The 71,859-nt window shown below is 43.0% G+C and overlaps 2 protein-coding genes across 2 annotated transcripts; both read right to left on the reverse strand.

Moving 5' to 3' along the window:
* Positions 1-2,351: 2,351 nt before the first annotated feature.
* On the reverse strand, positions 2,352-20,728 carry PLCXD2 (phosphatidylinositol specific phospholipase C X domain containing 2). Its single transcript, XM_056498367.1, has 4 exons — positions 20,549-20,728; positions 7,468-7,928; positions 6,034-6,275; positions 2,352-3,808 (listed from the first exon to the last, which is right to left on the reverse strand). Exons 1-4 carry the CDS (start codon positions 20,664-20,666, stop codon positions 3,664-3,666), a joined length of 966 nt encoding a protein of 321 aa, XP_056354342.1. The 5' UTR covers positions 20,667-20,728; the 3' UTR covers positions 2,352-3,663.
* A 7,345-nt stretch (positions 20,729-28,073) lies between these two features.
* Positions 28,074-54,042, reverse strand: CD96 (CD96 molecule). The gene is made up of 13 exons (XM_056502690.1): positions 53,721-54,042; positions 50,756-51,181; positions 48,215-48,324; positions 46,574-46,796; positions 42,630-42,685; positions 40,689-40,779; positions 40,417-40,593; positions 39,266-39,319; positions 37,455-37,499; positions 36,530-36,604; positions 32,105-32,194; positions 30,990-31,113; positions 28,074-29,933 (listed from the first exon to the last, which is right to left on the reverse strand). Exons 1-13 carry the CDS (start codon positions 53,776-53,778, stop codon positions 29,825-29,827), a joined length of 1,638 nt encoding a protein of 545 aa, XP_056358665.1. The 5' UTR covers positions 53,779-54,042; the 3' UTR covers positions 28,074-29,824.
* Positions 54,043-71,859: the final 17,817 nt, after the last annotated feature.

Here is a 71,859-nt window from a genome sequence, read left to right on the forward strand (position 1 = left end):
GACTCCAGCATTTCCCTATGCAGTTCAATATATTATGACAGTAGTTCCCAGGTAAAAGCCAACAGATTGTCAGTCTGTATAATTTAGTACAAACTCCTTTTTGTTTTTACCTACAGGACACAGTAAGAGGCTAAAAATTCATAGATGCTCTGTAACAAGCATCTACTATTTCTCATCAGGGATACACAGATACCACTGTGCCTCAGATATGCACATAGCAGCAAACAGTGTGAGGAAAGGAATGCCACCAGTATGCTTGGCATTTAGGAAGAGAAACAGTCATAAAACAGTGTATAACTAACCTGAATCTGTAATAACAAACCAGATGTGTAACTATTCAAGAATACACAGTTTAAGTATTTTGCCTCAAGCAGCTGCTTGTTTTCTGGCTTCTCCTCTCACAGCACCCACCAAATGGTCAAGAGTTCAGAACAACCCTTCTGGGGAGGTTTTCTTCCCAACCTGCATAAACGTGACTGTTTTGGGGATATACGAGCAAGGCTAAAACCACTGTATTCACCAGATGTGCATCTCCATCAACAGTAAGAACCCCCTGCCTTCTCCTGTGCTCATATCCATCTTTATTCTCCTCAAGCTCACCCACCCTGACCTTGCAGGTTATTATTTGCTGCTCTCAGGGCCAGACTGCTCAGGGCCAGACTTGGCCAAGCGCCCCAGAGTGAGCTGCAGCACTGTCACTCACCTGCCAGACCTGCTCCACTCAGCTGCCCAGAACTGGGCTAAGCACTGCCACACCTTCCATGTGGGCACTGCATGCAAACTACTGGCCCACTTCCTTGATCCTCCCTTCCTGCCCAGCTCACCTTTTAATTTTGTAATGCTGGAAAATAGAGTCCAGAGCACAAAGTCCAAGCCTAGATGAGTTCCATTTTGCAAAGCATGAGGAAGCCTGGACATGTTTTGGTGTTGAGTAAGCAAGATAAGCCCATTATATGGATACTTTTTCTCTGTATAACAGAACAGATGAAAGGTAGTTCATATTGCTTAGGATGGTTTCAGACAACCTTAGCACCAGCTCTAAACACCAGCATGAATGCTGGCTGCCCAGAGTAGCCAAAGGATATGTCATGTCACAGACAAGTGTCACCTGCCAACATGCTTAACACCCAGCATGTTTAAAGAGGCAAGAACTAACAGCAAGTATGTTAGAGAAACTTCTGGGTTTGCATTTTAAAATGTCTAATCAAAGCCCTGAGCCCATCCCACCTCTATTCAAATAAATACAGCAGAAGGACTAATAACAGTCATTACTGTGCACACACAATACAAATATTGGTTAAGCCCAACAAATCTCCTTTGAGGCAGATATATATATATACACAGCACAAAATATGTTAAGGGTCAAATACAAACATACTTCACTTTGCTTTGTCTTCTGGTTCTGCAGGGAACCTTAGAGAGATATTATTTCTGCCTCACTGGCATTCAAGCCAAGTTACAGAACCACAGAATATTCTGGGTTGAAAGGAACCCATAAGGGTCATGAATCCAGCTCTTAAATGAATGGCCCATACAGGGATCAAATCCACAACCTTGGTGTTAACACCCAGCTGAGCTCTGAGCACCAAGACAATTTGCAGAAGAAAACCACTGAAACCAAATCCACATGGAGTTTCAGTTGGGGCCACGTAAAGTAGTAAACACAAAACTCAGTCAAGGAAAATCCAGGTATTTTTAATAAATTAGCAGACTGAACAGAACTGTTCAAAACAGGTTCTGATGGTTTCATCAACAAGAAAAAAAACCACAAATCCAATAAAAACCTTCTGCTGTGGTTTTAAAAGGAAGTATTAAACTAGAAATTTGAACATAGTTCCCAAACTCTGATTTTTATGACTTGTCCCCTATCATTGAGACACAAGTAGAAAGGAGAAAGACAGCAAGTGACAGGAGGTTCCTCCACCCCCAACTCCTTTCAAGAAACGATTCAGTTAAAAAATTCAAGGAACTCTAATGAAAGCCATGCAAACAACAGATAAATCAGATTACAGTCTGCTCTGAACTCGGCCAAGGTTCACATGGAAGGTTGCAAACCTTTACATTTCTCCTGAGTTGTGACAAGCAAACAAAGAAGGTTGGGATTTTTCATAGCTGTCAGACCACGATGGCAGATACAGGACAAAACAACAAAATAAATAACAAATCTGGAGATAAATTTTTTCCTTTGATTTAAATACATATAAAGACAATCTTTCTATAATAAATAATTTTACAGATAAATACAAATTCATAATCAATGAATAATTAGTGCACCAATAGTTGCTTCAGGAAGATGATTGAACAGGGAAGTATCTGCTAATCAGTCCCTTTTGTGCTTTTTTTAAAAAAAAAAAAAACAATTAAGATAAGTCAGACCATAGAATAGTATCAGCTAACAAATTAAATGCTGATAAGTACCAACATATAATTGCATTGACTCAAATATGTATGGTCACATTTCATTGTGAACCAGCACAAATACTAGTATGATTAAAGAAAGAAACAGTACTAACACCTGCCTGTGCTTGTGGGATTATTGCTTACTTGGTCACAAGCAGGTGAAGGCTGGAGAAATTTCTCCCTTAATAGGTGTGTAAACTCTGTCTACAAGCAGAGCTTTCAGGTCTGACTGCAGAATTCACTGTTCCATCACAAATCACAGTGATCCAATATCTAGACTTTGTGCAGTCCCTGTCAGCTCCACATCTCTGAGTGTCAAGCATGCCCCCACACTTTGCTCACCTCCTTCCAGAGAAGGGCTGCATGGGTGAGAGACTTTTCCCAGAAAAAATTGGATTAAAAAACCCCCAAGTGACCAACTGGTAAAAGAGAAAGGTTATGCTGTAGTTTCCTAAATGTCCAGGAATTCAGCAAAATGAATGTTTCCCATATACCACAGGAAACAGGAATTCAGACTTGAGTTATAAACTTCAAAATCTGAGGACTAAAATAGTCTCCAAATTAATGCCAAAAGAAATACACTTAAACACCTTTGCAATTAATGTACTGAAGTAATAAAGTAAAACAAAGAGGCCCAGAAGAAAGATTGTGCCAAGCCTTCACCTCTCAGACCCACAGGACAATCTGGATATTTAACACAATGTTAACAGCTGCCCCTGAACAACAGCAGTATTGTCTCTTCAAGTAAGTCAGAGGTAGTGTCTGAAACAGCATAATGAACAGAGCAGCAGCCTCCAGCTGAGCCCAGCTATGCCAGAGGTGGCCCAAGAACAATGGCACCCCACCAGCCTGGTCACTCTGCCATGGGAGCAGCAGCCATCCTGGCCACGGGAAGGGGGAAGGATGCACACACAGGGGCACTGGGAGGTGGTCACCAGGGAAATGTGCACTACAAAGGGCTCCATCTGCTCCAGAGGCCAGCCCCTGTCGGCAGCAGATGTGTGCACAGCTCAGCCAAACAGGGCACACACAGACAGACAGACAGACCAGCAGCACTCACACAGCACTCGGCTCACTCAGGTCCTCATGACTCCAGGAGAAGGGACCTGGCTGCATGGATGTTTAACCACGTTCCCTCTAGGAAACTTTTTATAAAGAGAGAGTACAACAGGTTTCACTTGACAAGTAAAACATTTAGCATAGTTCAAAGATGTCCACTAAGGAGCACGAGTGGGACACAGCAATCAGGATTTAAGTCGCAGATCAGTCCTCTTCCAAAAGGAGGTCGTTCAGTGCAATAACTGTAGCAGCAAAGTCAACCAGCTCCACAAAGTCTGATGTAATTATGTTAACACCCATAACACCAGGCTTCTGTGCTTTCACCCAATTCAAAATCATCGGCAGGTTCCTGAGGAAAGTGAAATAAAGAAAATTAAACACTTTAAAAGAGGCACTTTTCTCTACATACTTTACTCATTTCAAGCACAACACATGCTGTTTACAAAATATATTATCTCACAGTTGTGATAAGAGCCTGGCTGTCACTCTAAATGCAACTGGCTGATGAGATGAGTCCTTAACACAGCACATGGTCATTAGCTATCAAACAGGCACATTGGTCAGTCATCAATCCAAACTGGCAGGCATACAAAACCCCTCTATATTCACTGGGCAGTCTGTGCTTCAGGATTTAACACTGCACCACGATTTTCTCCATTGTGGTTTGTTTTCCCCCAGCACACTTTCAAGGCAAACACTCAATTTCACAGCAGACCAGTGTAACACATAGCAAGGCTATACCTGGCCCATGATGCTCCCTTGCCCTTCTCTGCCTCAGGGCTGCAAATAAGTTGTTGGAGGCAGTGCATTGCATTTCTCCCAAACTCTCTCCAGACCCACTCAGAGCAATGGGGTCAGGGAAACCAAACCTAGAATGAAGCTGTCAGCTCCATAGGGGTTGAACATCCTGCTATACATCACTATAACCAGATAAAGGAGAGGTGTGTCAGGAACCGAGTTAAACTGAGTTAGAAATTCTACCATGGAGAGAAACTTCAAGTAATTTCTTGGACACAGTGCAAGCTGGGAGTCTGCACCAGCTTTCTTGCACTCTAACATGAAACACCACACTTTTCAGCAGTTAGATACAAATGGCTAAATATGTTAGCATTATTTAGATTAGTGCTGTAACATGTACACATTATTTGAGAAAACTGTAGGCTAACAAATTAGCTATCAGGATGATGAAGAGAAAAAAGTAAACTCAAAAAAACTTAAAACCACTCCACACTCCTACTGCATCAGGAAAATAAAAAAAAAAACTTATCAAGAACTATGAATTTCCATACAAGAAGGCAGGCATCTACATAAAACTGCAAAGACAGATTTGCATATCACAGCTAGCTTGTACAAATACACACAATCATGCAAGCAGCAGCGCCTATTTACAGCTTTCGGTTTAGCTGCAAACCAGTGGTGAGGATGAGGGGAACGCGATGGATGGAAGGCAGGCTAACAGTGGCTCAGAGCACAGATCTAGCCAGGAGGAAGAGCTGCTCTCCCATTCCAGGAAGCGCAAGGATCCTCCGGTAGTGTTGGCCCGGGAATTCCGCCCGGATTGGAGCCGCGGGCCCGCAGCGCCCCCTGGTGCCGAGACCGGGCTGTGCCGGACTAACGGGGGAAAGGAACAGGACTGAAACCTCCGGGATAATACCTGACCTGCGATCTTCTCACTCACAGAATCACCGAACGGCTTGCGTTGGGAAGGACCTTAAATATCGCACTGCAGTCCAACAGCGCTTGCTGTTTGCAGGGACTCCTGCTAGACCAGGTTGGTCAGAGCCCGACCCAACCTGGCCTTGAACTTCCTTGAACTTCCAGGGAACGGGGCATCCACAACTTCTCTAGGCACCCTGTACCAGGGCCTCACCACTCTCACAGTAAAGAATTTCTAATACCCAAGAGGGCTTTTAAGTTCTGGTAATTTTTAGCAAGGTCATAATTCCATATATATTCCATAATTCCAAAATAAATCATATGGAACTATCCTGGTCATGCTGTTAACGCTATTAAAAACCACTGGCACTCTGTGCTAATCAAAACAAAACCCTCTTATATAGGAGAATTAATTGTACAATGGTCAGTGGTATAAGTCAAATGGTGAATCTAATTTTGGAAACCTGGCCCACCCCCCCCCCCCCAAAAAAAAAAAAAAAAAAAAAAAAATCAAGGTAAAGCACTGCCCTGCTTCTCTAGCCATTACTGAAATATTTGTATGGACAAATGCAAAACTAAGTCCAGAAATAAGCAATTTTCCCCTGTGGCACAAGCTTTTTTCATCCCCCTAAATTCAACTTCAGCCAATTTAAAATTAATTATTGGTTTGAAGTCACACATCCATCCTACATTTTACAAAATCATATCACATTCAGAAAAAGTTCCAATTACCAGGGAAGACATATATCCCTTGTTACTTCATTACTTGCACTAATCCTTTATTTTTAATAATTGCAAATCTCTCTCATGAACAACAGCAGTGAGCAAAATTGCATGTTTTCAGCAAGCCTAAGCTAACATTTCCTAGTTTCTTGCTTGCTCAGTGCCTCTTTCAACATGAGAAACTCAAGTCCTTACCTATGAACAAGAGTGTTCTTCAGACCACGGATTAGATGCCGTGCGATCGTTTTCACTCGAGGTGTGAGAATTGCTTGAGATACGTGGAAAGTCCCATAACGACTTCGTTCCCCAAGTGTGGTCTCCAGGAACTGCAGCAGTTTGTGCACATTTGTTGTATTAGCCCATGGTGCTGGCATTTTATTACCTGGCCACAGGAAGGGATATTCCTGATACAAAGGGTGGTGGTAAAATATGAGAACCTAACAGAACAAAAGAAAAACAACACAAAATTTAAAAAAAAAGCAAAAATCAAAACTACTATATTTTTATTTGAACAGGCTGCTGCATTGGTTTATGTTCATACAGTACAGTACTGTAGCTAGCATAGCAGTGAAGAGGACCAAGCAAAAAGAACTTGCTCTTGAGTCATGAGTGTCAGTTTATTTGTTGCACTGCTGCCAAAGGAGATTGAGATAATTTTGTTCTGCTTTGAGGACAGGATTGCTTCAGGCTTTATGGGTCACCGGTTTACAATGACAAAGTTGCCTCTGTCATTTAAAGAACTCGGCTTAAATGCATTGCAACTTGTCACTGGCAGAAAATACTATATTTGTACTTGAAGCTAAGGATTTTAGCAGTCTTGCCATCTTCTGAATACCTCCTACTAAGAGGGTAAAGTGTGCTGGGCTGATTGGCACATGACTGACATACTGGCATTGTGCTCATACTTGCTGCACAAGAAACCGAAGCCAGTCCTGCTGTCAGCAAAACCATCAAATCCAAAGTTAATATTTTATACCTTGTAAGGTGATTCTCTACAGCACAAAGACAAGGGTTTTTACTAACACCCACATTTACAGGAGATTCATCTTGAATCCTAGCATTGACAGCACCAGTGCAGAAAAATTCCTCAAAGCCTCATTTCCAGTTTAAGAATGACATGCTGCTGCTGAAACCCTTTTCTGTTCTCAGTTTTTGTATACCCATGGGAGCAGTTACCACAGAGAAGAGGCATTAACCTCATCTCTGCAGATCAGGATAGCTGCAGAGGAAATAAGAAATTCAGTCCTCACCTTAGTCATGCTAAAGACTGTATGCTTTGCATTGGCTAGAAATACAACAGTTAAATCCTCAGCAACACAAGCCTGCACTGTGTGCCCTTTCAGAGGGAAAACTCTTTGTGAGGAACACAAGGCTCCAAGGACATATAGTTTATTTAACAAACGTTTTTGGGAGCAGGACAGACTGGCCCCACCATGGATGAGGGGATAGACAGCTGCATGTATATGGAGGGAAACAAGCACACTACATAGAGGAGGCCCTAGTGGGCTTTAACTTCAGCACCAGCAGCAGCATCCTTGGTCCAACACCTGTGAGTGGGAGCTACACCCAGCTTGTCTCTTTAAAACCTTAACATTTGGGTTTGAAAAACACCAAACATCCTTTCCCTACCTGATGTTTCTTCTCCCACATGTACAGTAACGTCACATATTCTACACATTCAACACAACAAAGTTTGGATTCAAATGCTGAGCGGATCCTGTTGATCAAGAAGTGGTGATGGCTGTCATCCATGGCATAGAAATGATTGAAATCCAAGAAGATTACTTCCTTAGGGTGCTGCTCAAGAAAACTATTCATCTCCTTCAGCCCATCCCATACTTTGATGCCAAACAAGCCATGTATGAAGTAAGTCTCTTTTCCCACTTCCCCAGGTTTGGAAGATACACGAAGATCAAAGTAGCGGATCCCACCTTCCAACTGCTCTTTGAAAGTCAAATTTTGAGTCACTGACCATTTCTTCATGATCTTTCTCACCAAGGAAATTCTGGCCAAACGTTTGATAGCTGTTGCTTGATCTGGTCCCACAGGAGATTTCTCATCAACCCAGTAGCTGAAAGAATCATGTGATCCTAGAAAAAAAAGCCAGGAAAAATTAATTTTAGGAAAAGTGACTCTCCCAAAACACATATATAACCATGTACCCTGAAAACTGAACAAAGTCCTACATGTATGACAGGGGTGCAGAAGTGTTATGCTCACACATGAGTCTTTCAGACTATCATTTACACCTGACTTTTCTCTGACAGTATAACAAGAGTTAAGCATAAGGCTCTCAGTTTGAACTGCTTTCTTGCACGAGCTCCCAGTTTCAATGCTCTCTGAACACCACAAAACAAACATCTGTGGTAAAGGGAAACTTCCTTCTAACCTTCCTTCATTCCTTCCTTTGTAAGCTACCAATCAACCTCATAAGCTTCCCCAGAGCCTGCGACATGATTGATCTAGGATGAGACTGCAGATTAATTTTAAGAATCTGAGACTTTATTTCTACCTGGTAAATCCAACTGTAACCTTCTTATACACAAAACATCTTGGACCAAGTATCTTTATTGGACTGAAGGATCTACACCTGCACATCACACTTTAGCCCTGAGATGGCAGATAAACAATTAATAGTTTGAACAGTGGGCAATGACTGGCTGGACTTGGAGATGGAACAACTGCACACACCACCAGTCAGAGTGTGGATAGAAACCAAGCTCATGTTATGTCCATGAACATGTCTTTTACCTGGCATGGTTTTGAGTGACCAAAGGTGTGGTGAACAGAAAATTCATCAAAAAATACAATCAACAATCAAAATCACCAGTCCCTACCAAAACAATGCATGTCCAAAAAAGCTCCTGTAACACAGTTTGTACCTTGGCAGAGAAACTGCATCTCCATTACAAAATTTTTGCTTATTAAAAAAACTCTCCAACTGAAAATTCAGTAGAAAATGGGAAAAAACCCGAGAAGTAGCAAAAATCCAATACAAAAGTTTGAGTCAATGAAATATCAGTCTGCAACTCTTTAAAATCCCTGCAAATCTTTAAAATTTTTCATATTCCATCTCAAGATGACATTTGAAGCATTCACAGCCTCCTTTGTCTGAACCTTTTATTTGTGTACCAGTATTCACTTGAACACTGATGCATTTCCTGTGATGCAAGATCAGAGCTACAAACAAGATTATGATCTCAATTGGATTATCTTGTCAGCATTTTTAATCCAGATGAAAGAACAGACTGTGCATAAACTAAACATCACTTCTCAATAACCTTAAATGCACTCTGTTTCCATGGATTTCAACTAGTTCAAAACCAGTGAACAGGGAGCATGAACATTAGTTTTCAAGCTTTATAAATGAACACTAAAACTAATTTTTACCACCTCTCCATTAATTCTTCACAGCATTTGTATATGTGGGTCTCTGTTATGGCTTTCCAGACAGAAGTGAGAAGTGCCAAAGACGCCAGCTTAAGCAGCTTTTTAATACTTGTCCCAGTAAACTACATCACAAAGTGGCTGTCAGTTGTGGAGCAACACCCAGATTTTTTTTCTTCATCTCCAAACAGGCAACCCCAAACAAAACCCAGGAACAAACATGTAGTGAAGACATTACAAAAGCCATATGATGCTTCAAACTGCAGTTTACAGAGAAATGTGAGTTTCACCTACCTCCCTGAACAGCAGAATGAGTCATTCAAGCTTCTACAGTATTTGGAAAGTAGACTTTAATCACAACAGGCTTGCCTCCTACCTTGGAATTAATAGCTCTGCACAAAGAAATTTTTCATTTGGTTGTGGTTTTTGTTCAGTTTTTTCCTAGCTCTCAATTCCATCAATTTTTATTTTTTCTTCTGTTTAGGTCACTAAAGAAGACTGCATAACATCATAGAATAATGACATAAGAAATATTTTCATTTTAGCTAAGACAGTGCAGCAACCTTGAGACCAACAGGAGTCACTCCACCGTTATGCTCCCTCAGACTGATAAATCTGCCTTACAAAGGAATGAGAATTTTATCTGGCCACTAATATATTGGTGTCACCCTAGAGTTGTCTAAGTAAATCTGGAACAAAAAACAACTTGTTTTCCTAATTCTGATCATTCACTTTACAGCTATAGAAGTCTTTCCCTTGCAGTTTGTCACTTACAAGGTGCTTTTAAGGATACAAAGTGCAAATTTTCTCCTTGTGCTATCACAAACCAAATTCTCTTTATAGCCTAGCACTAGGAAGCAATATAGAAATAAAAAAAAAATTCAGCATATGGGAAATTTTTCAACACATAGTTTAAAAACTGCACTCCTTAACAGCAAGCTGAACTATGTGTGACACACTTCTATAGTTAGAGAAGAGCCTATTAACTCCTGCCCCAGGGCTCTGCTAAAATCCTAGGAAATGGAGCTTCCCTCCTACATCAAAGTCAACATGTGTACCTAGAAATAACCAAGTAGAACATGAGTTGGAGCACTTGCAAAACATATTCTCCTTTTCACTGTTGGTAGCACATCACCTTCGAAGGAGAGCAGGGGAGCATCACCAATTATGTTGATCATTCTATCACCAATACTGAGGCTGCAAAGACAGCATCAGGTCTTTACTGGTCATTTAAAAAGGCCATTCACCAATATCTAGGCCAAACCTGGTTTTGACTCTGGTAAGAGGAAAAAAACTCAAACTGAAACCCTGCAGCAACAGTACTGGATACTGTGGGGCTGTGGGGTAACAGCAAGATAAAGACCCACATCATGCACTAGGTCCTTCTTTAATTTAAGATCACAGTGATATACTACCAGCTCAGGCACTGCCTTTTAATATAGCTTAGCTGCAAGGTTAAGAACATGCTAAGCTGATTGCATCATGATGTCAAAATAATCCCTGCTCTCCTTTGCTCTATCCCTAAACTCATAAAAAGTCCCACCATTCGATCTGCTATGGCAGGAGCCAAGCTGGTTGCTGACACATGTGATACAGCATGATATCTTTTTGAAAAAGCAAAACCTAAACTAACCCAAATCTGTAAAACTTCCAAGGCAAAGGGCAGAGGCTACACTGCCAAAATGCAGCAGACCAGCCCAGTGAAAGATCTGCTAAGCAGACTCTCAATTCATGTCTAACATAAGGATGTGTGAAGGTACTTGGACACTGCCCAGTGACAGCAGCAAGGCTGGCAGTTCCTGGACAGAGCAGGAACCACAAAACACTCATAGCAACATACACTGTAAAGTCTTTTCCATGTGTAAAAAAATCCTTCTTCATCTGTTGTTCTCCACCACACAAATAATGTGCATTGCCTCAAATTATGCTGAGTACTTTTCTTGGGGAAAAAAAAAAATCTCAAGAATTATTGAAGCAAGACATTTCACACAATTAATGACTTAAATATAAATAATACCCTATTCAGTAAAGCTAGTCCCTAAACCTGCTGATTGTGGACAAAGCAACTAACAAAACTAGGTATTTAAAACCTCCACTTCCTACTGAGAAGCAGAAGGCAGAGAAAAAGCCAAGAAACTGTGTCTTCATTGTCCTTTAGGTAAGGAGAGGCCAGAACCCCAGCCTGAACTGCCTCAAAAGCATGCTCCTGCACGTGCAGGACACAGACTTACTGTAGAGACCAGATCAGCATTCAGACTGCAAACCTTACTGAGCTGCTCTAGTGACATGGCATCAGGCTGGTGCCCAGCCCTTCCCAAAACCAAGTCAGGCACAGGAAATACAAGGAAGAGATGATGATGACTTGCCAGTTGTTTCCAACTGGGTGAAGATGTGCAGCAGGAAGCAGCAACCATTAAAATAATCATGAAAGAGACTGTATATTCAAAGACAAAAATTAGGGGACTACTAATCAGCTGGCAGCTTTATTTCAGTTTCATTTCTTTCATCTGACAAAGACTGGCATCTTCAAGGAAAGACATGCCATTAAATGCCCAGATATTTAACTATCAAAGGCTGTGTTATATTAGAACAGTATTACATAGTTATCTTCCAGATGCCAGACTTAAAACTATGGATACACCTCCTAATTTTATCCCAGTAATAGCAACTATAGACTAAATTTCATTCATATCTTTAAACATACTTTTTTTTCTGCTTATACTAATTCCTCAAGTTAATTGTATGTTGAAAAGCTCACTTTTCAATTTAATTTATATGTTAAAAAGACTGTATTTCAATGTTCAGGATGACATTTTGTTGAAGCCCTTGTGCTAATTGTTAGACAGCAGCCTTTAATCATCACATGTGCAGCAAAATCTAACTTCCCGGTGTGTTTATTTGTAATGCTACTTATAAATAGTCAAAGTAACCCATGGTGGAGCTGAAACAAATGACATCAATCAACAGAACATTATCAAGCCTCCAATGTCAACAAATACCATCTATAGCTCTTCATTCTCATGACCAGTGACAGAACTTGAGAAAACAGCACAAAGTTGAGGCTTACATTGGATCATGGGAAAAGGTTCTTCACCCTTATGGTGGCTGAACACTGGAATAAGGAAGTGGTTACAGCACCAAGCCTGTCCAAGTTCAAGGACTGTTTGGACAATGCTCTCAGGCACAGGGTGTGATTCTTGGGAATGTCTTATGCAGGGCCAGCAGCTGGACTTGATGATCCTGTGGTCCCTTCCAACTCCCCGTATTCTATGATTCTGTATCATTTGGTATTATCTTTTGTTTCCACATAATACTTCCTGCAAATACAGTTGCAGCACAGGACAGGAATTAGCATAATGTCACCAATCCCTTGTAAATTTACCTTCATGGGACATTAAACCTGACTATACAGCATGCAAAGCACAGAGATATTCCAACATAGAACTGCCAATCACTCGAAAACATGACAAACTCTTGGGTTTTTTAGGATACAAGGATGTCTCCTAGCATACTGCAAACCTTCTTGGTTCCAAGGCTGTGGACTAGTCAGAAGCAGCAGCTCAAGACACTTTCTGCAAATATCTGGCCAACCAAGAAGCAATACATGAAAACTAGGGCAGAGGAGTCTGCTGTCAGTAAGCTTATACAGATCTGAAGGAGCTGGAGTGATCTGTACATGGACAGAACACTAACAGGACGAAAACTGCAAGAAATAGATGTTTAACATAACGTGAAGGTAAGGAGCAAGGTAAAAAAAACCCCACCTGTCCCTTAAAAGCATTACAGGCTCACTTATGACCAAAGAATCATCCCAGCTGCTGTGACGCTAAACTTCTTAGCGCAAGCTTTGCTCACTAGACAAAGTACATTCCCCACCCATTACAAATCACTGCACATAACACAGCACAGCAGGCATTACACAGCCAAGATGGGCAGAACAGAAACCAAGTTCCAAAAACACAGGATGTAAGTGCTAGCAAGTCAAGGCCATCCCACTAGCGTTCTTTTAAACCAGATGAACTATATGTGCCTAAACCGAGGGAAAAACAGGATAAGCAAAAGTGCCTCTCAAAGTCTAGAAGTCCTCAGGATTCAGGTCATTAACAATCCAGATTTTCTTATTAGAAGATTAACATCTTAAAAGTTCATCACTAATGAAAAGCAAATAAAGTTCATACTAACTTGTCCAGCAAAAGGAGTTAAGGCAGAAATATGAAACATCATATTGATTATCAATTATCTAAAACTATAGAGATGAGTATACTTTAAGAAACCTACAAGAATCCTTTAGACATTCTTAATGCAGTCCCATTAAGAAAGACAAATCCTAGAACAGATCAAATCCTCTTAGGAAAACTCCCTCTCTCTAAGAACCACCCTGATTTCCCTCACTGCCCCTTTCAGGCAGCGCAACGGGATGCAAGAACTTAAAGACAACCTAAAAATGTCAGGCACAATGTCACAGAATAGTCTGCTCTTCTTTCCAGACAGAAGAAATCCTTTGGCACTGGTTGGAGTTGTCAATGAAGTTTGCCATGGAAGTTTAAGGTCATCTAGCAATGATTTCCTGTTTATCAACAATCTCAGCTGTCTGCAATGGGAATGCAAGAAAGACACAGCATTTCAAAGCCTGACTGGATCCACATGCTCAAAAAGGAAAAAACCCTTCAGCCTAGAGTCCTAAACTCCTCTTTTGTGATCACTCAGAACTGAGGGGACCAAGGGTTCATTCTCTTCTGAGAAGGCTCTAGAAAAATTTTTATTACATGGTACTTTTCCTTCTTTCAGCAACTCCACTGGAAAAACAGGCAAACAAACTTTCACAACATGGAAGGAAAGCAACAACCATTTATGTTAACATTACGCCTAATTTCCTCCATTTGAAGTAAGACTTTGGCATGTTCTACACTCATTTACATCTCTCCTTGGAGATCAGTGAACAGCCAAGTTGAAGATGCTTTACCAGACTCATTTACCAGACACACTTAAGTCCCTCTCTAGGGTACAGATTTTAGTAAGTAACATGAAGAAAATTTTTCCAGGTTTAAAAAAAAAAAAAAATAGGACCTTTGTATACTGTCTGAAGAAAATTTTGTGGCATTTCAAAAGTAATTTGGTTTTGGATAAACAGATGACAGAAGCTCTCTAAAAAGAGAAGCCCTAAGACTGGCTTTTTAGGGGAACTCCTGCACACACCCAGTGTCTGCCAGATCAGTTCCTCACAGAGGGACACAAAAGGAATACTTGGTTACTTAAGAATGATGGAACAACTTCCATCAAATATTCTCAGCAGTGTAATAGCACAGATAGTTCAAAAGCCTCTCTAAAAATATTTGAGAGTTGCTGTTACAATCTAATAGCCTACGAAGGTAATAAAACAACTCGTAAATGCAGATTTTCTGAAAAGACAAATTATACTCAACATCACTATACTTATGCAGATACTTTCTTCTAGTGGTTACCACTTGATTCATTGGTAGATTCAAACTAAATTGAGAAGGAAAATTAAGCTTGGTGAATCAAAACATTAATCTTTTATTTCTTCCCTTTGAACTTCAACCCAACAGATGGCCAGTTCAGCTGATTCAATGATCCTTTTAATTAGAACTCCAAAGGAACACTGCTTGGGAGGAGGATGCAGCCTCAAGGTCACTACCACTCCTCTCAGCCCGCACGTCCACAGCCCACACCAGCCCAAGAACAAATAAACAAGAAAATCACAGCATTAGCAAGCTCAGCAGCTCACCTCAGGGTCATGCAAAGAGAAAAACCACCCAATCCAGTCAGAGCCTAGTGAGCAGCTCTCAACTGGACAGCACTGCTGCTGCTTCTTTTCAGAACCATTTTGGTTCTGCTTGGCCAACTCCATATCAAACAGCTCATGGGACTTTTGGGGAACAGCTGCACTGTCAGGACAGCAGAGTTGGCTAGCTGGTGGATGGGAGGATGGCATCCTGTACAGAAGATGCTCAGGGCCCCACCACCTCCAGGTGTTCCTTGTGACCCTGGCACATGAGGACAGTCACCCTACTGCACCAACTCAGTCACCCACAGCAGGTTATCAACACAGAAAACACCCCTCTATGCCTTCTGTCCCCTCTTTAACCTGAACCATGGGCTTGGCCAGCAGGGCTGCTCCTTGTTAAGACTGCCTACCAGCTGTATTTGCAAAGCCTTTTTTTTCCAGGAAGGATCATTTATACCAAAATCAGGAGGCTTCTTACTGGGGTTCTTGGGATGAACTTCTCAGAGAAGGGCAGAAACAGTGGCACACTGTACTGTGGCAAGTTTTGGGCTAGTCATACTGACACTGCCATGAACAAACTATGGAAAGTTATTATATTAAAAGTTGGCTAGAAAATCAAGAGTGTTTGTGCCATGGGGAGGAATTAGGCAGCTTGACTATGCTATAGTTTGGAGCAGCAAAGATTTATTATTTTAGAAGAGCAAGGACACACATCTCTTTAGGGATCAGTGAACAGTCAAGTTGAAGATGCTTTACCAACTGCTTTGAGTCTCCAATACGGTCTTGCTCTGGCCATATTCAAGTCAATATAATTTTCTCTGTAAAATGTTTCTGGAACTGAAAACCCCATTTTTTTTCTGTCAGCTCTGGCTACCTACAACCCAGCATCCCACAGGAAACTCCTCAGCAGTTGTCCAACCTGATGATGACAGGAATGGCTTCACATTCCAAATGCTCTGCATGACTTAGAAATGAGATTCTGGCCAGCCTTCCACATGCTTTCTGAGGAAGCAAGAACACACCAGCTGGGATTACTAGACGACAGAAGAAGCCCTGTACACCTCCAGAAACCACAGCCAGAGCTGTCCCACCTCTCCCTGGAAAGGCAGCCTGTCCAGCCTGCGTGTTCCACAGCAGCAGAGCACCCTGCTGAGTGTGACATTTGGCTCTCGGTGTATCAGTGGCTGAAAAACTGACTTCTGGTGGCAAAAGCTTCCTTACTATTTCAAATCAGCCTTAGATACACCAAGTTTGACCTACAACACAAACCTCATTACTTCAAAATTTTAAAAAAGAAATCTTACCCTCTAGAAGAAAACTATTGGTGTAAGGTTTATTTTTTCTTAGTATCATACTTCAAAGTGCTAAAGTAAAACATGTTACTTCTCCCAAATTTTCCATCTTTTAGTTCTCTTCTTCAGTGATTCCTATCAAACAACTTAGTTCATATTCAAATTAATTGTACCCAACTAAGCTTAGTTTTTACTAATAGCCTTTGTTTCAGCTAAACTATGTGAAAGAAAACACCAATTCTACATACAGCCATTCCACCTGTTGCTCTTTCCTGTCCATCTGCAGTGCCATGACACACCAGGTTTACCTTTGTGTTCCCTTGGGACACCCACACAGTCCAGCACCCACCCTAGGCCTTGCCCAACTCTGTGAGCAGCTGTTGCAAGCAGCTTTTCTGACAAGAACCACTTCTCAAAATAAAAAAATCCCTCTCAACCTTCATTACCACAAAAACCTTCCCACCAGATTAGCATGGGGAACACATTCATTTGTATTTGGAGGGGGACAGAAGGAAAGGTAGGGGACAGAAGAGACTTTTTATTACCTACTTCATTTAAAAAAAGGGCACCCATAACTCTTCTGGCTGCTTCTGCAAGCAACAGATCCCTACCTAAGCCATCATATGTTTTCTCTGGAAGACAAAGAAAATTAGCAACACGGAAAAACTCACAGCTGGCTATCCTGACCAGAACTGGGAAGCAATCAAGGGATACAGATTGATCCAAAACTCCAAGTATACCTGTTATACCATGGTTCTTACGTATTTAAAGCTGGAACAGTCCAGACAGGATTAAGTAAATGTATCATTACCATGACCCATAGGAAAACAGAGTTGCCTGCTCTTCTCCTCATGACATTCATCCAGCACCTTGGAGGCTGGACTAATGAAACACTAAAAAACAAACACTGATAGCTGGCAGTGAACATCTGCTGTCTAAAACCAAAAGGCATGAGCTTATCATGACCTCCCACAGTGGAGATTGAGACAGAAAAAGTGTTTCACCTGTTCTAACACAAGTATTCATGTAAACGTTTGATGAAACAGGAAAATGGTGCCATACCTTCAGATGCAGAGACTTCAGACTCTAGCCCAAGCTAATCAAGATCCTTGCCTTTCTAAAATTTTCTGCAGCAGTTCAAATGAAGCAGTACAAACTGGATATACCATGGTGCTATCAACTACTAGGATGCAAGTACAAGCAAGGAACAACTAGGCTCTCCAACTAATTCTTTAAACAGCTCATTTACTTTGAAAGCTGATCAGTAAGAACATTCCAGATTGTGTTCCATTTCTATGTGGTGAAATAAGAAAAGGAGCACATGCAGATGAAAGGATGACCTAGGAAAGTAGTGAGTATCACAGCTGTGGTTTCATAAAATTCTTTAATTCTTTAAGCTTGAGATTAAACAATCACTATTACAATACCCTGTCAAGGGTCACATCCACAATCAAAATGTTTAAGGGTTCTTTTTTAATCCACATCCAAAGAGGATTACTATAATTAAGAGAAAACCCTCTAGACTTTCACACAAGGTCACCATTTGCTGAGGGCATTATTTTTGTTGACTATACTGAATGCTTGTAAAGTTGATGACATTTTAGTTTAGATATTTGGCAATTTTTCATTGCAAAAGATCCCTCCTCTCATGACATGGCACAGGAAACCTCATCTCTTTCCCTTGCATACGACTATATTGGTTTAGCTTTTTGGCTAGAGTTTTTCCCAACTCCCAAGAAGTAACAGGAAAGCCCAAACATGGGAACAGATCACACACAAGCTTTGGAGAAAGGCCTTAACTTTTTCTCTCTTCAATTTGAGCAGAGTTAAATAATCATGTAAACACCTCATACACCTCATGAAAGCCCATCTTCAACCCAGTTGGTTCTAAGGCCTGAGGAAAGAATGGCCTTCTCTACTATCAAGGAAGATGTTTCACACCATTATTCAATAGCTCATGGATTCATAATGTAGCTTTAAAAGGACCTCCAGAAGCCACAGCTACCTTTTCTAAAGCCAGTGAAAACAAGCAGCTCCAAAAGCAAAACGTTTGCAACAAAGGAAGCAGGAGAACTCTATGAAGACATCGTGGGCAATATACAAGTGAGTTTCACACTCACAGTAGTACATAACAAATTAAATCTAAGAAGTTTCTTTTGTATGTACATTCCCAATTCTCTCACTTTAAATAGCTCCATCATTTTGTTATTTTCTTAAAAAAGGCAAAACTCTTTAAATGCTGCAATTCTTCAAAGTGCAAAAAGTATAAAACAACAACAGTTTCATGATTTTGAGTGCTGATTTTATTTCAAGTTAAAAAAAGTTTTAAGGAGTCCACCTCTGTTCCTATGTACAAAGGATGACAAGGAATGTGGGGGGGAGACAAACTCCCCAAATCAAAACAACTGAGTCCATCATTCCAGGGGAGAAAACAAATGTATCCTGCGATGGAGAAAAGCAGGTCACTCCTGTCATAGGCACACACAGGCATTAAGTACAGAGAAAATCGCTTCTCATTTGACCTTTAATATCTCTTTTGAAGGTAACACTGGTCTCCATTGCTGCCCAGCATCTGCAAAGATTCCTCAACTGCAACCTGTATTGCACACTGCTAGGAATACCTCCTGCCTCTCAGAAAGGTCGCTCTGCCAAGCACAACATCAAAACCCCACTTCAGCAAAAAAAAAAACAAAACAAAAAACACTGGACTAAAATGATAGTAGTAAAAAAAAAAAATCTACCCAAAATATCTTTTGCCTGCTCACAGGTTGAATGAGGTACCAATTTACAGGAAAGTGGTGGGGAGATACACCAATCTTGATCACAAATAAACATATACTGCAAGCATTTAAGAAAAAAAACCCCAACATTGCCCATTTTAAAAGCACCATGGCATTACTGAAACAACCACTCTTTTACTTAGTTTCTCTGCTGCAACACTGGTTGCATGATGTTTGCAAGAGACAGAAGCATTTCACCTAATACAATCTAAATCATAACATTCTGCATGGTTTCACTGTCTTTAAGTGGCTACATCAACAAGAAGTTGATGTATGAGTTCACTAAAAGAGAGAAGTCTTTAAGTTCCAAAGTCTGCTGGCATTTGAATTTTATATGAACACTGAATTTCCTTTCTGTCCTGCTTCCCTGTCCAATAGAACAGGGTCACATAAAATGTTTTTGCTACTGTCAGGACAGGAAAGGGCATCATTTTTGATTGAAACCTGGCATTTTAACTGTTCTGATTCAGGTAACACAGCAGCTGTGCATGGGAGGTGCATAGCTCTTTCTCTTCATGCTTCAGGGGCATTTGAGCATGTAGAGAAGTGGCTATGTTCTCTCTGACACAAAAAGTTATTAAGGAAGAATCTCTGAATGTCTGCTATACAGAATCAGATTGGAAGGCACTGATGAAATCAGAGTCCAACCTAAGCTGGACCGTGGCACTGAGCTCTACATCCAGTCTTTCCTTAAAGACCTCCAGGGACAGTGACTCCACCACCGCCCTGGGCAGCCCCATCCAATGTCTAATCACCCTTTTTGTGAAGAAACTCCTCCAAATGCCCATCCTGAACCTCCCCAGGCACGGCTTGAGACTGTATACATGCCACAACACATACCCAAAGCTCTACTGACAAGCTAAAGCACTAATATGAAAACCAAACCTGTACCAATGTAACATCCAGCATCAGAAAGACCTATAGTAACCACCCCTAAAACCTTCCCTATTGACATCTGCAAGGAAGAGTATTTTTTTCCCTTTACAGATGTAAAATAAGCCTAAACAAATTTCAGGTCATCTGTTGTTTTCATCATAAATTTATCTACCTGTAAAGCAGGCTATAAAAGACATACCACATAATGGTCTGGGCGGGAGCCTGAAGATTCCATAGTTCCAAGGCCCCTGACACAAGCAGAACACTTCTGACCAGAGCAGGCTGCTCAGAGCCCCATCCCAGCAGATTTCCACTGGAAAAACCTCCAGCTATGGGGTCAACGCAACCCAGCCTTTCTCCCTACCCCACTTCTGCCTTGCTTAAAATATCTGCAAATGAGGGCCGCCAGCGGTCACAGCTACATTTTCTATAAGCAGTGAAAGCAGCAGGTCAATGGTTAGAGCCGGTATTTACGGGAGATTAAGCCCTCCGTTCTCTGCTGCAATGGACAGGGGCTCCCCTCAGCCCCGGCCTCTGCCTCAGCACTTCGCGACCGGGGCCGCGACGCCGCGGCCGAGGCGACTCCCCCACCACCGCCCGTCCCCGCACAGCCCGTCCCGCCGCCCTACCCGGGATGGCGAGGTTGGAGAGCGGCAGGGAGCGCAGCGCGGGCGGCAGCGAGCCCATCCAGTCGGCGTTGCCGTCGGCCATGACCCCCACGGCGCCGCGGCGCCGCCGCTCCCTCATGGCGGCATCCCGGCAGCGCCGGGGCAGCGCCGGCGCCCGCCGCCCTTATGTAGGCGGAGTGACGTCACGGGCACGGCGGCTCACCATTGGCCGCCCTGCCGCGCCCCGCCCCCCGGCGGGTCTGTGGGCTGGGATTGCGGCGGGGTCCGTGGGAGTGCGGGATCCATGGAGCTGCGGGATCCATGGGATCACAGCGGGATCCATGGGATCACGGCGGGACGGGGTTTGGGGGCTCTGAGGGCTCTGCGGGCACCGCCCTGCCCCGGCAGGGTCAGCCCGGGACACACGGAACAGAATCGCGTCCAAAAGGGGCGGGTGTGCCTGCACACTCCGTGTGCGCGATCTGTTCTAGCGCCCGGTCTCGGCACAGGAAAGTTCTTCCTCATGGTCAGGTGGAACTTCTGTGCGTCCGTTTCTGCCCATGGCCTCTTGTCCCATTGCTGGCGCCACGGAGCAGAGCCTGGCTCCATCCTGTGACACCTGCCCTCAGGTACCGAAGGACATTGACGAGTCCCCTCGGGCTCCTCCGGACCAAACAGGCCCAGCTCCCTCAGCCGCTCCACATCAGAGACTCCAGTCCCCTAAAATTCCTCCATTCCCTCTGTCAGGAAAATTATTCCACAAACACCAGAGGTTTATGTCCAGAAAGGAGACAGAGGATCCTTTTACTTTATTCGAATAAAGGGAGAGGCCACTGGAGTGGCCCATATTTTTGGAGGACGCAGCCTCCTTTTTATCCGAATTTCCCGGCTGCATTTCCCTCTCTCTTTCCCCCTTGGCTGAGGTCCTTGAGAGGCACAGACTTCCCAAACACCTGACACCTGAGATTCCCCTCTAATGTATAACCCTCCCTTTTAACTTTTAATTCTTATACAATTCATAGTTTTCCCCGTTGCTTCTTTCATCTTTCAATATCCAATTTCATTTATCAGCAAACCTGCAGTTTGTTTGTAAGGGCAAATATCTTTTTCCATTCATCAATCAGTGAAATCCTTCCCATTGTTTCTTTTATCTCTCAGGGCTAGTTTTATCTCCCAGCAGCCCCACAGCTCGTTTGTAAAGACAAATCCAACATTCCTCTCACCTCTACCACAGCACCAGAGGGGCCAGCACCTTGGTTTGATGCTGGCTGGTGAGTTAAGTGTGTTATCTGGAGAGATTCACACACTGTGCCTGGCAAGAGCCAACAGTTCAGCAGAGGTTTAGGGAGCAAGATAGCACAGGCTCTATTCCCCACCACCTGCTCTTCCACAATTCCCTTTCCCCGACAGTCTCACACTTGACCTTTCATTGCATTTGGTTGTTGGGGAAAGAATTTTCTCCAGAATAATTTCTGGATTTGCTGTGACACACAGAATTGATCCTCTAAGGTACACTTTTCCTCCCTTGCATTATTACATGTCTTTAAATGAGCAAGTTCTCTTAACTGCTCCCTAAAAATATGTACATACTATTTCCATTCTCTTCCCATAGGATACAGAGATGACCAGAGATACAACACTGAGACCTACACCATCACATTAGCGGGAAAAAAAACAACAAACCCACAAATATAATTCTGAAAGATAATTTTTCACTGTCAAATTACTAAAGGCTGAATACAAAATACCAAAGATATGTATTTTGGAAGTCCTCTCTTTTGTCTGTAAGGAAGTATTTTTTAATTAAGCAGGTATTTTTCATTTGGTATATTATGGTTTGCACGTTATTCACAGAATGCCTTAATTGGTATACAGTGAAACTGCTGATTGAAGTGTATGTTTAAAGTATACATATATTTAATGTATTTGTAAATACACATTAATTTTATATTTTCATAGAATGCAGCCAGAATCTACCTCCTTCCATGAGTCAGTATTTTCCTTCTCAAGGAAGCCAACAATGACATTTTACTTTTAGATCTTTGATAATGAATAAGCTTAAACCCAGTGTGATCTGTATTATGAATTTTCACAAGGCACTCCTGACCCCCACACTGGAGGAAGAACATGGAGGGTAGGTTTGGCATGCATTCCATTGTCCTGCAGCCCTGCTCCCCCTTCCCACACTTGCCTTGATGTAGGAGACAGCAGGGTACACTCTTCAAAGCCATGTGTATGAGATCATGAACATTTTCTCTTCTAAATAAATGTATGTCTTCAACTAAGAGAATGGTTATATTATGTTATGTAGGAGCTCCAAACAGTCCCTACCACTCCTTTAAATATCTGCTCTGCTGTACATTATTCACTCTCTCGTGCTCCCACCTTTGCAGCTTGTCCAGGAGAAGAGCACTTGTGAACACCTGGAATGCAGCTGGCAACCACAGCTGTGCCAAGTGTAGCTTCCAGGATGAGAAAGCCTTGCATTTCAGGGGTAGCCACTTCTCAGAGGTTGGTATGTTCCCAGGGACATCTTTGTGCCTTTGGGCAGGGAAACTGTAAACACTGAAGTCTAGAACCAAAACTATTAAGGCTGACTACTGGCACAGTGCTGCTGGGTGTCCTTGCCAGCCCCCATCCTGCATTTCCTTTCTCTCAAAGGACATAAAGATGGGGTGTGTATGACAGGCAACAGAGTCTGAGAGGAGCAGTAGGGTGTGCTCTGACATGGGAGAGGGAATCTAGTCACATCTACCATGAGAGCAGATTTAAGCAGTCCTCTGCCATCAGATCAGCTAGAAAAGAGGGGGCTACAGCTGAAGCAAGAAGAGTCTCAAACCCTCTCCCTTCACAGCCTCCCCAAAACCTCTGAGCATTTGCCACTGCTCTTTCGTGGTACTGGAGAATGTGAAAGCATCACAGCACAGTGACTTTCTCCCTTGTGCACGGTAGTTTCAGCACCCCCAGGCTATAATGTGCAGGATGAGCACACCCTGGCTCTTGTGGTTAAGATGGTGTCTTGATCTCCACCCTGCAAAGGACATTTAACTGTGTGGGACACCACCAGCTCACAGCCAGAATGGGAAGGGAAGGAGGACATGCATCCATTCAGCATTGTGGGGTGAGACTGCAGCTGTGAGCATCAGATGTGATATACAGACACTTGTCAAGAAAGCAGAGTATTAAACTACCTGTTGCCTCCACCAGACCTCAACCTCTTTCCATCTTTGTAATTTGCTTCTGTAATCAGGATCAAACCTTGCTATCATGATCATTAATTGAGGTAGCCAGAGGGAACAAATTGCATTAATAATACAGTTTTATTTTCCACCGACTACAGACTTACAAATTATGTAGGGTGTTTTCACTTGAGACCATTCAAATGCTCCACTTCAAGCAAGCATTTAAGTGGCTGCAAAAATGAATGCCTAGGCAGACAGGAAAAACATCACATTATTGATATTTTAAAATTCTGTATCAAGGTCACTAGGTTGTTGTATTTTTCCATGTTGGTGGAGCATTCCCATATGAATCACATTCAGCAATGAGGATAGCCTGACTAAAGCCTTACTATCAATTTTTCCCACAGATTACATAGTCACATTTATGCCTTATGTGGATTTATGGAGAGCTCAGCTGTCCCCTTCTGCCTAGGTGCAGAGCACAAGCCAATGTCACAGGCAGCCCAGACAATCTAGCAGCTCAAATCCCACTCCCCTCCTCCTAACCCCCCTGTTTCAAATGCATTGTAAAAAGATTAGCTGTGCAGATCAGGCTGATGCTATTTAGGCACCAAGAGGCATGTGGTTTTTCACTGTTAGCCCATGCCAAACACACAAATGTGGTTTATTTAAATTTTAACACGTGGGCTGCCATATACAGAATATAAATCCAGAACAATGAACTTTTAAAAGAGATTTAAAGGAACAGAAAAAAAGCTGATAATATCAGGTGATTCAGGGAGCTTAGCCTCTTTCTCCTTATCACATCGAATACCCTGATAACACTAAACAGGCTACATTTCCACTGTTAGAAAGCTTTCTGTTAGCGTTTTAAAAATCTCCCTTTTCAGCCCAAAGTCTACAATGCCATGTAAATTCCAAATCCTTACAATGCAATTTATCAGAAGGCAAGAGATCAAATAAGTTATTGGAACGGCTTCTGTGTATTTGAAAGGTCACTTTGCTGCTGATGAGAAGAAAACTGTAGGATTCATTTGCAGAGGGAGAAGCTAATTGCTCAACATTTCATGTAAGTGTACTCAGACTCTTGCAAGCTGTTCATTACCATTTTTACCCTGACTGCAATGGAATTATTTAACATTTCAAACCATCAGACACACTCAATCACAAAGCTCTGCAGACATCACTGCGTTTAAAACACCACTTCTTTCAAGTGCACCACAAGTAGTGGTGTCCATTTTCCATTTTCCATCAAGTCAGAAAGCCACTGTTACTATCACAGCATCTTTTGCACTTCCTAAGCCCATTGCAAATACTTAGATTTCTATCATACAATGCACTGTGTGCAATAGTGACTTCCTCTCCCTTTTCTGCCAACCACTCACAGCCTCAGTGTCAGTTCTATCAATATATTTCTGCTTCTCTCTTCCCCTTTGTTCGCTGTGAGCCAAGCCCTGGCATCTGCGAGCCATATGTTTGACAATAGCGAGCTATTCAATTCCTCGTTTACACCACACGAGGGTGTTTCAGGCTGTGCAGGATGCCAGAATCAATCTGGAAGTCATCCCGTTTGGAAAGGGACCAAGGGGCAAACAGATACATTATTTTGCCACTGATTAAAAGTTTTATCAGGGCAAACTGGTACAGGAGACTTTGAAAGGAAAAAGATGGAATATTATAAACTAGAAAACAGATAGAATAGGAATTTTAAAGACATAATGAGATGTTCCCTAAAATCAAATAATCTTTATTGTAGATTTCCCTGAGCTTTGTCTTGTCCTTAAAGAATAATTGCAAATATAATATGATTTCATATTATTTCTATTAAAATCTCCTTAGACAGGATTAAGCAGTCATTATCCCCCTACAGAACTTTTTAGGAGCTTTCAACTGGTTTATTGCTCAAAAGTTAATTGCAAAGTCAGGAAGAATCGCTTACTAACATAAACAATAAATAAAACAAATTTTCCCCTTTGTATTCTGCTTCTTCTGGAGTCAAAGCCTACGCAGATCTTTCTAATGTTTGCCACTTCTAACACGTGATGGCTTTAAATCCATCAAAGACTATGCAAAGTAACGTGTGCTGGTTAACTGGTAGTTTGTGGGCACTTTGTAAAGCAAACACAGTCACTGAAACGAAGCTGGAGCACTTCTCAAGGCTTTCGACACAGCTGCAAGGAGGAGAACATCCTTGAAAAGAGACAACTCCATACATCTGTATTAAGATGGACGAAACAGCCCGTCCCAGGAAATCCTAAGCGGCAAAGCCTATTATCAGCCACTTATCTAATGAGCCTGGCAGTGGGATGGCCGGAGAGCCTGTGCTCTCCCACAGCCTGCTCCAGGCACTGCCACACCTCTGCCTGCGTTCCAATTACTGGAGCACACCGAGTGCAAACTGTTTGTAGAGCTGCTCCTTAAATAAACAAGCCAAGCTCAATTAATTTGCCAGGACCAAAAGGTGCCTTGTAAGAAAAGCCACTGCAATGCTGTTTAAAAAGGATGTGTGATTCAGAGTGAGGCAAAAGGTAATTCAGGGGGATTAAGGCTTGGGATGGCTGTCAGGTGTGCCAGAGCAGGGCATCCTCTAAGCTCAGAGCTGTCCTCTGTTGTCAGAGAGGTGGAAACCAGGCTGAGGACCCCTGTCTGCTCCACACACCCTACTGCCCTGGCAGGAATACAAACCACAGAGTGCTGGGAAGGGTCACTCACTCCGCTGAAATCCCCAGCCTTGCCACTGGCTTCACAAGGCACATTAGCAACTGCAAACAAATACTGAGAACAAATTCCTTCCTTTTGTCATTTTCTCTCCTCTCACCTGCAGCATTTGCCATCAGGAGCAGATGAAAACCACTTGTGCATAAAACCACCTAGCTGCTTAACTTTCCAGTGTGTGGCTTTTACAGCTGTGTAATGCAGGTATTAAAGACCAGATAGAGCAGGCCCAGCTAATTTCACACTGTGACTTTACATGTTATTATGTGACCTCAGATTCTGACTTGGGTCTGCTTTAAAGGTTTTATTGTGTCATGGATTTGCATTTAGCAGTGTGGTTTTGGCTGGGGTAGAGTTCATTCTCTTCATAGTATCTGGTATGAGGATTTATGAGCTGGTGTTTTGGATTTATGATAGGAACAGTGTTGATAATGCAGAGGTATTTCCATTACTGCTGAGCAATGCTTACACAATGTCAAAGCATTTTCTGCCTCTCACCCCACCACTGAGTGGCTGGGGGTGCACGAGGAATTGTGAGGGGACACGGGGACAGCTGGCCCCAAGTGACCATGGTGATGTCCCACACCATATGGTGTCATGTTGGGCATTAAAAGGTGGAGAAGAAGAAGGAAGAGGGGGACATTCAGAGCAATGGTGCTTTGCCTCCACAGTTCATCATGACACTTGATGGGGTCTGGCTGTAGGAAGCAGCGAATAAGTTCCTTGTTTCTCTGATAGTGTGCAGCTTTTGCTTTCCCCATTAAACTGTCTTTATTTCAGCCCATGATTTTTCTCACTATTACTCTTCTGGTTCTCTCTCCATCCTACCCGTAGAAGTGATTTGCCAGCTGGGGTGAAACCACAACAAACATTTAAGACTCTCTTAAAAGAATCTTTACTATACTCATACAGCAAGCTTTGAACATTTTCCACTTAAAGAGAAACTTTTATCTAATACTTCCACAGCCACCTTCAAGCATCTGGTAACTTGATCTGGGCCAAATAATTCTAGAGTTGACAGAACCCAAGTCCGAGCCAATGATTCCAGTTTACACAGCGGGGCAGCAGCAGCCAAAAATAATCACCGAATTGTAGAACGGTCTGGATTTAAAGAAATCCCGCAGTTATCATCTAGTTCTAACCCCTCTGCCATGGGCAGGGTCACCTTCCACTAGACAGGGTTGCTCAGTGCCCCATCCAGCCTGGCCATGAGCACTTCCAGGGATGGGGCAGCTGAAGATGCTGCGGTTGAGTGGGAACGGGGAAGGGAAGGGAAGGGAAGGGAAGTTTCAGGGAAGTGGAAGGGAAGGTTCAGGGAAGTTTCAGGGAAGGGAAGGTTCAGGGAAGGGAAGTTTCAGGGAAGTTTCAGGGAAGTTTCAGGGAAGGGAAGTTTCAGGGAAGTTTCAGGGAAGTTTCAGGGAAGGAAGTTTCAGGGAAGGGAAGTTTCAGGGAAGTTTCAGGGAAGTTTCAGGGAAGTTTCAGGGAAGTTTCAGGGAAGGGAAGTTTCAGGGAAGGGAAGTTTCAGGGAAGGGAAGGGAAGGGAAGTTTCAGGGAAGGGAAGTTTCAGGGAAGGGAAGTTTCAGGGAAGGGAAGGGAAGGGAAGGGAAGGGAAGGGAAGGGAAGGGAAGGGAAGGGAAGGGAAGGGAAGGGAAGGGAAGGACGGGAGGGAAGGGAACGGGGACGGACGGGGCGGGAGCGGCCGCCGGGCGCGGTGCTGCGGCGCCACCTGCTGGTGAGCGGCGGCAGCGCGGGCGAGGGATGCGAGAGGAAAACCCTCGGGAGAGGCTGGAAGCGCCCAGCCAGGATTGTTGTTCTTTCTTTTTTTTTTTTTTTTTTTTTTTTTTTTTTTTTTTTTTTTTTTTTTTCCAGCGGTGGATAGTATGACGAAAGTTAAACTACTGTGCTTCTACAACACAAACAAGAAATGCTCAAGTTAACATTGACCCTTCCGTGCGCTGAAGGTCGGTATAGTTTTGCAGGAAGCAAAGTGTTTTCTGGTCAGCACAGATGATGGATTTAGAACTGCTTGTGCTATAACATAAATAATATAACGAAATACTCTAAAAAGGTCTGTTAGATCATTCTTTCCAGTAAGCCATTCATTTAATCTAAAGTCCTGGGAAATACAGTGCTCTGAACCCTGACACTCATCGACCAGTGTTTAGCAGTAAATAAAGCAAATCCCTTTCCTAAATCAGAATATCAATTTTAAGCCTGACATGATTGAATTTTAGCTGATTTGCATTAATTACAGAAGTACCATTGTGGTAACAATACATTTCCAAACGAGCTTAGAGGGCTGGTTTCTTGGCTGCCTGAAGGTACTGTAATTGCTGCCAAAAGCAGTGCTCCTCTGCACCTCTGGTGCCTTGCACTGGTGACCACACAGCTGCTGACCTGGCTGAGAACTGTGCAGAGGGCCAAGCCCAGCCCACCCTCTGCACCATCATTTATTCATTAGTCCAATATGAGGAAATTTGTAGCTTGGGACGACAGGGGGAAGACTGGATGATCTCTTTCACAGGCTTAAGCCACCTGGGAAACTATCCCTGAGGTCTTGGAAAATGTGAAAATAGCAAATGATGGAAGCTCATTAAGACCAAAGAAAAAGAAAATGATTAAATTTTTTTTTCTTCACATATACTGTAAATGTAATTCATGAAAAGCAGACTTTAAAGTAAGCAGTATTTCAAAGGTATAGCACTTGCAAAAGGACTAGAATTTTCCATTAATTTTAGGCTTGCTTCAGTCCTAAAGTCTCTGGCCCAAAATTGACTTTCTTGTGACTTCACCAGTGACAGCTGGGATTTCTTTGCATACACTTGCACCAGACCATGATCTTTCATCTCACCAGCCACCCTCCATGATCCAGTGCTGCAATCCTGTGCCAAGAGATGCAGGTGATTTTCTTTCTGTGTATGGTGCTGATTCTTTCTTTTGGTTTCACAACGATAGAAAATTTTATGTTGGGCTATGTTAGTCCACAGTAAGAATAAAAAATTGCAAGAACAGCTCGTGTAGGTCTCAAAATCTTGTGTCCATCCACTGTTTCCTGTGTAACCATGGTGTCAATACAGCAGAGCTGCCATCTCTGTACATTTAATAGATGGACAAGCTTCAAGACTCTTCAGTCAGGCAGAGTGATGTGTTAATCTGCTGCCATGGACAAGAGGCAAATCCCCAGCTGATCACCCAATTCAAATGAAGCACATGTAATCTCCCAGTGACACTGTTAACGTAGTGCACACACAGAGATACACGGAGTGTCCCAAGGAGTGCTCAGCTTCCAAAATTAATGTCATGTAGGAGCTCTGAATTGTAATATGGATCATTAACCATAAAAGTCTGAGCCTTTTAGCTGTGCCAGTCCTCTGTGTGCTGCACAAGGGGTGCAGTGGTGTTACAGGCTCTCCAGCTCGTGGCAGGATGGGGGGGCCCCATCAGGCTCTACCATGGAGGTGTACTTGATTGGAGGTGGTGGTGGCTTGAACGATGGAGGTCTGTTCATTCTGAAATAGGAGAGAGAAAACGCTCTATCACACAAAAGGAGCATGAAAGACAGTTGTAAAATGTTCACGGGAGGAGGTGGATTGGCACTAAGTCATTATAAACTCACCTGACATCAGCTCTTCCATACTGTGACTTCCCTGAGTCTGTTTTATAACTCCAGCACACCTCCTGCTATTCATTTGGCTTTCTTAGCTCCCACCTCACAGTTTTACTTCATTCATGTTTTAAGAGAACAGAGCATGATCCTGATGAACCTTTCAAAAGCCTTGGACAGGCCTTTTGCCCACACTGCTCTCTGAAAATATATTTAAAGACTTGCAACTTTTTTGGGGATCAATTTATAAATTAAGGTCCCATCTCAAATCAATTTTAAAAAATCAGTCCTGTTTTTACCTTTGATGTACAGGATTTGCAGTTGTGTTTCAATAGGGTTTTCTAGAATCATAGGAATTATTAATTATAACTATGATTTTTTGAGTATTTTAGTAATGTTAGTAAGATTTAAAATAATTGTCTCTTAGATATTGCTTTCACCAGTAGATCTTGGAGTGCTTTAGTAGGAAATCTAACTTTGGTAATAATTACAAACTCATTGCTTCTTTGACTGGGATTGAGTTTCAGGTAGCCTACTTTCACATATATTATTCAAAACTCAAATAGAACTGCCCTAGAAGTACAATTTCATTAAAACATGTCCCCAAGTAACCATAGAAAATGAGAGAGCAAAAGCAGCTGGCAGGGAGGATAATAGAAATGGGGGGCTCTGGGGACAAAAATTGGCTTTTATTCTTCCCTTGCACCCTGAAGCTGCACTACAGCTTTTTTCTTAAAGTTTATTTTAAAGATAACCCACAGAACAGATAAAAGGACTGAGAACACTGCACTTTACATACTGCTGTATGAAAAAAATGGCATTATTGGTCTATGTACTTAAAGGCCTTTTGTGCTATGCTTCATCTCAAATGAAAAGGTGTAAACCCAAAGAGCTGGGATAGAGCTGGTGCTGCCCTCTGTGCCACCCCTGCCACCCCTGTGGCTCATTCAGTGGTACTTACATCTCTTTCTGGTACTGGCACCATTTCCTGATGCCTAAGGCTACCAGAAAGCTGCAGCAGAGGAGCAGGACAGCCACCACTGCTGGCCAGGGGAAGCGACTGGCTTTGGTGTTCCTCCTGTCACCTGCAAGGGACACACAGAGCTCATGGGTGTCCTCAGAGAGGAGGGAGATCCAGGCTTGCTGCCTGTGGCTCCCTGCCCTGCCCTGCCCTGGTTCAGTGCAGCCCCCATCACCAGGGTCCCCAGTTCTGAGCATTGCAGCTCTGATTTATGGCTTAGCCCACTTCTGTTCTGCTGGGTGTGTGAGCTGGTTTCAGCCACCCACTGGTTTGCTTGACAAGATTATTTAGGCACAGCCAAGAGAGCATTTCATCCAAAACCCAGTTTGGGTTTTAGGTTTTCAGTTTGGCTTTCTCTGTTCCCCTGTGCGCTGCCCTGTGAGAAGCTGCATGTCACAGATGGGCAGTGGTTGATTTTTCACACCACTGATACCAGACCCTGCCAAAACGTCTGGCCAAGGGCTCAGCTGCCTTTTGAGGTGAGCTGTGGTTGGCAGCACAGCATCCCAGTGCCATTCCAGCTGCCTGTCCCCACTGCAGTGCTGGGATTCCCTTCCCTTCCCCTCCTGCACAGCCACCCTTAGGATGCTGGCAGAGGTGCCCCCAGCTCCTGGGTGTGGAGAAGGAGAGACAGAGCACAGAGCTCCTCCAGCTGCCAGAGGGTGCAGCAGTGTCTGGGTGGCAGAGGTTTCCATGGGTGGTGTGCCTCAGTGTCACCTCCCCCTGTGCTGGCACCAGCACCCTGGGCAGGTGGCCACACTGGTGTGGCACCAGGTGGGTGAGCCAGGAGATGTCCCTGGGGAGCAAGTGTCACTGGCCAAACCTTGCTGCTCTAGGAAAGCATGCACTGGAGCTTTGCTTGCAGGTGGAGGGACAAGGCTGGAATGCCAAAAGCCTGTGACAACCTGTGGTGTGAGGACACAGCAGCTGTGACTCCTCTTGTCATCGCTTTTCCCTCTTTTTGAAATCCCCTGGTTGAATGGACAGGATGCTCCAGGTTTTGTGCTTCTGCAGAGGCATGCTGAAAGAAGAGGATTTGTAGGATAATGTCTCACCAGTACTGTTCAGCAGGCTGCTGGTAGGAAAGAAGTCTTTTCCTCTGGAAACTGAAATTGTCTGGTCTGTGATGCTGTAGGACAGGTTCCCTATAAAGATATGGACGCAGAACATTTTTAGTAACTTTTTTTTTTTAAAGATGAAGGTTGTATTTTGAACCCTCTATTATTCACCCTGCTGAAAATAGGAAATCAAATTTCAGGATCAGGGTGTAAAAATTAACTTGGCAAGATACTGACATTTTTGGCCTGAAACCTGGTGTTGCATAAAAAAATGTGATTTTATAAAATTAAATATTATAAGAAGGGGAAAAGAGAGGAAGGAAGGAAGGAAGGAAGGAAGGAAGGAAGGAAGGAAGGAAGGAAGGAAGGAAGGAAGGAAGGAAGGAAGGAAGGAAGGAAGGAAGGAAGGAAGGAAGGAAGGAAGGAAACCTGTTAAGATGTTCCAGCAAGACAGCAGTGAGCCATCTTTGAGCTGCACAGCTGTCTGGGAGAATGATAAGCTTTTTACCTCTTTGATAGTAATGAGAAACATAAAGATATTAAGTGGCTTAGCAACAGCATAAAGAGTCTGCCTTTGTCATGACTGAGCAAAACCTCAGTCTCCTCTGTCAAGTACTGTCTGAACCACAAAAATGATCTATCATCTGTTTAAAGACAGTTTTTTCCCTTCCTAATACAGTTAAGCTACTGATGCTTAAGATCAGTGCTCCATAAGGATACATTTCTGTTTTTTCTAGCCATCTCCTCATTCACAGCTTCTGAAATAATAGCCAGAATACTCAACTAGATAATGGCACAACATTTCCAGAGCTCCCATGGCACTTCTGATGTGGAGATTCAGTGATGAAATCATTCAGATTTGTACAAAAAAGAAATAATGACCTTCAATTATCTTGCAAGCCTGTACATGACTACTTCATTAGGCTCTACTGTGGCTATTTTGTACTCTTTGACTTTCTCTGATGCAAACAACAAATGAAAACAGAGGAACCTGAGAGTCCCTGATAAAACTGCTGATTTATAAATCCAAGATGAAAACCCAGCTTTCAACAATGTTAATGACTAACCAGACAGAACCAAGAAAATCACTTTATTGTGAGATGCTTGCTGGCTTTGACTGAAATTGAGAGGTCAAGTGTGTGTGTGTGTGTGTGTGTGTGTATGTATATGTTAATTTAAAAGATGTATGAAAATCTGTCCAATTTTAGGGCACTCTAAAAATTCACTGTAATTTTTGGATATTAATTCAGTCATTTTCTACTTGCTTGTTAGGGGTTTGATTTTATGTGAACAGGCATGACACATCTCACATTTGTAAAATGCATGGCATTTTACAAAGGTATATACCAAAAAAAAGGACATAGAGATCTGACAGCATTGTGCTGTACACAGCACATTGATGACCACTGCTTATTCTTATTTACATAATGGCTTGTGTTAGAGCATCCCAGGACCAAAATGATAATGGAAATCACTGTTTTGGGAGCCCAGTGGCCCTGGGAGGCCCCAGGGAGATGTCTGTGTGTCTCAGCAGGCTCACTGGTATGCTCTGAAACTGCCCTCAATTACAGCTGGACCAAGGACCCTTTGAGACCATTATCCCTCAGCTGGTGCTCAGGCAGGCACAGGTGTGGGGGAGCAGTGGCAGGGATGTGAGGATGAGTGGAGCATCCCCTGCAAACAGTAGAGAAATCCAGCAGGCTTTTAGCAAAAATCCCAAGCTCAAGCTGTGCAAGAGCAGAATTGTGAAGCATTAGAAGCTGTCACCAGGCTGTGGTATAAATGCAGGGCTCTGGGTTGTATGAGGGTAGATAAGCACCAGAGTGCTACCAAAAATACATTCACAACTTGGGAAGTGGCTGCTACGTTTGTGCCTCAGCCAAAAGACAACTCCCATGCAAATGCAAAAGCACATTGACAGGTCCTGCCTGTTCCAAAAGCACAAAGGCAAACCAAGATGTTAAAAAAGAAAGTAACTTTGGGCTTTATACTGCTGAGCAGAGATTTTCTAAAGGGAAAGACTAGTGAAAAAATGTCCACCCTAGGGGTTTTTTATTGATTTATTGATCTTTAATGAGGCTGCCTTTCAATGTTCTATTAGCCAGCCTTTATTGCTCCACATTATCTCATTATTTCACTGCTGCTCTGCGATTTTATTTAGCTTCTCTGGCAATTTATTTCATCTATAAACTACCTTCAGCACTCACTACATTTGCCTAGCAACTATCTCAATTGTAATATTATTAAAATAAATATGTCTAATGAAACCGAGATACTCAATTTTTTTTTCCATTCCTCTTTTGCCATGGCAAATCCTTGTCAGCTTGGAGACCCAAACCTATATTTTCTAACTCAGTGGAACTCAACAGGGAAATTGCTTCTGTGAAGTATTGAAAATTTGGTACATGCTACTCCACATGACCTCTGCTCAGACACAACTTTTCCATACTTAGGGATAGTTTTTGCATGGTAAGGTGGTGACTGTCAACTAGCAGCTGGAAATAAGCACCCCAGAGCCAATGCTCTGAGAAAACCCATCACAACTGAGGACCTGAGGACCTGCTGGTTTCTGCAAGATGCTCCAGGTTACTGTAGATTTGCAACCCAACATTCACTAAGCTGGTGCAATATTTGCACTCTGGCCTCATAACCCCTCTGTTGCAGTTCTGTGCAGCACAGAGGATGTGTTGTCTCCTCAGGTGCTGTTTCCAAAGTCCCCCTGAATGCTGTGGCACTGGTGTAGCCTTTTGCCTCTCTGGTAGAAGTCAGTGCTCCTGCTGAAAACCAAACCAGCCTGTAAAAATTGCTTTAGGGCACTGTATCACTTGTTTTTCATTTCCCCTTTCTTTCTTCCCTGTTTTCTGACTAATGAGATTAAACAGGTGAGATGCTGGCTGCCCTCAGACAGGCACTACACAACACTGTGTCTGGTTTGAAAGCTCATCACAAGCTAGAAACTCAAGAGGACTTTTTCTGACGTAGGTAAATAAACTTAGACAGAACATTTGAAGCATTTTTGTATTTCAGCTTAGTTTCAGGTGAGCCTCAGGAGCCTGAGTGCAGTGGCTTGTTTCGACCTGAAAGCAGCAGAGCAATAAACAAACATGTATAAATCAGAATTTAGACCAGCTCCAGTGAAACAAAATAGTTTTCCCAACTAGCAAAAGGAAGTTTTGAAAAAGTTAGAGTACAAGATTCACACCTGCAATGTTTGATGCCAAATAACAACTTATTTAATATTTTCTTCTAAGAATTATTTTAAGTGCTAAGATTTCTAGAGCTCAGCTGGCTGTTTATCTGGTATTCAAACACAGACAGATGGAGGCTAGCACACAGACCTTCATTTTCCCAAGAGAACTACTTCACATTTACTAAAAAGAATCCATATTTCTTAACAACTGTCTCATTTTTTGGAAAAATATCAAGCCATCTGAACAAACCTGCGCAGGTGAACTGCAGCTGTAAGTGATCACTCAAAGCCTGAGCATCTCTGGCTCAGTGATGGAGAGACTGTGGGGATTTGAGGACCAGCAGTGAGCCAGGGAGAAGTGCTAACCCAGGCTTGTCATGCCATGACTGGCACATGTTGGGACCAGTGGTTAAAGGGAAGTTGCTTCCCAGGCTGCTTGCAGAAGAAAAATGGCTCAGATCCATCTTACATTATGAGTTTGACCTCGTACCACCTCAGCCAGAGAAAATGTAAAATTCAGCGAGGAGAATCCTCTCTCTTCACATTGAATATTTATAGCCTTTGTTGTGAATTTTTCTGTTGAGATGGAAGGGCTTTCAGTCCCCTTGGACGAGCAACTTTGCTGTTCTGCTGTCAGCCAGGCAAGTGTCTCTGTTTTGGGGATGGGAAAGGCAGTGTGAGAAGCAGCAAATTTAATTTCAGCACTGCTGCAATCTGTGTTCCTGCCTTGGCATATCCCAGTCAAGCCTCTGCAAGCCCCTGGGCTTTATGTTGAGTGATTTAGCTCCCAAAGAGCACTTTTTTGGGGCAGACCAAAGTCTTGTGTTTAGTATCTTCCTCCAGTATTCTATTTATAAAATAAATATCATTTAGGTATGATATTTCACTAAAGACAATAGGTATTCTCCATAAACACTATAATAACACTAATTACTTTGTAAACACTAATAACACTCAATGTCTGTTCAGCTGCCAAAAATTAATGACTGTATCCTAAACAGACTATTAAAAAAAAGATAAAATCAAGACAGTATTTTCTTATATATTTATTCCTGAACTGTGGTTACACTGACAGTGGTTAGTGTAATTCCTAGTGCCTAAAGCACTAGGAAAAAAAATTCAATGGACATTACATTTCTTGCTTCAAAAAAAGTAAGATGGTTTTTGTGTTTATGTGTCTTTATTCTGCATCATTGAAGCAATAGAGGAAACAGTTTGATTCAATTGATTACCTTGTGCTGTGGAAGCAGGAGCCAAATTTGCTTGACTTGTGAAATCCAGAGAGGTCACAGATGTCGACTGGTGCTCTAAAGACAGTTTACATGGTATCACATTTAGTCAATAGGTTCTCTAGAAAATAATGTTAATAAATCACAAAACAGCCTGGATCAAAGAGCTGCAGTTAGGCTGTTGGGTAAATGCAGGCTGTGAGCAGAAATCCTGCTGTGGGAGTTAAGGCTAAATGCTCAAAACACATTTCACAGCTCCAGTGGGCACTTGCAGGCAGCTGATGTTATCAATGCTGACCCTTTCCTGCTGGCTGGCTGCAGGGATTGCTCCTTTGTGCTTTTGTACACAGGGCTCAGTTTGACTGGGGTGGGTCTTGCCCTGAGCCAGAGCCTTGCCAGAATTGTCCTTGACAAGAGGCCACAGCCATATCAGCCCAGGTGATCCCCTGCTCTTCTGAGTTTTCCTCTCAGGTGCTGAAGATAGTTTTATGTAATTATCCATATCCATGCTCTGATAAAACAGAGTTAGTGATATGATTAATAAATGGGAATTATTCCCTGCTGTTGGGTTGAGGAATAGTGATGGCTTTAACTTTCCTAACACATGCACCTCTCTGTCACCACAGGACAAATTTATTTACAGTTTTACAGGCATATTATTCAATTTTATAAAAATACATAAGAATGGTATCTAATGTTCAGCATGGCTGTCCTAACAGGGCAGTGTCAGCAAGATTTCTGTCAGATCTCTGCTTGGGTAACCTCACAGCTCACAGATTCCCAAGCAGCAGCAGATTGGTGCTGTCAGTACCAGAGCACACTGACCTTTGCCTGCCACACCTCTGACTCTGTGTGCATGACATTGGGGCAGTGGTCAAGCAGAGATCCTACAGTTATTGAATAAGTAAAAAAGTATTTTCCCCCTTACCTGAGGCTGTTGTGAGAGCTGATGTAAGTGTTGAATTGCTGAAGTCTATAACAGATCAAAGCAAACATTCAGCATGAGAAAGGTGTTTATTCTGCTTTAGGAAAGTAGGTGATGGAAAGATTCAGGAGCAAGAAAGTGTACCACACCTAATTTCCAAATAATCTTTCCATGCACAACTCAGCCAAGTAGTCCAGAAGAAACATGGAGTACCTGAGGTAACTGTGCTGAGAAATCCTTAGGGAAACAAAGATTTTGGGGAAAAAAACTTTGGAGGCCCTGGCACCTCAGCTTAGAAAGCAGAAGTGAATCACATGGGTTTATCCCATACAAAAGGGTGCTGAGATAACATTTATGACCTGGTGGTGGCACCTGCACAGCTTCATCCCTGAGGCACTTCAGAGGCTGCAACTCTGAGAGGAAATTTCAGACACTCTGCACTGAAAGGTGCTCACTGAGTCCTCAGAGAAGAGGAGGGGGGATTATTCCTTCTAATTAAAAACTGTTAGCCACACAGGCAAACTCAGCAGACACCATCCTGCACAAGCAGCACATATGTCCTGAGATGCTTTTTTTCTTTTTTTTTTTTTTTTCCCAGCAGGAGAGGCAAAGTACTCCCTGAGTAGGCCAGGAGGATGGATTCTGTCTCCCCAGAGAGGTCCATGAAGGAAGTGAGCTACTAAAGCTCACAAACTTCATTAGAAAAATATATCTGGGAAGGCAGCCAGAAAGTGCCTGTGTCTGGTCAGGCAGGTGTGGAGGGCACTGGGTGGGACTGGATCTCAGCACAGACAGGTAACCATGCACCCTGCAGCTGCTTTCTGGGCTAACACCTGTACCTTTTGAGCTGCTGCTCTTCCATTTCCATTCCAGCTTAGCCTTGCCTGCCCTAACAGGGATTTCACAGTAGCTGGCTGACATAAAGGACTCCTTCCCAAAGATGCAGCAGCTCTGAAAACCAGAGCAGTGAGGCTGCTTGAGATGTGCCTGGCTCCCAGAGGGCTCTGCAGATGTGCAAGGCAAAGCAGGGTGCTGAACTGATGCAGGCTTCCCTTGAGAGTGCACCAGCAGAGGAAAAACTCTCCCTCTCTCAGGGCTCCCCAATACCTGGGATGGTTCTCTGCTGCCCAGTGGGTATTGGCTGAGCCCCCAGGGCCTGCCACAACCTGCACTTGCAGAAGTTTTTCCCTCAAAACCCATACTCCCATACTTTTTTCATGCCATCTACTTACAGCATTTCTCTGACACACTCATGTAACCCCCTGCTGAAGTGCAGCTGCCTCCCATCAGAGCAGAGCAAAGCAAAGTGCTCCAGGGAGATGTTTCCAAAGGGAAACAGCTGAGGTGGGGAGAGAACATTTATCTGCCTGCAGTAAGCTGAGAATAAGACAAACTTGCAGGGCAAGAGCAGGGATTTACCAAATTTACAGAAATTGAGAAACATCCTTTCAGTTCTTTAACATGGCAAAAGTGTTGAGGATCTTGGCTCTGTACTTAAGCAGAAGGTAGAACCATTAGCAGGGCTGTTATTTTTAATTATTAGTTCAGTACTGAAAGAGCTATATTCAAATGCCAGCTAAAGCATCAGAAATAACATTAAGTGCCCCTCAAGGCTGGAGTTCAATTATGCTTGGTTTTAATTAGAATAGATTACATCACCAAAATACTGGTTTATAGTATTTTTTCTGAAGTCAAAGCTGCAGAAAGGAGTTCATTACTACCCATTTAGAGTAGTAAATGCTACAACAGTTTTAGGGTGTTGTAAATGCATCTCAAACACAACCCAAGTTATTCTATTCTCTTATTTATCCTACCATCTGAAGCTGTGGTAGTAAAAACTTCTGCTGAGGCTTCATTAGACTTATTGTCTGTAAGGAAAAAAAAAGAGAAATATTAAAGCAGTTCTTAAAAGTAGTTATAAAGGCTGAAAATTTAGTTTAGACTTGTATCATACTGTGCACCTTCACAGAAGATATTAATGTAGTTCTTTCCTTTCTGTCACATCTAAATACTTTAAAATTTTTATATAGAGTGGATGTATCATAGCATCAGCATAGTCTGCAGGCAAGACCATAGACTGCTTTAATGGACAGCTCTTCAATGTGAATACATTTCTAGAAAACTTCAAATTGGGGGAAATGAGTAATTTTAGAAAAAAAAGTTATGATTTATCTCCCTCCCCTCTGAAGCTGTGTTTCCAGAGGAGTAAGCTGTGGCTTTTGCTGCAGTCTTACTTTGTGGAAAAACATCTCAATAGGAACACACAGAGCCACAAGCTGAGTAGTTGCCATGGTGGGTGATGTGTCCCTAGATGCTGCCAAGGGTCAGCAGCTCAGTGCTATTGTCTGTGCAGCAGGTAGCATGCATAGCTTAAAACATTCAAAATATATAAATATGCAAGAGGGTGCTAAAGGAAATCTGTGTGTCCTTCTCACCAGACACCCTGCATCCTCAGAGGTGCTGAAAACTGCACTGCCAAGTTCCCTGCTTTCACCAAAAAAGCAGGACAGATTTCTCCCCACTTCCTTAATCATGTGGCTAATTCTTACAGCACAGGTTAGAGGGGATTTTATCCATTATCCACAGATATGCAGCCTTTTGCATGTTTTACTGAAGGTGTGTGTGAGCATTTGATTTCTCAGGGAGCCACAAGTGCTCTGTGAGAAACACATGATTATAATAACTCACTGGTGCCATGCTAGAGTATTTTTGGGTATGGGTAGTACAGCAAGATTCTGCCCAAACAAACAAGTGTCTTCTGTTTGTGCAGGAGTTTCTTAGCTCATTCAGAGGCTTGAGCAAAGGTTTGAGCCAAAAAACCTGCCAGAGAGTTCAAGCTGTGTGATGAACTTGTACAATAAAGCTTCTATACTGTTGGTGTTGCTTCTGTATTTTAAATAACAAGAGAACACATGTGTTTGGTGCTCTCAGCATTTTAGATGTGTCCTATCTCTGAAAAACCTACCAAAGGAAACAAGTATTTCTTCTGATGAGATATTCCTTGTTTCATTTCCTGGGGAGGGAAACAGACACACACACGAGAATGTCTTATGTGTCTCGTGGGTCCCTTGCAGCATCAGCGTTGATCTCAACTCATAGAAACCTTCACTGTCTTGCAAGTCTTCTTGTGCCACAGAAATTTCTTGGGGAGAGAAGAAAAAAAAGGAAAGGACTCTCTAAAGACCTCCAGACTATAAGTCAGAGCTGTGCTGGCTCCCTGTGGAGAGGCTGCTTTACCTGCAGGCTGCTCTGTCAGGGTTGCTCTGTCCATGTACCACAGGAGCCTTGGCTTGGGAAACGCCTTCCTCACCACACAGCTCACACTGGGCTGTGGGGCAGCACAAGGACTTGTTAGGCTGCATGTTTATATATTTATATACACACATACACACACACACATAATATATATATATGTATCTTAGGTGAGCTTCTGATGTTTCCCTCCTGGCTGCCAGCTTCCAAACTCCTGCATGGACAGTGCTTGTTTACTCACAGTCCTGCTCTGCAAGGAAGCACTTGCTTCCTCTTTATTGTGTTCCTTGCCCACTCCCCTGTTTTTCCTGGTTGCAGACACTTGAATGAGAGCCCAGGGACAGCCCTGGGTGTCAGGACTCCAGCCCCCTCCAGTCCTGTGCTGTGGCTGGAGAGATGCAGAGTGACCCCCCACTCTCCTGCTCCCAGCAGCGAACACTCACATGGAAAAACACTGAACTGGTAACAGGCACAGTGTGTGTGAGGAGAATGAGACACTTTCTGATTGCCATGTAAGTCCTGTCTTCATTAGGCAGATAAAGAGACAATTCCCATCAAAAAAGACTACCTGGTCCAATGGTATGTTGAATATGCAAAACTGGATACTTTTCTAGCAGGCAAAATATGTAAGAGATTTCCAGAAATCACAAGGAATTGGATACTTTAGATGCAGTAGTCCTGGTTCTATGCCAATTGTTCCAAAGAACAATTTGTGTGTTTGTGCTCAGTTTAATTTCTCAGCAAACAATAGATGGGCAGGACCTCAAAATCAAGGCTACATGAAGGGTTGGGCACTAGCAGGGTGAGAGGTCTCATCCTCATGCTGCCCAGATATTCACAAGTATGTTTATTTAGCAGTTTATGACACTGCTAAGTACTAAACACTGTTATAAGAGAAATGGCCTTGTTCTTTTCAAGAGAAGAAAAAAGCATGTGCTACTCATGCAGCACAAACCTCTCCTGCTCCCTCATTCAAAGAAAGTGGTTCCCACATTTAGTTGAAAGCAAGCTTGATGTATTGAAGCCAGCAGAAGTCAATCATTCAGTAGGAAGAGTGAAAGTATCCAGCTGAAACCCTTTCCCTGCCATGGTAAAGAACACCTAGGCTTGCAGTGTAATTGCTTTATCCTATTTCCCTCTTCATTTTTCCCTTATTTTTTCAGGCACTTCTAGGTCATAATACTTTATAAATTCTTCCTATGAAGAAATACAAATCTGATATCCATATCCTCACTAGATTTAAGCCTTGCAAAAAAAAAAAAAAAAAAAAAAAGGCAGAAAAGAGAAGTAAAGAAAGTAAAGAAGTCAGTGTTTGTTTGGAGGTGAGGAACAGACAGAGGCTCTTGGGGAAGTTTCCATTTCCCAGTCCTGTGATAGCAGAACCCCTTGCTCTGTTCAGCAAAAAACAAAAAGCCTGCAAAAAAACCCAAAAGCCTGCAATGTCCCCCACCACCCCCAGAAACAGGTCACCAGGAAAGTTACACCAGTTTGCAGAACCCACTGACTGTGTGAAGTGGGTGGTTATGGATAGTACAAGATATCACAAGCTCTGTTTCCAAGGAAAACCTTGAGATTTGATACTTGCAGATCCAAAGCTTTAACTTGGAGAGATGGAACAGGAATCAGAGCACCATAGCTGATAGCCAGAGAGGCTAACTAGTCAGTCATAGAAATACTTCTTGTGCCAAGCATGACCAGTGCAATTCAGCAGACTTTTAGGTTTTGCCATTACCAAAACTAAAGCAGTGCCCTGCACAACAGAGGATCCTCAGCTGGCTCTGGTTTGTGCTCAATGCCTTGCTGCTGCCCTGTGAGCTCAGTCACTGTGGAGGTCCCTCCTGTCCTGATCCAGCTCAGCTGGCCTGGCCCTGCTGGGGTGGCATGGTGACAGTCACTGGCATCACTCTTTGCTCCAAAATTGCTCACCTTCTGCAAGGTGCTGGCTGAGCCCTCCTGCAGGCTGATGGAGATCTCAGGAAAAGCTGGAAAGCAAACATAAATGTATTAGTGAAATGGACACTGCAAATCAGAGTAGCAGCTGCTAATGGCACTTAACAGCCTTGTTTCATAAGGAGAGTGGAAATTAAATCCCACCTCCAGCCACACATCAAGCAAGATGAGTGTGCACAGCTGCAATCTGAGGTCAAGGAAGTGGTTTACAAGACTATCAGCAGCTATTGCCACAGGATGCAGGATGCATTTCACCACCTACCCCAGCTGGGCTTGGGTGGCTTTGCTGGGGAAATGAACCGAAACCATCCTGTCCTCACAGCAGAGCCACCCTTCCCACGAAATCAAACACACCCCAGTTGCTGGTTGCTCTGTGTGCTTTCCAAAGCTATCTCCAAAGGCTTTAGCCATCCCAAAATGTTGATTGGCTTTGGGTGCCAGCTACCCACCAGACTTTTGACAGTGTCCCCCCCTGATGCTTCCTGCCTTGCACAGAGCCCACCCTCACAGCTGAGCACTGGTGACCACATCCACATGAAACAAAAAACTCTTTTCTTCTGTTTTTGCAGCATTTTGGTTCTGGGCACAGCTGTATATTTATATTTATAGCTGTATAAATTAAAGCTATCAGGTACCATAAGCCTCTTTAAACTTTAGCCATTGGGATGCCTGGTTTGGAGCAATATTGACTGACTTGTTAAGTAAGGACTATTGAAACTCTGTTAATCTATAACAAATCTCAAAAACCCCAGATAAATTTGGCTTCTGGCCCTTTCTGAGCACTGAAACTGGACTGGAAACAAGTGCTCTCCCTGAATTACTTAGAGACCCAAAATTCTTTATCTTTCCATTGTAAACTGTACTTTAATCTCTACCATTAATATAATTTTCTCTTTTTCTTATGTTAATTGATATAGGACCACCTCAGCTAATTACATTCCCCCCTGAGGTGAACTATTCAGGTTTCCCTGTTGCTTTATACAGCTAATCCACTAAGGACTCTCCTGACTTTATTGTTAATTTCCATTTTTTCTGCTTGATGTTACTGATGGATTCTGTCTGGGTATGACTTACATTTAATTACCATGGCCTTATGGTTTTCGCACTTACAGTACTTTTTTTGAGTGGAATTTCCTGTTTTTTAAATCTCATCTGGGTTTTTTTTTTTTTTGAAGGGTGGGCTGGGGCAGGAGTTATAGATTCATCCTACCAGGAAATGAGTATCCTAGGATTTAATTCTTTCTTCTTTGCCAAAACTATGCAGATGGCAGTGGAGCTGGCAGAAGACAGAGAGACTTTTTCAGGTACAGGGGAAAGTCTGGTAAACTGGATCCTCTAATCACTACAGAAGTTGGCTGGGAGGCTAAATGATGTCTGGTCTAGTGAATGCTCTTCCTTTTGTTTTTTTGAGAATGAGTATGCTTTTCTGTTCCTGTATTGAGCTCTATCCTCTGCTTACTCAGAAGACTTTTGTTTGCTGAGTAGCTGTTCTGGCAGGCAGCTCTCATGCATAGCTCTGAATGGTCTAATAGATCTTTTCCAATTAACATCTCAGCCCCTGCTAACACATTGACATTCATTTGTCTTGCTAGGATATTTACCAATGTTTTGGATCTAGCAGAAATTCAATATTTAGTTCAGTAGTTTCTGCTGCTGAGCTTTTACTCTGACAAAAAGGAGAAATCAATATTTGGCAGAGTTAGACATGAAAAGGCCATACCTTTTCACAGCCACTTGTATCTAGAAGAACTCTACTCTGGAAGAAAAATATTTTAAAGTGTTTCAATCCAAAATTACCCACTTAAAAACATCTTGATCGAATGTCTGTTTTTACCCAACATACCAAGACTCTCAGCTTCCTTAAAGATCTTTTCATGCCTTCTCTATCTTCTCTGGTCCAATTCTCAGCCCTGTTTGGGCCACCTCAAGCAACTGTGGGGGATCACTACTTGGCACTCCTCAGACTTTGCTGTCTCTGCTGTGTTTAGCCCTGCCTGAAGTATTTTTCAGAGGGATCCTACATGAGGAGTTTCCCTCTCCTCCTCCTGTCCTTTACAGCTCTGAGCTGCAATAGCTGCCTGCCCTCCCTGCCCTGCCTTACAGCCACCCAGCCCTAGGGGTTTATTGCATGAGTTTTTGGGTGACAGGGGAGATGCTGGCTTGCCAAGATGGGAAAACCTCCCCAGGTTTCAGCTCTATCTGTGTCCTTGCTAATGGCCAGCATGACAGATATAACCAACAGAAGGTGCTGTTGATTTTGTATGTGTATACTTTCTTTAAGTTCCACCCATCTGAGGTTGGATATAACTGCCAGAACACAAATTCTCATTTCTTTATTCTCTGGTCAGCACAAGGAGCAAGAGAGGTGCTGCCATCTGAAAAGACTCTTTGTCCCCAGAAGTCACCTGGAGGGGGCTGGATTATCCTGGGCAGTGTCTCTGCCAGTGCTGCACAGGGATGTGGGCTGGCTTGGGGCAAAATAATGATTTCACCTGTGAAATTCAGACATGAAAGGGCTAGGAGCACAAAAGCACACCTCCTCTGAGTGGTGGGCTTCACTTACCTGAGGTGTGAGAGACTTTGCTCAGCACACAGTGAAACCTCAGGGCTCTCAGGAGCTCTGCCCTTGGCACCTGTGAGAGAGGCTGGGGCACAGCACCCTGCTCCAAAGGCTGCAGCACTTCTGGGAAATGCAGGCTGCTCACAAGGGACACAGCTGCTCTCTCTGGATTGCCTCCCTGCCCTGCTGTACTGAAATCTTGATGTGGGCTCATGCACAGCTAAGCCCACATCTCTCAGTAATTCAGAGAAAAAGCCAAATAAAGCACCCTCTTAGTAAGAGACACACAAATCTAGGCAAGAGCATCAGCAGTGATGGAAGAGAGAGAGTTCAAGTACATTGGTATCCCTGAATGTTTACCCAGGTGACACTGTTGCCATTTGAGAAATGTTGATTTTAAAATGTGTCTGAATCATGCAAGCACAAGAGGAGGTTTCAGATCATTAGCTTCTATTTTTATTTCTTTTACATCAGTGACCAACAGCCCCCAGACACATTTTGGTTTTTTTCAGCTGCTCCCTACTGAACCTTTCTTTGAATTCAGAGCATCAGCCTTGAGTGGCCACGCCATCCTCAAGCTGTGGGCTTCCTTGGACAACCAGCTGCAGTCAAGGGACTGTTGACAGGCCAGTGTTTAATATTAATTTTTCAGAGCTTTGGAAATATGTTTTCCAGACCATCTTCTCTCTAAAGAGAAAATAAAGCCTGATTTTCGAGTGGGCAGCAATTTCCTGATTCAGTTGTACCTTAGTGATGGTAGAGCAGCTCCTAAGCCACTTGAAAGGGAATAAGGAGAGTGACTAAAGATGGAGGAGGCTCACAAAATAAAATGCCAGCCCACATGTTTGCCACTCCTGACCAGTTTGAGACCCCACCAGGACCTTCATTCCCAGAGCCTTTGGCAGCAGTTGAATGTCACAAATCTTTGAGGATGTGATTTTGCTGCAGCTGTAGTGCCAAACTGCTTACTAAATTTTGGCCATGATTTCCTGACCACAGACAGCATGGCCATTGGGACACAGAGATCTTGATGACCAGTGTGCTTCCCTGTAACCCACAAAACCCCAACATAAGCCTACACATCAGGGTAAGATCCTTGCCACGTGCATGACAGTGAGATTGATACATGTGCAATGAATCTGCAATTTTTTCCTGCCAGAAATTGAAGGAATGAACTCAAATCCTTCTAAGAACTCCAGGGTTATTTACTAACATTTTACATCTTTGCAGATGAAAAAAAATGACAAGATAAATATGTTTATATTAAAAAAACCCCAGTATTTGTCAAAAGCTATTGGCTTCAGAGCCAGACAGGAGTGTCCCCTTTCCAAGGCAGCAGGCATTGGCATGAGCCCCTTACCAAACACTCTCACAGTGGTGCTGCTCTCCTGGACCCTCTCTGGGTGGTGCAGCACCTGGCAGGAAAAGACTCTGCCATCATCAGTGAGTTTGGTGGGGAAAACCTGTAGGGTGTTGTTCAAACCCAGGAGGACTCTTTGCCCAGGCAGCAAGCTGCTGTTCCTGTACACAGCAGGACAGGAGGGCTCCTTGGTCACAAGCTCCTCTTTCCTCCCATTTTCACCCTGTGTACAGAAAAACCCACAAAATTGGGAAGTCTAGACACATACACAGAGAAATATTTTTGTAAGCCAGCTCTATTCCCACTATGAAAAGCTTTCCTTGCACATTGTGTAGTAAGTGGACATTTGCAACATCTGTGGTTTTTTTTCCCCAATATATTCTCTGTCAGAACTTCAATACCAAGAGCAGTCATCATCTTGACAATAAAATACAGAATAAATAGCTGTGTCTTGTGAGTCCTGATCTCTGTAGCCTGCAGAGAGAGCAACAGAGGTGCTTTCTCACTGTACCAGTCTTTAAGTTATGCTGAACATCCCATACATATTAAATATTACTGAAATTTCAAGGAAAGCTTTGCTCTTTTAGAATGTTAAGTAGAAAAACCTTATAATAATAAGAAAAATTCATCTCTCTTATTGTCTGTGTGGCAGCCAGCCTTGGCTATAAGAACAGCCAGCATGCCCTGGACATCTGTGCCTCAGTACATATTTGCAAGCTTTACTCTGTATAATGCATGGCAAAGCACATCTATCATTGTACTGACCTTTGGGGTTTTTTTTCCCTTTCCTCTGCTACTTTGTAGAGTGAACTTGCAAAGTAAAAGTAAGGGTGTTCCCTACAAAAGGATTTAAAATTTTAATATTAAGAATGACCTGCATAAGGGAGATCTAAATAGATAATGAACCAGGAGAGAAGGTTAAAAAACCTAAACTATTTGAAGTCACCTTTAAGGAAATCCTCAACAGTTAGAGATTCTCATATATAAATGAACAGGACACTGCTTACTGATACTTATCTGTACACACTGAAATGAATGATAAAAGGTACATTAAAACATGCATATAAATATTTATCCAGAAAGTGAGATAAGGTACAAAAATACAGCAAGCTCCATATCTGACAGAAAATTGCTTAAAAATAGCTTTTCATGTGGTTAACTTGGTTACTGGGCCTGCATATCTTCAGTGGCATCTGTGATGCAGAGGTTCACAAAACCAAGAACATTAGCCAGTACCTTTCTTTTCTGTGTCAGAGCAGCCTGATATCTCACTACCCTTCACAGTAACCATGTATTTTTCAGATACTAAAGCTTCACTACAGAAAAGAACAACAAAAAATATTTTAGTTTTGTTATACTGGCCTCTTTCCCTAGACCTGCTCTGTATGTGCTCCTGAAATGTTCAAAGCAATTAAGATGGAATTTTCCCTCTTTGTTTCCTTAACATCTATTATTTACAGTGTACATTTTGGAACCTTATGGTTATACTTTTCCACTTTATTATCACAGTCCAATATGACTGATAAGATTTTTAGCAGATTCTGCAGGCAGGACACAGTAGAGTAGAACATTTTCACTTCAATCTGCAAAAATTCCCTGTGGTTCTTTCTGAACCTTATATCTGAGATGAAAAATACTTACCACTAGCCATTTCAAAGGATAAGTGGACAAATTTTCTGAGGTCGTGTCCCCAAGGCATGGGATTTCTAAAGTCTGCTTTAACCACACTTTCTTCAGGTAGTGCCTCTCCTCTTTTACCATTGGAACAACAACAACAGCAAAACCCAAGAAGGAAAATCAGAAACATGGTGTTCATTGTGCTTTGAAAACCAATGCTGACTAGTCTTCTGTTCAAGGAACAGGCACTTTTTGGTTTAGAGGGGAACTGTAATTTTCAACCATTAGCCCCAAACACATTTTTAAAGTGAAAGCCCTGCATCTGATTCTAGTTGCAGTTTCATGACTCAATTCACAGAATTACCTGAATTTTTTGTCAATTCTTAAAAAAGCTTTTCTTAACTGAAGGATCACGATGTCTCCTTTCGGAGCTGAGAATAATTTGAAGCTTCAATTTTTATCTTACAAATTTTTTTTCCTCTGGACAATAAACCTTCACATCAATTTTGTGCACCTCTATTTCCTTTTCTCTGAAGATACCTGCAGACCTTCTTTTCACTAAGCAAGCTATTCAGCATGTCAGTTAGGTTAAGATTAACCCTGTTTTTCAGTGTAAGTGCTCCTTTTGTTATTTTCCAACCTTCCCACTGCCACAAAACTTGTCACTCTTTCCTTTCTCATCCATTTCAAAAGCCATTTCACCACCTCCTACCCTCCCCATTGTCAATCCAGGGCTCCATCCAGCTCTGGAGGCTGGGCAGAGTGAACAGAGCACTGCTGTGGTCCAGATGTTGGCTAAAGTCCTCTGTGTCTGTCTGTCTGTCTGTCCTATGAAGGTCTGCTGCTCTGTGAGCTTTTTACAAGCTGAGTGCATCTGGATTCACTTCACTTGGATGTAAATGAAAACTGTACTTCATCATAGATTATCACCTTTATCCATCCCACTCACAGGCTGGATTAAGGTTTTTTTGCCCTCTTTTGAGTCAAAGTGGTTCATTGCAAAAGATCTGATTATCTTAAAACAAACCTGTGAAAAGTAGCAATTTTTTTATTTCTCTCTAGCAAGCAGCCATCAGTTACTGAAAAAAGCCACAATGCTGCTGATATGAACAAGGGCTGCAGACAGCAACAACAGCATTGAAACCTGTCTGTATCAACCAAGGGCAAGAGAAAAGAAGCAATGCCTGATGAAGGCATTAAGGAAGAGACAGAGAAACTTTGCATGAAGAGCAGAAGCGTGGGAGGGTTTCACACCTGCAGGGTTTGCACCTCCCTGCACTGCCCTGGATCCCCTGCCCTGTGGAGCACAGGGAAATTCCAGAAGGGTAGCCTACCACCACACAGCCCATGCAGTGGGGACAGCTTTGGCACAGTTATTCAGTGTGTGCTGTTTAAACACTCCAGGACCACAGCACCAAAGTGCTTGGAGCCACTGCCATGCAGGAGCCATCAGTGTTAAACATCCCTGAGCAGGAGCCTTGCACAGGATCTCCTCTTGCTGCAAATGGTCCAGTGTGGGGACTGCCAGTCTGGCCTTGTGAGGCAGGTACAAGGGCAGTGGGAGCACAGCAAAATACCCTAAAATAACCTGCACCCACCCTGCTCCTATCTCTTGAATGTCTGCTGTGCCTGCAGCCCTGGGCAATAGCACAGTGAGAACGTTGGCCAAGTTTGTTGTATTTACTTTAATCTTCTTTGAGCTGTTATCAGGAACCTGGGTCAGAAAAAGGTTTCTGGGGTCATCAAATCCAGTGCCCCACGTGCACAACAACAAGCTTGCTCTACACCCCTGCCAAGTTCCATCTTCACAGCAGTTTGGGGTTTTCCCCTCCCTGCTGGCACTAAATAGCTGTTCCCAAAGTTGCCACACTGACAGTTGCCACTGCTGTTTAATTTGTTGTTGAATCAACTCTCATCTGATTTAAATAAATTTGTTCCTTTACCAGAATAATTTAAATATCCTGCCTGGAGCTCACACTCTCCCCTGAGGCTTACTTACTGAAAGCAGTCATGCTGCTTTCCAGCTCCCTTTGGCCCGACAGAAGCAGCCAAATCTCCATTGCTGTGATTCTCCCCAGCAATTCCCTGCTTTGCTCCAGTGTGTTTTTGGTGGTGGGGACACACATCAATCCATGGGGCTTTCCCTGCAGATGCCAGCCTCAGCCTCAATCACACAAGGGTGTTTTCTCTTTCTGGTGCCCAAGCATCAGCACAACATGATTTGAAGATCCAACATCCTTAGTCCCACCACATCCTGAGCTGCTCATCCAGGCTCCTCCACAATGTTTCTCCAAAATGAAAATGCAGCAACTGCCCACCTCTCCACCTTTTTTTACTTTACTAACAAACTTTTTACTCCACCAAAAACAAATAAGGTTCCTTAATCATGAGTTGGGTAAAACAACTAAGGAGTGCCTGGTAAATAGGAAACTGTATAAGCAACATTCAATGGCACCACTGTAAATCCCAAACAAGCCACCATCACCAGCCAAGAAGTGTTCATCTATCCTGATATTTCCCCCCACCCCATCAGGAAACAGCAAATTCTCATTCACAATCACTTACCTTCTGCCTTGACAGTAAGTTGAATTTTTGCAGCCTTTGTCCCATATGGATAAGTGGCAAAAGTGCACTCGTACTGCCCACTAAGGGACACAGTGACATTTTCCAGATGCAGAGCCCACCAATTGCATTCAGATGTGGCATTTGGGTTGGTGGAACACAAGGACCCTGTGCCATCCCCACTGCAGCACCTCCTTGTGCTGAAGGACACCGAAAAGTTGTAAGGAGCTTCAGAAAAATTGAAGTAATGGGTGCCATAGGTGGGGTGATACACAGCTATTTTGGCAGAGGAGCTTGGACCAGTCTTGGACCACTGTGTCTGGATGATGTGGGTGCTGTGCAGTTTTGGGAACATGCACACCAGGGTCACATCAGTACCTGGCAGAGCATGCACCACTTCTGTCTGGGTAATGACATCTGCAGTCTGGCCTGAAAAACAAACAGGATAATTCTCAGTGCAAGTAATGTTTAAACAAAGCTTTTCCTAGTCCATCTTTACATGATTTGGTGCCTTAGCCACAGACAACTTTGAAGACCCTAGAACTGTAACCACAGGCTTCTCAGCAAGAAAAGTCTCCACTAGTACAGACTGCAAAAGGAAAACTGGGAGAGCAAATGCATGTGTGTCTGGAAGAGGCCAGGGAGGTCCTGTCACACTTGTGGGAAAGAAATGAGAGCTCTGAGAGCCTCTGTGAAAATGAAAACCTTTCAAGTAATATAAATAAAGCAGAAGCTGGGTGCAGTTATTCCCCAGTTCTTTTTGCAAGAACAAATGAGCCACCCCTGCTTGTTAATTCCCTGCACCATCCCCTGCCCATTGCCTTTGTGGCTTCAGCAGAGAAAGCCATTCTCCATGCTGTTAAACAGCTCTTGCATTCCTGAAGGAGTGCCTGTCTCAGTGTCAGAGAGAGCTGCTCTGGTGTGTGTGTTTTCTTCCTCAATTAATTTCATCAAGCAGGTGCCATACAGAGGAGCAATGGATGGATGACATGAGGGGGCTTTCAGCAGCAGCCTGTACCACTTGGTTTAGCTGCTGTTGTAGCAGAATTGATTTATATCCTTTTCTCCCTCCTATGAGTAAGAGCCTTGCAGTCCCCAAACCCCTGAGTGCAGGGCACTGACAAACTCAAGGAGATGAAGAATTTATGGAGGGGGTTGTTGCAGTGAGATGAGTAATCCATCACTCCCAGAGAACTGGACATGAAAAGTCCCTTTTTCTAAAGGACATGCAGGTCCACAGGAAAAAAATGAGTTGTGCAGTTGTCCTTAGGTACAGCCCCCCATTTCCATTCCATTCCATCCTCCCTGTGTATCATAACATGTGGGTGGTGACATGGACACCTGGAGACTGGATGTGTGGAGAGCAAAGCTGCTGAGTGGCCATGGCCAGCATTAACCTCTGCTGCTTCATTGCTGCACCTGTGCTGCTCATCTCTTATTCTAAAAGATGTGATGATGTAAGAGGGTAAATAAAAATAAGCCTGAACGACAAGTCTCACAGCCTTGTGCTGTGAGCAAAATTACTAAAACTATTTTTGTTAGTCTAAGGAGCTTATTATAGGACATGCTTTCTGATTTCACCACAAGTTTTGCATCAGTAAAAGTTAAGGAAAAAACAATTAGAAATCTTGCAATCAAGACTATCAAGCAAAAGACACACAGCATTTTTTTCTCTTATATTCATGCTGATGCTGCCTTAGGTCTAAGGATCATATAAAGAATGCCTATGAAGAATCACTTGAGTAATTTATATTGAGTTAAAGTATTATGTATGTAGAAACAACATTTTAATTTGCATTATTTCATAGTAGCCTAGCACATTAGATTATTTTTACTGCAAACATTTTGTGCAAAAGTGTTCTCAACTTTTTGCTAGCATCTCAATATAAGTAATCTCATTTTATGTCAACTTTATTTTTCAAAATCAAATAGAGTCCATTAGTACATACCTATGCTCCAGCTGAAATTTCTTAGAGTAACTCCCAGACATTTAGGTGTCTGATCTACACAAAGGGCATAGAGGCCTCCACTTTCACCTCTGAGTGACTTCAGTGAGGATTTCATCCTCAGGGAAAAAAAAAAAATCCCCAGCTCCTATTTTTCTGTAATTGCTATTTATTTCTTACATTTGCATGTTTTGAGGCTTCTATTCTTTTCTTTGCACTTAAGATTTTCTATTTTCCATGAATACACATATGAATTATTTTTATTTTAAGAACCAGTTTGCCTCAGTGATGTAGAAAAAAGAACAGCCTATTGCAGATTGTGAGATGCATTCTTCCATGCTACTCAAATACATGCAGTTTTTTCCTTCTTAACTGGAAAACTGTGTATCCTACAAAATTGTTCTTCCTAGCTGGTAGTAAGTATTCCTACATTTATCATGGTCAGAATTTTGAAGGAGTGGGAGTGGGAGATTGTGAACATCATAGTTTTTCTTGGTTTTCCTCAGATTGCTTTTGGTTTAAATTCCCTCTGACAAAGATGCAGCCATTCTTAGTCCTTTTTTCTGAGTGTTTAACTTAAATAACAAACTTGTTTCTCCAGGCATTAACACATAGGGCTAGGTGGAGAAGAGGAAGGGAAGAATCTGTACAATTTTCTCTTGCCTTGAAGAGTTTCTATTCTTCCTCTCTCTGCAGGCACAGGTATGTAAGACAGAGAGAGAGAGGTATTTTTTATTTTCCCATTGAAAGCAGTTTTCCTTTTGGCCCATTTGAGAGGAGCACACATTGCCCTAACTTCAAGTGAGCTCATCCCAAGGATTATTCTGGCAGGTTAGGCATATTGAATTAAGTAATCTGCTACTCAGCACAAGCCATTTACTAGCTGCACATTCTAACTAGGCTTATTAGAAAGTTGTCAGGAAACAGAAAATCATCACCAGTAGCTACAGCTCTCCCTGGTGAGACCCACTAATCCCACCCTCCACCATAACCTGGGTCAAGGTGTCCCCCTGTCCTCTTACCTGTGACACTGGGCACTGAGAGCAAGCAAAAGAGAGAGAAGAGCCACCTTGCTTTCATCTTCAGCTGATGAGGTTCTGGGGAACACGCAGCTCTCTTGGGGCTGTCTCAGAAAAGGAAGCTGGAGTGGCCTGCCCCGTGCAGACAGGCAGATGTGCAGCACAGTCACTCAGCATGACTTCAAAGAAATGCTTCATTAAACCAAAGCCTCAGTTTCCTGCCACAGTGATAAAATAAGTACATCTTGTGAAAGCTTTAAGACAAAAACATTACCTACATTTTAGCCCACGCTGAAAACCGATTATTTTTCCTTTGTCTTTTCAGATTAACTCAGAGTAAGCAGTTTACTGGTTTACACACTATCAAAAACATGCTAAGTACCTAATATATGTTTCAATATATTATTTTTGGGGATATGTTTTAAAGGTGATTATGGTGGTGCCAGATTAGCTGTTGGAATTGTTCTTGAAGGTCTCTTCAAACCCTGATGATTCTGTGTGTTCTGTGTACTGTACGGTAGATAGCACACAAAAAAGCTGATTTTCTTATTCCTTCATTTCCTTCCTGTGCTAGTCTCACATGCACTATTTCTATACTCTCTACTCAGTATCTTTAAAAAGCACAGCAAAACATCAAAAACAATCTCCAGAAATTTAAACAGATTGAAGTAAGAGTTTCTACATTCATTTTCCCCCTCCTTGTCCTTCTAAGACGAACATGAATTATTTTCTGCAGTTTGACAAATCCCAATACCACACGTGACAATGTCCCCGGTGTGGCTGATCCCTGTACTGTCCTTCAGCTGTCAGTTTTGGCAATGGCAGCCCCTCAGGTGGAGGAGCATGGTTCCTGGCAGTCCTGTCACCTGTCCTTATTGCAGGTCACCTACCCATCCTTCCCTGCTCTCCTGGAATGCATTTCATGGGCTAGGCACTCATCTGCCAGCAAAGCATCTCATTGCAGGCAAGCCATGCAAATTTGCTGCTGTTGGCAGCTTTTCAGAAAGAAACAGGTTTGAGGTCTTGCTTATCATGCTTCTTTCCCCCAGGCCAAAAAGAGCAGGGCAGGACACCTCAGGTGCCCAGTGTGGATGTGCCATGTGCTGGCTGTCACAGTGTGGGCAGCACGGATGGGCAGGAGGCTTTTTGCCCCTGACAGCTCCATCCTCGGGGGCCCAAGGACAGCAGCCCAGCATTTGGACTTTGGGACAGAGCCTGTTACAGCCCATTCCTCAGGGAGGAGAGCAGACACCTCTCTCTAGCAGCAGTGCCCTCCCTCAGGAGGGAGTCCCTGACTGAGATGAGCCCTGACATGTCCTTTCCTGACTGCCAACTTTTGGAGCTCCCCACACCTCCAGCATGCAAGGTACAAATTAAAGGTTAAAAAAAAAAGGCTTATCTTGTAATTTTCCTGTTTTGTGACCTGCCAGGTGTTAACAACATCAATACCACTTCCCTAATTCGTGCATATGCAAAATTTTGGTGTTACATTTAAATAGGCTCCAGCTGGAGCTAATAGTGCTGGCTGAGCTACATCAGGGTTCCACACATCTTGGGGAATAAATGCTGCTGCACAGTCCTTTTTTGTTTGTATTGCTCTTCTACCTGAGGAAATGCACTAAGAGCACTTGTAGGAAATGCACTGGGTGCCCAAGTTACTGCTAAAGGAATTTTCCCTGGGGATGAAATCTCTGCTTATCATTCAGAAACCTGACAGAGAAAGATCTGTCCCAGAGGATCAAGAAGTCCTGAAGCTGAGGATGAACAGAATATTCAAGCCATTGTAATTGACAGCCACAGAAGGGAGTAAAAATACTAAAGAGGTATGTTCTGGTTTCCACTTCAGAGCAAAGACCACAAAAACACAGAGGTTACCTGCAGATACCAGAGTCCAAGAAAATCTGGCTTCAGTCTAAAATTTGGATTTTCATTTATGATTGCAGTTACCTTGGCTTCTCCTGCTGGTCAGGTCATGTAAGCTTCGTACCATGAGAGAATGTACCATTTTGTCTTAAATGAGCTTTTTCATTGATCTGAAACACACATCACAAATTGACAAGACAGCCCAAGTGCTGTGTGACATATTCAAGAGACAAAGAAATCCCTGAGCAGCTTGTTTGAGTTACTAGATCACTGTATCTTGTCCTTAGAATTTTTTTCCCTCCCTAAAATAACATCCTAAAAATGAACTGCTGCCACGTTTCATTGTGTTAGCTGAATGCAGCCACCCAGCTCTGTTGCTGTGCTTGGTGATTAAAGACAGACAAGAAAGAAACCTCTCAGCATGATGGGGTTTTGTTCCATTCAGAGCTGGGTTTTGCCCCAATTCCTACCTTAAGCCCAGGTCCTGAAATAGTCACCCTGCTGCTGACATTCACATGTGTGAGCAGCACAGTCCTGCCTCTGCAAACCCCATTCTGAGACTCACCACTTACCTCCTGGCAGGGAGACATCTCTGTCCTGGAGCCAGACTTGAGGTCCTGCTCACAGAAAATTACTTTGAGAGTTTCTTCCCCAGCTACCCCTTCCCTGGAAAGTTACTTACAGGCAGTTTGCAAATGCCACGGTTGGATGTTATGGATGGCGAGGATGTGAGGAGGTTCTGAAACATTTCCAGGGACAGTGGACCTCGTTGGTAGCTGGAGGGAGGACTCACCTGTATTTGGCTTTTCCTTGGTGGGGAAGCTAGAGGGATGATTGTCTCAGAGCTGGGATGTGCAGGTTTTTCCTGTCATTCCAGAGACACCCAGAAATTGCTGCAAGGCTGGGAGGTTTCAGAGGAAAAGAAGCTGTGCCCAGAAAGTGACACACCTTGTCAGTGGATGTGTGAACCACAGTGCTTTCTTTTAGGCTGGACAAGTATTTGACCTGGTTAATAGCCCCTGGTGTCCCAGGTGGTGTCAGGAACAGATGGGCTCTGGGTATCATCAAGGATGGGTCCTTGACAGTGCAGCGAGGGGCTGTGCCCACTGCACAGGGACATCTCATGCAGTGTTAATTTTTTTCCATTCCTGTGGGAGTAGAGGATGGCAGTGGGAGATCCTTAAATTATTTTCTGCAGATCTGTTCACCGCTGGAGGAAGTATTTTAAATGCCACAAATGACTCTTTCCATGGCAATCACCCTATTATGTGTCATGTTCACAAAGCCCTCTGCTGCAATACATTTCTTCTGCCTCAATTACAGTCAGCTGTACCTAAGGAGGAAGCACAGCCACAGTCAGTCCCACAGAAAAAGAAATCCTGAACTCCAGAGACAAATTCAATTATTCACAAAGAGAGGCTTTTTAGAAATGCTGGTGCACGAGCCGTTCTGCCAGAGGCGAGGATGATTACCCTTGCAGACTGGTGTCCTCTAAACATTGCTTAAAGAAACCACAGGTCCCTGGTGGAAAAGAGAGGGAGACTTTGAAGCAGGAATTTCATTAAAGACTAAACTAACCTTTCAGGTTCACTTGGCACTCCCACTTCATCACTGTGTTTTGGTTTTGAGCTTCTTTGAAACCTGCGCTAATGGCTCTCAGCCCCTTTGGCCACAGCACCTCCTGGGACTGGGTGAGTGGGTGGCATGGGCTGGGTGGGGGCAGCTCTGCAAGGGACAGGGCACTGAACTGGGGACAGGGGACACCCACTGGGCTTTTCCAGTGACCCCCTGGTTCCCTGTCCCTTCCCACCCCTGGCTCTGGTGCCTCTCTCCTGCTCGCAGCGCTGCCTCTTCTGCATGAGGGGGCAAGAGGGAACAGGGTTTCTTCCTCTACCTCCTCCTCCTCCTCCCTCAGAGCTGCATGTGCACACCTACACTCTGTGTAGGACACAATCCAGCCCAGTTCCAGTCAGGGAACACACACACTTCCCTCTCACCAGCAGTTTCTCCATCTGGAAGATATTTAATGCTCTGAGTGTTTTTTTGTTCCCTGTTACCTCACTGACAGGTCAGAGTACGAGAGAAAACCAAGAACAGCTCAGCCCTAGGTGCCTTTCCTACTTCAACTTTCTAATTTTTCTAATTAGAAGGAATAGCTTACAGGTCATATTTTAGAGAAAGAGAGCTTTTGTTTGGGGACAAATAGAGGAGAATGAGCTCCCTCACCTTCTCTGCCACTGCAGCCACAGGTCCCCATGGTCCTCCTGCTCCTGTTTAATGCCATTTCTGACCACTGATGCTCTGTTGGGGTAAGCTGTTGAGTGTTTTGTTGTGCAAAGTCCATGTTGCTGAAAAAGCACAGCATAAAAAATGCAGCCAATGAGCAAAACAAAACAAATGACAAGCACATTGACCCAACAATTACACGCTAATGAAACACCACCATGTGAAAACCAGTCAGGTATTTCCATCAAAATTAATGAATCTACACAGCCACTAATTTTAAAATGAAAAGGAAGGCACACTTGAGACCAGCCCTGCTTTCTTTGGTACTTTCTCTTTTCTGGATACAGCACAAGCTGACTACCTCCAAGGGAGGGTGCTCCCCAGCTACTTTAAATTCAACCATACAATTGTAGGCAAATACCTTCTTGAAGGCACACAGCCACCTGGCCAGGGCACAACATGCCACACTGGCTAGAATTCACCACTGAGGAAACACATCAAACAGAAAAGATTGAAGGTGTGAACAACTAGAAAGATTAAAGATGTGAAAGTTAACTTCAGATACAGTAGCAGTGACAATCTGAGGGCAGTACAGCTGTCTTTATTAGAAAAGAAGTCAAATAATCTATGACAATTAAAGGGCAAGTTTACAGTGACACTGAGAACCATAACTTGGATTTTTTTTTTTGACAGAATCTTGAAAGCATCAGATGTTAATGAATTTGTTTGCATGAAGTATCTATAAATACCTTCCATGTTATCAGCATGTCAGAAACAACCACAGGAAAATGAGGTATTACTCCCATCACATCCATCATCTATTAAATTGTCCACTAATCATAACTCCCTGTCTCTCTAGAAAAGGGGGTGAAGTGCAATCAGAAAGCAAAGCAGATGCTGTGCATCTCAGTGGAGCCTGTGTTTGGATTCTAGAGGTGCCCTAGCCTGGAGCCTTGCACACAGGACACCTCACCCCGAAGAAGAAGAGCAGGGTCATCTCCAGGAGGCAGTGCAGAGCACAGCATGGGACCAAGCATTGCTGAATCAGTAGAATTAGCAGCCTGCACTCAGGTGGGATAAACACAGCACAGCAGCTAGGAAAGACTGAGAGGAGGAAATTTCTTGGATATTTCTGCATAATGTTATTTTCCACACCATAAGCAGAGTAGCATGTGGCTACTGCAGATGTGAATCCTTTTGGTTCACTCTGAGCTCAAAGGCAGAATGTGAATGTGCCCTGAGGAGCCTGCAGGGAGTTTTTAGTGTGGCAACGTGCACTGAACACCAGAGTCCTTCCAGAGCACTCCTGGCCAAGCAGCTGAAGAAAAGGATGGAGAATTAAGATGGTTTTTAACAGAACCCCCTTCTTTCACCATTCAATATGATTTACTAAAAGTTTCAACCACCACTAAAATTAAGAAAAACTTTTAGGTTGATTTGTAAGGGTCACTGTCCACGTAAAATACACACTCAATTTCTAGCTGAATCTGTCACCTCCAAAAACAATACTAGCCAGGGCCTGCACTGCTGCTGCTTCTTTCAGTGATACCTCATATCCCAGCTAATGGGAATTTAAAAAGCCATTGATCACACATTTTTTGCATAAAGCAGAGAAAGGATAATCGAGTAATGAATTTCATCCCTTAGTGCCACCTGAACTGGAGTTTTGTGAACAAACAGTAGGTTAGCAGTCATCTCCTCGAGCCCTGCTCCCAGCCTGACCCCTTGTCCTCAATGCTGTTTCCATCCCAGTCACTGATGTGTTACCTCACCATTCCCAGGAGCCAGCTCCTGACCCACTGACACACAGGCACCACTCGACTGAGCTCCGCTCTTCCTCTGCCTGAAATGAGCTTGTGCTTTAACTTCTCCACAGCTGATTAAGCTTAGCCATGCTGCTAATGGCAATGAAATCATTTGAGACCTCTAGCAGAGCAGTTAACTTCTATTTTGCATGATTGCCTCCATTTTCAAAATGAATATGTAGTGGCTCGGTGGGTTTAACTGCCCAAGCTGATGGGTGGCTCCTGAGTGCTTCCAGGCTGTCCCAAAAAAAGCACAGCTCTGTAGACAAGGAAAGCCACTCATGTTACCCAAGCCTTCTTTCCAAAAAGGCTGAAGCCACCTTCTGCCACTTGGAAAATCAATGATTTCAGTAAATGAATTTCAGTCTGTTACTGTAATTAGATTTAAAAAAAAAAAAAAGGTACCTTGCAAGACTTATGAAAGTCAGTAAGCTGGAGAATTGCACTGTGACTGAGCACAAATCAAAAAGTCTATTTGACATTTTAATTGCAAATAAGAAAAAAAAAAAAATCACTCGTTACAAAACTAAACAAAGTTGACTTGTGTGAATCAGACTCTCCAGAGAACCCTTTCCTGCCCTGTCCTCTGCTTAGCTGCATGGCAGCTGCAGCACCAAACATCATGCAAATTATGGCAGCTGTGGCCATTACTGGTCATTCTTCTCTCTATAAAATTGCACTGACTCACATGGTGAAGTAAAGAGCATGTCAAGGAGGGATAAAAAAGCCATCCCAGAAAAACACAAGTTTAGAAGTCATAGATCTGTTTTCAGGAGGCTGGATCAAAACTGCTTGAGGCTCATTTTGGTGATTCACCTGAATACTCCAGAGACACATTTGGCTCACAGTGCTTCTGCCACATCCTGGCTGTGTTCTTCCAAGATGCAAGAGCAAGTACTGAGCCTGGAGATCAGTGCAGCTGACCAGCTGCTCTGAGTACAGGTACAATTTTAGACGTCTGATTTAATATCTGCTTCAAACAGAAATGCTGGTGGCTAAATTGGAAATAAAACTAATCTATCCGTATTAGATTGGGGCTGTAATCTCATAACATCCTCAGATATTGGACTCCCCTGACAGGCTTCCTGCTTTGCACTGGCTCTCATTCCCAAGAAGCTGAAGAGAGTGAAGTGAATAATAAAAGAAATGTAAGTTCAAAGAAAATTCATATATGGTTCAGTGGCTTGTACAAAAGAAGCCTGTAACAACCCATACATGAAAAAATAAGGGAAAGAAGCAGTCTATCAATGTGGTCCATTCACCCAGAAGGTAAGTTTTATTATACCAGTGTGGGTGCTGCCCAGATCTAAAAACACTAGGGTGCAACAAGTGTATGCTTTGGGATCCTAGGGAGGATTGCTTACTTTTCCTGAACAGAAAAAATACATGCTCAGATTTATGGCATTGGCATACTGGTTGTCCACAGGAAAGAGCTAGGATTTTTTTATTTTTCAGGGAAGTAATCAGCTGTTTCAAAAAGGTCAAAATATTGAACAGAGCAAGTATATTAGCTATCTTATTATCAGAATTATTACCTCTAAAAAATATTGACCAAAAATATCTTAGGTGCAGTTAGTCTGACTTTGGCAAAGCATGAAGATATCTTGACAGGCTCTCCAGCATGTTTTCCTGCAATGTCCCATTTTCAGTTGCCATTTTCAGCAGTATTTCTCTATGGCTGACCTTTCCTTCCCTCACCAGAATCATGTTTTCCAGCCCCTGACTCACTCTGTGCAGAGCAGCTCCAGCAGCCAGGCCATTCTCCTGGAGAGGAGATTCCCAGGCTTGGGAGGTGCCTCTGCAAGACCTCACCCATCACCCTCCAACAGGCAGGGATGACCTCCTGTTTTGTTTTATTTAATCCCCCACACCAATTCTCAGAAAAAACTTCCCCATCCACCATCTGTACAAAACAGCACAAGCTCCTTGCCAAAAGCAAGAATTTACCTGAAGTGCACCTAAAAGCTTGGCATTTACTGCTTCACATTTTAGAGGAAGCAGGATTTAGCAACCCACATTTAAACACCACAGAGAAGCCTGTATTTTTTTTTTTCCTGGTTCCCCATGCTGGTTCTCTCTGGGAAACTGCCAAAGTCTGTCTCAGGGGGTTGTTATTTTGCTCCAAGAGACCAAAATCAATCAATCTGTGACTTGGCAGAGTCGGAAGAGAAGATTAGGACTCTCAAGGCAGATTATAAACACAATCCCCTCAATTAACTTCTCTGGGATGGGCTAGAGGAGGTTAGATCCTCATTAAGTTAATTATTAACATGGATGGTCAGTGTGCATATTTTTTATGACAGACAACTTGTATTAATTTCAAGCTCAGAGCAGCAAACCCAGAGAGAGGCAGAGAAGCAGGGCCACTGCCCTGCCTGCCAGGTCACTGGGAGCAAGATTTGCAAAAGCACATTTGGGCCCTGCCATGTGCAAACAGACACCTGCTCTGGCCAGCAGCACCAGGGCTTTTCCCAGTCTCTGCCTTGGTTTCCAGGCATTTGGGACTGTGCCCTGCCTATATTTCCTGAGGACATTAAAGAGATGCCATTATTGGAGAGACCTCTGGTCCTGGTTTGGAGGACAGGTCTGCTAAGAAAGGCAGGAGCCTCTCTTTGAAATGGAAAATGTAAACCTCCTCCCTCCAAATTATTACAATTTTGAAATTAAGGGGCTCTCAGGCAAAGATATGGGAAATAGGAATAGAAGATCTTTACTAGAAAAATTAAAACTGAAGAACAAACAAATCCCAAAACACTGACAGAGTCAGAATACAACCTGACACCCTATCAGTCAGTCAGGGTGTTGGTAGCAGTCCCATTCAATGGTGGCTGCATCCTCCTGCAGTGGCAGATGTGGTTCAGCTGAAGCAGTGCTCCTGTAGAAGGTGCAGTTTTCCTCTGAAGGTCCATGGATGATGTGGAAAGATTTGGTTTTCCTCTGGAATCGAGTAGAAAAAGGCTGCCTTGGTGCTCCATATCTCAGTTTTTTATTTCTGTAGGAAAGGCTTGGTTCCTCCCCCTGGCTGGAGCATCTCCCAGTGGGATGATGTAATTTTATCAGTCACACAGTGGGACTGAATGGCCCAGCAGCAGATGATATCTTCCTGGAGGGAGGATGGGTTGGGGAAAAGATAAAGGTGATTGCCCCACCTGGTTTTTAACAGATGGCCCATTAACAGAGAATATCTCCTACAGAAATAACGGTCACTGCCCCACCTGGTTTCAGCAGATGGTGATAGAATACATACCTTTGGTCACATCCTGTATTGCAACCTAAAGACACCTCTGAATTATGCAGCAGCTGTTGGGGGGGCTTTTTAAAGGTACTGCTTTTCATGCCAAGGCTGTGCTCCTGCTGTGCTGTGGGGTGAAGGGCTGGTTACTCCACTCTCGAGTGAGAAAGCTCCCACCCTTCACAAGGAGCATCAGCTGAAGGAAACATTTTGTTCCTGTGTAGTTTAATCCATAACTACATAGCTCTCAAGCAATTTTAAGCACCCAGTTTTCTGGGCCTAACTAAGCTTGCCAGAACACAGAAATTTTATTTATTCTACTGGAAAGCAGGAACAAAACTTGCCCTGAAATTGCTCTGACAACTTAGTCCTGATGCAGTTTTGCTGCCATTATGATCATCATTCTTATTATGCCCTTCCATAATAGCCCTTTGCATTTTTAACAGTGGAACTTCACCTGCCTTTTTCCAGAATTCTTCAGGATTTAGCCTTAAAATTATGTCAGCTACAGTTAATCCTATTACAGAAACTTATCAAGAGGATGGAAACTACACATGGAGGTCACAGTTTTTGGGTCTCAGACCCTGCACATAAAGGCCAGTTTCCCCTGCTGATTTATGCCATACCTAAGATGTCGCTTCCTCATTTGATCCTCATGGGATCAGGCTCTCTCTATGAAAAATTAAGGCATTCATGGCTCTGTCAGAAGGGCTCAGAAAACTGAGCACTTAACATGGTGCAGATTGGATTCCCCTTCAAGAGTTCAAGGGAAAGAAGCTGAACTGTGGCCTAGAAATACTGACATTGGTTAAAAAATGTCCTTTTCTATGACACAGCAATGTCCATGCTCCTTGCTCAGCAATAATTTATTAAAACTCCTTAGTGCCTGAACAACATTTAAGGGCAGCTCAATGAGCAGCAGCACTGGCAGGCTGTACCCTCCCTGTCCTGTTGGGCAATTAAAACTGTGCCAGGCAAGTGTCTGATTTAACCTTTTTTGTCAGGCTCCTGCAGCCTGTTGAAATCACACAAGGTCCTGGCAGTAGTGCTGACCTCCAGGAAAAGAGCCCCAGATAGTTCCCCTGTGACAGGCTGGCAGATGGACCTTCTCCAGTGGCTGATGTCCTTGGCACAGCCTGAAGAGTGACTGGGAGCTGCCCAGTGAGGGGAAGGAAGGGCTGGCAAGCAGCTGAAGACACCCAGATGCTGTCAGCAAGGAAGATGACATGTCAGAAGAGCCACCAGTGACATATGTGACTGGCTATGAGCAGTGACAGCTTGAGGCCAAAACTGATTCTTGCATTCATCCATCTGGATAAATATTTGCTGCTGTTAAGCGTGCTCACCAATGGGAATACATGATTAAAACATTTCTAATTTGCAGTGCCTTCAAATGCATTCAAGTCAGACTCCCTTCTCCAGGGGATATATGGCATTTATAAATCCTCAATATTTCTCTAACTTCTGGTATCATTGCAGGTGAAAAATCAGGATATTTGTCCTTTAGCAGCCTGTTAGGTGTATGTTGCCATTTGATGAAGATTCAGATGTACATCTGCAACCCCAGGCCAAACTCATCTTCCAGTGAACATGTAATTGGTATGGGTTGACAATGGAAAAAGGCAATAAGCAGTTTTTACAGAATCACAGGCTGGTTTGGGTTGAAAGAGACCTTCAGAGATCATCTAGTCAAACATCCTGCCATGGGCAGGGGCATTTTTTTACTAGGCCAGGATGTTTCAAAGCCCCACCCAACCAGATTTACTTCCCAGGAATGGGGCATTCTGCTACTCTTCAACCTGTCCTGCTGGGGGGAAATTTTTTTTTTTTTTCTAATTTACCTCCCTTTTTCTTTCCTTTTTTTTTCCTTTTGTTTTTTTTTCCTTTTTTTCCTTTTTTTTGGATGTGTGAAATGGTAATCTATGTTATTGATCATTTTGCTTGCTGCCCTTGTGTTAGCACCTTTCTGCTCTGCTCAACACCCCAGCTTCATAGGACTCAGCATAGGATGTGTCTGACCAGGGTTTTTACCTTATTCTGCTGACTGCTCCCAGTAGTGATGCTTTCCTTCTTACACCTCCTTCTCCTGATCTTTATAGAGGGCAAGGTAGCACCAGCCAGACCAGAAAAGAACAAGCCTAATTGCTGGAGCTGTGCAACTGAGATGATGGAGTTTCCTAAGACTACAACTGAGATAAGCAGCTGCCTAATAAACAAACCAGCAAACAGGATGCCTGTAGTCTGTCAGAGAAGTCATCAAAGCCTGGAAAAGATTTTGATTTGGCATACTTTAAGACAAGGCTGTGTAGGCTTGGAGAAGTCCAATTACAGCATCTCAACTTCTACGGAATAAATTGAAGGCAGGGCTATGGTGAGCAGAGCTGGAATGAAAGCTGAGCACTGGCAGAAGTCAGCTATTGACAAGGAAACAGAGTGTGTGTTCTTGTCACACAAGACTCACTCTGTGTGTTCTTTGTAAGAAGAGATTCCCTGTAAATAACTTGCTCAATTTATATCAAAGGAAAGCCCAGCTCCAGTCTTTAGACAGGCATTTCTACAGTGTTGGACCCTGCCAGGTGCAGTGTTGTGTTTGCTGCTTTTCAGCCAGTGAATCAGGAAAGCTGGGGATGACAAACACAATACTGAATCAGACCTGTGCTAAAAGACAGCTGAGTAAATGAGGAATCCTGGCTGGGGAACTGGAGGGGGCAGAAGGGGCAAGGACAGCCTGCTGAGCACTCGTTATGACCAGCCTGGCAGAGCTCATCAAATCACCACCCTGCTGGTGGTGGCTGGGGGGAGCTGGTTTCTGGGGAGAAGCAGCAGCTGGGGCTGCATAGCAGCACTTGCAGAGTCCAGCACAGCTCCCTGACAAGCAAGGTTTGAAGCATTCATAATTAGAGAGGCTGCACAGCCATAAAGCTTTTATCCACTTTAATTTCTGTTGGTGATTTAAAAAAAAAAAAATGTAGACAGGCTACCTATTTGTTCTTAGTATAGAAAATAAACTGGAAAAATGGAATTTAAAATACAAAAATAATTTCCAGGAATATACCTTTTGTCACAAGAGCTCTGGTGGTACAGAAAAATGGTACAGAAAGATCTTAAGCTGCTCTGGCTGAAGCCAAAGTGCCTCCTCCCCACTCCCCATGGGCTCTGACATACTTACCTGGGGCACCAGAGCATCCAGCTCCTGCCTGCCCAAGGTGAAGATGGGGCAAGCAGCGTGACACAGTCATTGTGTCCTAAAAAGGGACGTGGCCAGACACCATCCCAGACCTCAACATCCCCACAGGGTGTGACTTGTCCCCCTCTCAGCTGCAGGTACAGCTCTCTGCTGCCTGTAACACTTTGCTGCCTGCTCAGACCTTTATCCACTCAAAGAAATCCCCTCTTTGGGCTCTCTGAGGCCAGGCTCAGCTGAACCCCATGGCTCTGCCTGCCCCCCAGCCATCCTACAGGTCTCTCTCCCAGCCCTCATATTTGCAATCAGTGCCTCAAATGATGCTGATGAGTAAGACAAGCAATTCTGAAGGTTAAACGTTTTTGCAGCTGGCGATGCTGTTCCTCTGCAATTAAAGGCAAATGTCTCAAAGGTACTTAAATCCTTGTTTGCTGCCAAGACAACTACACTTCTTGGAATGACAGGCTTAAATCTTTCAAGAGAACTCACATTGCTGTGCCTCTGTCATTTATGGGCTTTTCACAGATATAGTAATTGTTGTGCTTCGGGCAAAACTGTGTAAAACAAAAACCTAACTTATTCATAAATCAGAAACATTTTCCTTCAAGAAAGGTAGAGTCATTAATAGCAGCAACCCTGTGATATGTGTTAATGACATGTTCAGTGAATGTTTTCCAGGAAAGAGACAAGGCAGTGCCACAGCCCATTCAAGGCTTTACCTTTGAAACAGGTAGGCTTGGTTTACAGCTATTTAGTCTGGTGGTAATTTCTCCCACCACCTCACTCTTGGATTTTTGTTCACACTAAGTGGCATTCTCTGAACTCAGCTCTCCATGAGTCTAGGCTGAGATCAGCTGCTGCTTCTCACTTTCATTTCCCCAGTTAGGTTCTATGGGCTCTTCTTGGGTCCACACTACTTTGAAACCTCAAGTTTCTCACTGCTGGTTACCTCATAGCAACCTTCTGCCATTTTCAAAACTCTCTGTCTTCCATTCTTAGTGTTTGCTATTGAAATCTGGGGAGTAACCCCCAGAAATTAGATTTTTAATTATTCTTTTTTACAGATTTGCTCTGTTCATCTAACCTAGGACTTCTTAGTATGGGAAACTTGTCTGCAGGTTCAGTCTTTGCAGAGGACTTAGCAAGCAGTTTAGCTGAACTTTGGCTCAGCAGTGTCGGTGCCCATTTAGGGAGAGCAGGTGCTCCTGAATAACCTGTACTGAGCTGGGATGTTTTATTTCTATTTGTTCTGTTTCCAAGCACTCTTCTCAACCCAAAATCTGCAGAAGATAAACCTAGCAAACACTGCATCCCCTCAGTGCTTTGCAGAGAATTATCTTTGGACTCTTAACTCATCAAGGAACCCTGTCAGGTAACTTCATCCATAACCACTGCTCCATCAAGAATACATCCAAACACATAATGATTGTTCTCTACACATTAAAAAAAAAATAAAATCATAAAATTCCAGACTTTCTCAAATGCTGGGGCATTTCCAGCAGTATGTGCATGGTTGGGTATCTGGGAGCAGCAGGGACAGCTGAACTCCCGTGGCCATCAGGGGAGACACAGCTCCTGAAACAGCCTGTTGGCACCACGAGGTGGGGACGTGGAGTAAAAGAAACCCAAACTCACACACAGATAACCTCTGGAAACGTGCCAGCAATTTCTTTGCACATGAAAATCAAAAGAAGCCTTCCGGGAAACCTTCCCCATCCCTCCCTCAGCGCTGGCCTGACTGCTGAGTGCAGTCTGTCTCAAGGCTGGAGTTTGCTGGTGCCTGTGGTTTTCCAGCCACAAGGTTAGCTCACTCACTCTTTGTCTGGGGCTCTGTCCACAGAAAGTACCTGTGACCTGCAGCAGAAGTTGGTTTTACCCTCTCCAGTTTGCCTGGCTGTTGGGAGCCTCCATCTCTGAGCCCACCAGGGAATTGTTTTCTTCCTGCCTGTTGATTGTCTCAGATTATCTCAAGGTAATTTACCCATAAACTGCCAAGGCAAGAGCATCAGACTGTCCAGTATCCCTGAAGCTAAAGGAATAAAGCTATTTTGAGTGCACAGGAACAATCTGCTCCCAGCTCGTGCCTTGAGTCGCTTTTAGTCCAACAATTCACCTTAAAGCAGGCACAGAGCAGAATATCACCCTCACTGCCTCCTAAAGCACTTTGCAGTGAATTAGGTTTTAATATCAGAATATTACAGTTCCCAGCACTAAGAGATAATGGGTGAAACACTGGGTTTCCATGAGACATTGGTGTGTTTTGTCTTTTACCCTTGCTCTGAGCTTTGCTTTGGTGACACAATACACTGATATGCCATTACCATAAATTCAATTGTTCACACATTCTCTCTCAATTTTCCATCCTCTGGCAATAAAGCTACATTTAGAAAGGGCTGTCTTTAGCAATTGCTTGCCATCCTTTTATTGATGGATTTTCAGAGCATCTCATTGCACTGTTTTTCTATTATCCATTTAATGGTTTTTCATTTACTCCAACACAGATGGACCAAGGAATGTTTTACCACAATAGCTGCCACTTCCACTTTTCACTTGAGCATAAGCTGGGGGGTGAAGGGAGAGCACTTTTGAGAGATTTTGTCCATGAATTTTAAATTTAATTTTCAAATTAACTCTACTTTTATATACTACATGCTTACTGCCCTGAAGAGTTTTCTCATTTCTTGTGCCTCAAACATGGGAATCATGCATTTCAAACTGACATTTAGAATTCTGCTAAAATAAGTGTTGGCTGTTTAAATACCTGCTTTATATCACAAAGAACTCAAACTGAAAATGATTTCAACCAGATTTAACTTACTAAACTTACCCTAAGACATTGCTCTTACTGGTAAAATCAGGTGAATTACCATTGTTTTCTATGTGTTCCAATGTCTCTCGTTGCATCTGGTTGCCCAAATAGGATGTATCTGAATTAGGAAGCCACTATTATTTCTTAGAAATGCTGTGGTCCATAGATATAAGTAAGACCTGCAAGAAAAAGGAATATCTTTCACAAAACCAGATGATAAAACAATAATAAACCCCACAAGAGCCAGGCACACAGCTCAGCACCTGAGACTTCTCATATGGAGTATAAAAACTATGAACACTTTTAATTATGATGATACACAAAGCATGTAAGAATGAAATTACAGTGGACAAGCCACTGTTTCATTAATCTTAGCTTATTTTATTCAGTCAAATGGACCTGTTTAATAAACACAGTCTTGTCTAACAAAGCAGTATCTATTCCCTCTATGCTTCAGTTAAAACCCACAATCTGAAGGAATAATTTTTCTTTTGTTAAGCCATTTGACATTTTTCTCCTTGAATAGCAAGAGGCTTGGCCCTTTTATGGCTCAGAAGCCTTCTTGCCACTGCTTTGATGGTTTTGCACAGAGATGAAGCATCTCAAGAAAATGCTTCTCTTTTTCATCATGTTTGTGGAGGGGTGTGGATTTCTTCAGGGGGCTCCGCTCAGCCCAAGCACTCACTACATGAACCCCTGCACAATGAGCAGAAGCACAGGAGTTATTCAGTGCACTTTCAGGCTATACCTGTCTTATTAAGTGCAGTTTCAAGAGGTTATTTTCCATCCTCATGAGGTGGTGTCAGCAGGAATTGGCTCCAGGCCCCTTCAGCTGAGATATCCATTCAGGTCTGTGGGGAGCCAGGAACATGGGAGCTCTGAGAGACTGAATGCAGACTGATGTTGGGATGTTTCCACAGCCTAGGATAGAGAGAGAACTCAACTCTGGCCACAGAATGGAAAATTGGGCAAAGCAGATAAAGTATTGTCAACTCAGTGATTGAGTAAAAACAGATAAAAATTAAATCTGGCTTACTGAAGAGGTGAGGTAAAAATATCTAACACTGAAAACCAGAAATTACATTTAAAAACATTTTTTTAAAAAGCAATTAAATCTCTGTTTAGGGTTAAACCATCACCAGTTCAATAATGTGTGAATATAGGATTAAATAATATCTATGTGGCTGAAACAAGAAGTAGCCATCAAAACAAACCTTCTACAACAGATATTTGCCTGTTGTGTTTGAAGGTGCTTCTGTCATTGAAACGTGAATCTAAAACATGTGCTAGATATCTTCTTCAAAAGTTTATAAAAAAAAATAGCAGAAGGCTGAATAATTCTCCACAGCATTGTGTCTGCGGAAAAAAATCCCCAAAAACCCACCAAAAAAATCCCCTGACCAACCTCAAGAAACATTTAGATGGCAAGGAGAAGTAAAACAGTAGAATAAAGAAAAAAAAAACCACAACCCCCTGCAAAAATACCACCCTTCTCCCACTCTTTTTCCAACTTGTAATTTCCATTTCAGGATTCTGTGGGCTGTGTGCAAGGGCAGCTCAGGTGCCCAGGGGCTGCTGGGTGTGTTTAGTTGGGTGTGTTCAGCACAGGGACAAACCTGGCACCCCTGGGACTGATGCCACTTGCTCAGACTGGTTACAGGTGAGCTGTTTGGAAGATGAGCTTTTCTACAGGAAAATCCTGCAGGACACAGGTCACAGGTCACCTCATCCCACCTTAGCTTGACTGGCTGAAACCCTGAATTCCTGAATAATAATTCCTGAACTAACTGACTAATCGTTCAAAGAGTGAGACTGGACTGCAGCAGCTCCAGAAGTTTCTGTTTGACCACAGAGAAATAATTTTATTTTCTTGTCACTGTTCTGCAACTGAGAAAATCATCATCTTGTCATGAATTTACTGATCATGTCGTTCATGCAGCAAAAGAAGAAGTACCCAGGAAGTGTGATCTCTTTGTTTGAACTCAATCATTTATTCTGCTCAATCTCATTCCGGGCTGAAATTAAATATTTTCCTCTTCTCCTCCTAAATAAAATGTGATCCAACATATTATGCAGTTCTAATCTATTTTGGCCAGCTACATTTTTATGCTGATAATGGAAAATTAATTTAACCATCTATGCCCAGGAATATCATCACATTTTGCGTGGCTGATAAAATCTCACAAGGCATTTGACTGGTGAATGTAGTTTCCAGGAAGATGTTAATTTCCAATTGCATTTTCACCCCAATAGATTCTTAATTTGCCTTGTTCTATATGGTTTCCAGTTATCATTTTGTATGGCAATAAAAATCAGTGAAGCAGCAAAAGCTTATAGGCCCCTGCCTAGGTTTGATTTATGTAATGAATGGCACAATATCGTTGGTCTGAGTAATTGAAATTCATTCATCTCCCACTGTTTGTAATGCAGTCATAAAGTGCTTTATGTATTTATTGATAAACAATCATTTTATTTGCAGTAGTGTTGGGGAAAAGAAACATGCTACCTTCATTTTCTTGTTCCATGTTTGCTTTACATGTGTGAAATTTGTAGATCTATGTAAAACCTGTTTATTCCCACCACCTTCTGCTTTAAAGCCCAAAATGTCCTTGTAAAGCACCATTAATGTAAAAGAAAAAAAAAAGAAAAGGCTGTGGCAAAAAGCAAAAAGTCAGGATTTTAAGACTTGAATTAATACTCATGAAAAATCTGAGTAGCAAGTAAATTCAACAGTTGACCTGAACATGTTTCAGATAGCATGCTTCTCCCACAGCAGGAAAGCTACAGCTCCAATCATTTTCCTGATCTTAAATTTCCCCCTATCAGGGAAAAAAAACATTGAAATATCATTTTTCTGAGACATTTCCTTTAAGAATTTTTGTTTTAAAATAACATTTGTTTAAAGAAAAAATTGAAGCCTCGCTGGAGTAACCACAACTGCCTCTTGCACAAATGTAATCAGGTGTTTTAATCCTAATGTCAGCAAAAATTGCATGTGCTTCCCCCACTCCCCTTTTATTTAG

Source organism: Oenanthe melanoleuca, chromosome 1 (genome assembly GCF_029582105.1).
Source record: "Oenanthe melanoleuca isolate GR-GAL-2019-014 chromosome 1, OMel1.0, whole genome shotgun sequence".
Taxonomy (NCBI): Eukaryota; Metazoa; Chordata; class Aves; order Passeriformes; family Muscicapidae; genus Oenanthe; species Oenanthe melanoleuca.

Bases quoted from the DNA above. Each gene is read 5' to 3' on its own strand.
- PLCXD2 (XM_056498367.1), bottom strand. From the start codon at position 20,666: ATGAGGGAGCGGCGGCGCCGCGGCGCCGTGGGGGTCATGGCCGACGGC. The intron at 7,929-20,548 runs GTAGGGCGGCGG...TTTTTTTTCTAG, and splicing joins CTCCAACCTCGCCATCCCGG to GATCACATGATTCTTTCAGC. The intron at 6,276-7,467 runs GTAGGGAAAGGA...TTGTTCTGTTAG, and splicing joins TGTGGGAGAAGAAACATCAG to GTTCTCATATTTTACCACCA.
- CD96 (XM_056502690.1), bottom strand. From the start codon at position 53,778: ATGAAAGCAAGGTGGCTCTTCTCTCTCTTTTGCTTGCTCTCAGTGCCC. The intron at 36,605-37,454 runs GTAAGGGGGAAA...AACTGTCTTTAG, and splicing joins AGCTCTCACAACAGCCTCAG to AGCACCAGTCGACATCTGTG. The intron at 32,195-36,529 runs GTAATCAATTGA...ATATCTTTATAG, and splicing joins TCCTGCTTCCACAGCACAAG to GGAACCTGTCCTACAGCATC.